The 72,089-nt window shown below is 43.5% G+C and overlaps 1 protein-coding gene across 1 annotated transcript; it reads right to left on the reverse strand.

Moving 5' to 3' along the window:
* Positions 1-28,786: 28,786 nt before the first annotated feature.
* LOC126474767 (histone acetyltransferase KAT6A-like) lies at positions 28,787-50,203 on the reverse strand. The gene is made up of 5 exons (XM_050102243.1): positions 50,200-50,203; positions 32,231-32,367; positions 31,778-32,170; positions 31,525-31,708; positions 28,787-28,992 (listed from the first exon to the last, which is right to left on the reverse strand). The coding sequence occupies exons 1-5, from the start codon at positions 50,201-50,203 to the stop codon at positions 28,787-28,789; spliced, it is 924 nt and encodes a 307-aa protein (XP_049958200.1).
* Positions 50,204-72,089: the final 21,886 nt, after the last annotated feature.

The following is a 72,089-nucleotide window of genomic DNA, read 5'->3' on the forward strand; positions in this document are numbered from 1 at the left end:
TTATTGTTACCATAATCTCCTTCCTCTTTTATTATTTGATAGAAGTGGAACACAAATCTTTAATCTTTCACAGCAAATGAAGCATTGCACTTTATTATTACATCACATCGCAAAAATATTTCCAGACTAGGGTTGGTGCAATTCTGCAATGCAACGGATGTCCGGCGTCGACAGCGAGAAACTGCCGTATAGACCAGGTGGGGGCAGGTCTTCCGGCCGGCCGGTGTGGCCGTGCGGTTAAAGGCGCTTTAGTCTGGAACCGCGTGACCGCTACGGTCGCAGGTTCGAATCCTGCCTCGGGCATGGATGTGTGTGATGTCCTTAGGTTAGTTAGGTTTAAGTAGTTCTAAGTTCTTGGCGACTGATGACCTCAGAAGTTAAGTCGCATAGTGCTCAGAGCCATTTGCAGATCTTGCACACTGCACGTACACACGTACCTTAAGCCACGTCACACGGCAACAGTGACATATTTTTTCAGCAGTGCCGTCCTGACTATCAAGCCATGTGTTTGTTGCACGTTTCTGTCGGCATTGTTACTAAAATAGCACTGATTGCTTTTCTCATTTTCTGTAATAACACAGTATTTCAAAATAACGTATATTTTACGTATAAAAATTACTTTTTTTAAGGTTTATTTAAAAACGAAAACTTTTAGCATTGTCGCTACGCCTAATGGATAAAAAAACACTTATTACAACTGAGACTAGACAAATACCGAAAAATATCCGTTATTCCGAACTAAAATATTAGGAACTAAAATAGCAGTTTTAACCAGTCGATTTTTTCCATTCCCGTTCTCTAAAGGTCTCTTGTGGTAATGCATTTTGTTTAGTCAAACGACTGTACAGAAAAAGAGATTCGAGAAACTGCAAGAAAGTTACATTATGTGGCTAAATTCAAGTCAGGCGGCAAATAATGCCAAACGGATAATTCGGATACTTTTGAGCATGACAGAACAATATTCACAAGGAGACAAGTTGTTCACCTAACAGTGAAACAACAACGGATAGTTAATTTATGTGACGATTGAATACCTCAGTTCACTTCAACGTATTAAAACTGCAGCTTTTCATCGCTCTACCGTATGTAAAGCAATGATGACCTAGTTTACTTAATTACTTTTAACTATTTGACAGATAGCAACACGTTGTAATCTCTTTTATGAATGCGCTTCATTCATTTTGCGTCTGTTTTAGTTAATCATTTGTTTTGTCTGTAATCCATAAGCGTGATGAATGGTCGCAAGATATGCAAAGAATAGCTACTTACGGAAGTGCGTTTGTGGAATGATAACTGAGATGCAGCAGGTCTTGAGTGTTTACGTTCCTCAACCTTTTCTACTCCTTTTCAGGAGAAGGAAATAATACAAGCAGTAAAATGTTGAACGTGCGTAGTAGTCGAGTTTTCATCCGATCTGAGCATAGGAAAAAAAAAAAAAAAAAAAAAAAAAAAAAAAAAAAAAAAAAGGTTCAAATTGCTCTGAGCACTATGGGACTTAACTTCTGAGGTCATCAGTCCCCTAGAACTTAGAACTACTTAAACCTAACTAACCTAAGGACATCACACACATCCGTGCCCGAGACAGGATTCGAACCTGCGACCGTAGCGGTCGCGCGGTTTAAGACTGTGGCGCCTAGAACCGCTCGGCCACCCCGAACATAGGAACAGTTAGCTGCCTTTTTCGCTATTGACTCTAGCACATGTGACATCGCCACATGATGCATCTACAGAAGTAGTCTGTAGAACTGTTTTCAGAGGTTTAGATTTCAAACAGCTTTTGAATGACATCTACCGCAGTTTTTAGCGACTCTTTAAGTTTACTGACACTTCTGCAGTTCAGTGTTACTCTTTTCTGCGACCACTGCTAGTTTCTACGGTAAAGATAACAATTTCATTAGGTTAATGTAGTACAGAGCGTCCACGAAGTCTCACCGCAACGGCAAGCTCCGTGTCCCTCGCCTTGCGTGGCGCGGAAGGTTGGCATCACATTCACGTCGCTGTACAAGCTAGGGCCCGGGATTTACTGCTAGTGGCTATAGGTGTGTTGGCAGATAGGGTTCAGAATTATTACCATTAAAACAATGAAACAATTAATTATATTGATTCAGTTAAATACACTGTATTCACCAGTATGACATTAAATGCTGGAAATGTCCTCGTTGTTGAAGGTTTAGCTTAACAGTTTTATATTTATTTGCGAACACCTTCACCAGTGTTTCACGTATAATCGAATGCAGATAATCAGTTATCGCTGTCATCAGTTCCTTTGTTGTCTTCGGATTGTTTTGATACACAAATGCTGTAGACTCACCGCAAAGGAAATACACTCCTGGAAATGGAAAAAAGAACACATTGACACCGGTGTGTCAGACCCACCATACTTGCTCCGGACACTGCGAGAGGGCTGTACAAGCAATGATCACACGCACGGCACAGCGGACACACCAGGAACCGCGGTGTTGGCCGTCGAATGGCGCTAGCTGTGCAGCATTTGTGCACCGCCGCCGTCAGTGTCAGCCAGTTTGCCGTGGCATACGGAGCTCCATCGCAGTCTTTAACACTGGTAGCATGCCGCGACAGCGTGGACGTGAACCGTATGTGCAGTTGACGGACTTTGAGCGAGGGCGTATAGTGGGCATGCGGGAGGCCGGGTGGACGTACCGCCGAATTGCTCAACACGTGGGGCGTGAGGTCTCCACAGTACTTCGATGTTGTCGCCAGTGGTCGGCGGAAGGTGCACGTGCCCGTCGACCTGGGACCGGACCGCAGCGACGCACGGATGCACGCCAAGACCGTAGGATCCTACGCAGTGCCGTAGGGGACCGCACCGCAACTTCCCAGTAAATTAGGGACACTGTTGCTCCTGCGGTATCGGCGAGGACCATTCGCAACCGTCTCCATGAAGCTGGGCTACGGTCCCGCACACCGTTAGGCCGTCTTCCGCTCACGCCCCAACATCGTGCAGCCCGCCTCCAGTGGTGTCGCGACAGGCGTGAATGGAGGGACGAATGGAGACGTGTCGTCTTCAGCGATGAGAGTCGCTTCTGCCTTGGTGCCAATGATGGTCTTATGCGTGTTTGGCGCCGTGCAGGTGAGCGCCACAATCAGGACTGCATACGACCGAGGCACACAGGGCCAACACCCGGCATCATGGTGTGGGGAGCGATCTCCTACACTGGCCGTACACCACTGGTGATCGTCGAGGGGACACTGAATAGTGCACGGTACATCCAAACCGTCATCGAACCCATCGTTCTACCATTCCTAGACCGGCAAGGGAAATTGCTGTTCCAACAGGACAATGCACGTCCGCATGTATCCCGTGCCACCCAACGTGCTCTAGAAGGTGTAAGTCAACTACCCTGGCCAGCAAGATCTCCGGATCTGTCCCCCATTGAGCATGTTTGGGACTGGATGAAGCGTCGACTCACGCGGTCTGCACGTCCAGCACGAACGCTGGTCCAACTGAGGCGCCAGGTGTAAATGGCATGGCAAGCCATTCCACAGGACTACATCCAGCATCTCTACGATCGTCTCCATGGGAGAATAGCAGCCTGCATTGCTGCGAAAGGTGGATATACACTGTACTAGTGCCGACATTGTGCATGCTCTGTTGCCTGTGTCTATGTGCCTGTGGTTCTGTCAGTGTGATCATGTGATGTATCTGACCCCAGGAATGTGTCAATAAAGTTTCCCCTTCCTGGGACAATGAATTCACGGTGTTCTTATTTCAATTTCCAGGAGTGTAGTAGGACAGAGACAGATTCGGTGAGCGCGGGGCCAGAGACCTACCGCACTTTCTCTGTCTCCAAATATTTCATCCAAAATAGGAGGAACTGGTGTGCCTTACAAGCAGCAGCGCTGTCTTGTTGGAAAAGTGGATGACTGATCGCATTTCCATTCAGCAGGGCAATAAATGGGTGAATTATCTGGGAGATATAGAAATCGGAAGTGACGGTAGTATCGAAAAAGATCGGCCCTATTATTCGCGTTCCCGTTATAGCAATCCACACCACGATTTTCTCTGCGTGCAGTGGCGTTTGTCTTAAGACATGTGGGTTTTCTGATGACCAAATTCGTGAATTTTTTGAATTAATAGGAATAGGTGAAACCAAGCCTCATTACCGAGTGAGGTGGCGCAGTGGTTAGCACACTGGACTCGCATTCGGGAGGACGACGGTTCAATCCCGCGTCCGGCCATCCTGATTTAGGTTTTCCGTGATTTCCCTAAATCGTTCCAGGCAAATGCCTGGATGGTTCCTTTGAAAGGGCACGGTCGACTTCCTTTCCCATCCTTCACTAATCCGATGTAACCGATGACCTCGCAGTTCGGTCTCTTCCTCCAAACAACCCAACCAACCAACCAACCAAGCCTCATCGGTGAAAAAGGATCGATCTAAAACACCAACATAACATCAGGTAAAAAATCGCTGAAACCATCCCCAGTTCTTTGGTTACGGCTTTATGTGTCGTACGGCAGACTTTAGCCTCTTGCGATAATCCCCTCACTGATTTTGTTGGACTCTGCAACATGATGTCCGAAATGTCGCCAAGCTTCCGTTCTGTTAAAATTGTTGGCTTACCATTACATCATGAACTGAACCTGTTGTCTGGAATTTGCGAATTAAATCACTTCCAGTATCACGATGTGGACAACTCGAAGCAGTAAAACGCAATCTAAATTGCCGCCTCGCATGTCCCGTAAAAGTTTCCTCCCGCACGGAAAACCTCTTCCACTACAAACGCTCTCTTTGCAGTAGTAAGTATTCTCATTACACTCGGCCTATGCGAGAACTACACACAGCGCTGATGCAACACCACTGCATTTCCACAGAACATGTGTAGGCGAGACTTTGAATGTGTTGCCAATCTTAGGCGCCCCGCAAGACGAGACACGCGAAGCCCGTCGCTGCGGAGAGACTTTGGGGACGAACGGTGCTTGCGTGCACGTTTCACTTTCTGTTATCTCACCCAGACATCGAGTGTCAATTACCTGTTTATTTGTGGACAAATTGGGTGCTAAGTGTAATATTTCACTGCTAATAGCGGCGGAACAGTAATTGCGAAAGCTGCCTTTAATGAAGTTTCTCATATTATTTGTTCATATTCAGTTCATGCGTAAATTGCTAATTACGATCTCGAAATAAATCATGCAATACGCATCCCTGTTAAGTCAGTAAGTCTTTTCATTCAATTACAAAGACATGCGCTGCATCCTTGAGACCACGTAATAGCTGCACAAGTTCGGTCACCTCACCTTCAGACAATTATACTTATTTCGCAGTTTTGATTATTTTTCTGTTGATTGAAGCAAGAAAGAAAAAGAAATTCATCGTATCGAGCGTGGGGCGGAATCTGAAAAATGGGCATACCAGGAGAATGTCAGCCGTACTACAATTTTTTGATGCCGCGAGGCTTAATTGTAGCCTGTAATAATGCGAGGTCCCGTGGCGGTAACGTGCAATAAAATGTTCTCGTGCTTGCACCTTCTTCTGGTGGTAATGAAGTCACAAGCTTTCGACGAAGTGTTTCTCGGTCATTGTCAAGTGAGAATGACAGCCATCTTGAATACCGCTCCCATCGAAGTCGGCAGCTTGAACACCTTATAATGTTGTGCCGTAGCTCAGCAGCCCTCCTGTGGATTGCGAACTTGCCGAAGACATCATTAGTGTCGGGCGGGAGCTTTCGAGGTGCCTAGAAGCAAATTCAGTGATCTCTACCTTACTAAATTTTAAAGTAGAAGTAAAAAACGGTATAGGCGCTCATAGAACGAAAATTCGACCACTTACTATGCGATTATGTGGACCGACATTAGGAAAACAGTTTTACGTAGTATTTTTATCTTGAAGTAGCTGTTGTAACAGATAATAATGCTTTTTACTTGAAGATTGCTGTTTTTCCTTTTATAGGTGTATTTTGATGATTTTGCACCTCAGCCAGCAGTTCTGAATGAATATTTGCTTTTGACCAACATTGTATCAATAAGTGTGTGCATTTGATGTCTTTGTTATTGTAATTATGAAAAAAAATTTTAAATCAATATTGGGCACTGCCCAAAACAATTTGTGAATTTTTTTGTGGGGAGCATGGGGGCTATGTAATTAGGCTGTTTAGGTTTTTATGATGGTAACGCCGCGTAGCGCACTGTATGAAAATCACTGATTGTGCTGTGTGCAGTCTGTGGCTGGGTGGCATTGTTGAATATTCGCTATTGTAGTGTTGTGCAGTTGGATGGGAACAGCGCGTAACGTTTTTCAGTTGGAGGTGAGCCGCCAGCAGTGGTGGATGTGGAGAGAGAGATGCCAGAGTTTTGAGAAGTCACTATAAGCGAACTATCTGGACGTGTGTCTGCCAGAAAAAGGAAATTTGTAAAGATGGTTGTCATGAATTGATAGATATATGTGTGATGATTTTTGAACACTATTAAGGTAAATATATTGTTTGTTCTGTATCAAAATCTTTCATTTGCTGAGTATGCCTGTCAGTAGTTAGTGCCTTCAGTAATTAGAATCTTTTATTTAGCTGGCAGTATTGGCGCTCGCTGTATTGCAATAGTTCGAGTAACTAAGATTTTTGTGAGGTAAGTGATACATGAAAGGTATAGAGTATTGTTAGTCAGGGCCATTCTTTTGTAGGCTAAAAATATTGTGTCAGTTTAGTGGTGATCAGAATAAGTAAAGAGAAAACTGTTTGAGTACGTTGAGTTTTGCTCACCTGTTTGAAAATCAAATAACATAGAGAAGTTTACCAGCACAGTCATTCATAATTTTTCAAACTGGACGTTTCAATGTTGTCAGTCAGAGGTTTATAAAAATCCGTTTTTTATATTATAACGCCATTCCTCACTAAGGTGAATTTCAAGCAAGGTTGTGAAGGTTTTATTGCAGCGGTTGAATGCGCTTTGGAAGCATATGAACAACATGGGTGTCTTTTTTGTTATGTATTTAAAGAAGCCTATATCAAGCGCGTAAAATGTCTCACCTCTTACAAGTATCTTGCGCATGTTGTTGGTAGATCTCTTGAGTACGTATCTCTTGCAGGCAGAAGATTAGAATTTCCAGGCATTCAGAGGCCTCTATTTTTTCTGCTCCAGATTTTTCTCAGTGCACTTCATTTTACAGCGTATCTTATAATCTAACAATGGCTACTACTGTAAATATCTCAACAGTAGCACCGTTAACACAATAGATTAAAGTGTAAGCTCTTGTTGTGGTTAAACAAATGAAAAGTGATGGCTGGCAATCTCATGGACAAAATGCTGCGCATGGCTGCAGTTGTGGAGATTGCACCCTTTGCTATTCAAACTGCAACAGATGATCAAGGAGATCGCAATCTTTGCTTCTAACCGTAGCTTTTAGTAGGGAAATAAATCCACTTACAGCTGCTTTTGCTTCTTTAAGCCACTGAATGCTGCTAGAAAACACCAAGGAGAATCCCTTATTGCCGTAAGGAGAATTCTGAAAAAAAAATTGGAGGTTGCTGATTTTGCTTCGAGCCTCATTTGTACGTTTCAAGGATGTTGAGTATTATGCCGGCAGTAGAACAGGTAGAAGTTCCATCCAAACGCACGGCAAAGCCAAGACAAAGGCGCAGATGACCCGACTTCCATAGATAGGGCTTTATACGGAACGTGACAACTTCGGGTACTCACCTAATCCTTCAAAAATTCTCAGACAGACTATGCAGACCATTTTCTTTTCCGACAGTTTACTCTCTCCACTGATCGTCTCACCGTTGCCAGCTAGTGTTTCACATGCGACAGTGAGTCGAATTAAGAAAGAGAAGTCCAGTTAAACTGATGAATATCAAACCAGGCACATGATCCGCCAAAAGGGCGTTTCTCATAGAGGTTACAATGTACTTCTTGGAGCTAAATGAGCGTTCATACTCAGCTGTTGATACAGTAATATTGTTTGGAACACAAAGCTATGGGAATAGATCACGAAGTTTCCTTCTAATGTTTCTGTATTCCTTAACTTCCTGGAATCACTTATAATTTTCCTGTTATCTGGGATTCTAAATGTTTGCAGAAATAAAATGTACTTTCTTCTCCATGCATACTGTCTAGTCTCTCGGGCCTTTCAGATAGACTGGACACTGTTGGATACCACAGAAGATCATTATATCTATTGCTGTTTTGCAAATCTTGATTCATTCCACTGTAAGAAAACTAAGTACTTAACAATCTTGATTCTAAATTGCCAGCAAAGCTCCTGTAAAACTGTTCTGCATGAACGATTTGTATTTTATTGGATACTGACAGAGGCACAGATTTGAATTTACTTAATTCAGTCATACTGTTAGCTGCTTTGGCATAATCGTCAGGATTTTGCTGCAACAACTTAAGTATGGTAACACTCCTATTTATCAGTTTAACTGCCGCTGGCAGTGTCCCTTTGGTTCTCAGGAGATCGATTGTTTGGACGTGAGTAAACAGTTTTTCCATAAACATCTGAAAGTAATTTATTCCATGGTCTTCCCAGATTATGATAGAGGAAAGCAAAATTTTTAAGTTGTGCTCCTACACAACTGTTTCTGCTTATCATTGTTGAGGCACCATCACATGAAAACATATAAAACATTCTTTTCGATATTCTTCACTCATTCCAAAGAACATGAGCTTTTTAAGAAGGGCAGTAGAAATACGAGAAGCTGTTCCGCTCTCTGGTTCAATCAAACCCAGCAACATAGTTTGACAACTGTTAGTGTCCGCTGTGGAGAGTTTTAAATACACAACTAGTGTCTGCGTTTTGCTTAGTGTGGTTAGATTAATCTATTAATATATTTGTTCTCCTTTTGTTTTCTACAATGTGTCACACGGTGCTTTCATGCATACTTTTAGCGATATGAGATGGGATATTAGTTCAAGAGAAATTTGTGTGTAGGATTCCTCCCATATTAAGCCCATTAAGAGTTGGAGATCTGTATCAACACGCATATACGGTCTCTGATATTTTGTAATTTTGTAAGCTATTCTAAAAGCATGAGAAATGATTTCAACTTCTTCTTGTTGCAGTCTTATAACTCCTTGTTCTGTGTATTGTTTTTTGCTTAATTCTACTATTTATGTTGCTGATATGTGTGATTTACTTAATTTTTGTTCACAAGTTTTTTCTTCAAATTCTGTTTTGTAGTTCTTTATCATTTCCACAGCAATTTATTTTTTCTTCACCCATTCCCTCGAAATTTGAAGTCCCTGAGGCTTGCGAGGAATGAAATTTGCTTCTGAACACATCTTACATCCTAAGACACCTTCATTAATAATTATCCATGGATTTACCGCACTAAAGTAATTCCAGTGATCTGAAGTTCATCAAGGAGGCAAAACAATGGTGTCGTTGAATGAACTCTTTACGCAATTTATTGGAAATCTTTCAGAGGTTTTGCACTTTCCTCTGCGGCATGGGTCTTTTTGCTGCATTTTCGGCACTAGTACTATTTTTAATCGAAAGTTTTGTAATATTAATTTCACCTTCACCGGTTTCAGATACTTCAGTAAACTCATTTTGCTTCTTATTTCGTGACCACGTACATAACATGTAATTCCTAACAAGCTACTGCAATCGAAATTCTGTTTCAGTTTTAACCTAATTCTACATACATCAAGTCTCTTTAACATAAAACATAAATGAAATCTTTGTTTCAGTGCTAAGTAGCGCTGAGTATTACCGCTAAACATTTCAGTTCATTTGATGCAAGCAGACGACAGTGGTTAACGCCAGACGAACTAACACATTATTGAAGCACATTTTTCTTTCTAGTCCTTTGTAACGTGCGACAAAACGAAGTATCTTTCTTCAATATAATCCATTATTTGGCGTATCGTATGAGATGATTTTCCATTACCTGACCAATTCAGTAAATTTATAGAATTTTTAAACAACTGTAGGATTAGTATTTAATAGCTGGTTCATACCGCTATAGGTTTTGGAACTTCCGGTACTCTATTCAGGCAGTTCTACAACTACAGATTCTGAGTGCCGGTGAGTACTGGTCCAACTAAAGCCCTGCTCTCAGGGGAGAAAACAACAGTTAACAAAATAAAAAAAAAATATTATCCAGGTGCCCCCGATTTCAACATGAGGCCCAAAACTCCACACTGTAAATAGGGCACATTGCGGGACCACAAAAAGAGGCTTAGATTAGGGGTAGGCCGCACGGAACACCAACTTGGCAAAGGAAATTTTCAGGAAACATTTAGCAACAGTAATTTGGAATATACGAATAACGCTGAAGTCCGAAAAGTGAGAGGAATACCTGGAGAGGTCATGAAGTTTAAGTACAGTTGGATGTGATTGTGGGTCTGCCTTGATTCAAAACACTTTTTGTTTATGTAATTCCCAAAACTAGTTTCGGTGAAATATCGCCATCTTCAGTGCGTTTCTTTATTTTTAAATACGAAAAATTAACATCGTCAGTTACATTGCGAAAAGAAGCATTATTATATGTGCACTGTTTGGTTTTACATGTACATATAAATAACTTTGTAGTACCTTTTTCTTTGATGTCATTGCATAATTTCTGTTTGTTGCCGTTTTCAGCACAAAGCGTGTTATCTGTTAAGTTCTGAGCGGCCATCATTTACAAATATGAAAATGTGAACTTAAAAAAATCTGTTACTACAAACGGAATTTGCGTCTGTATTGTGATACAATTCTTGTGGACAGTAGGTTGTGTGTTCTGCCGTATAGGCCTGCTCACGTAAATTGTGCGGCTTTAGTCACTCCGCGAAACACAGAAAAAGCACAACTCCTCACTTTGGCAGTACTTCAGATGTAACACCATCTTGCTGTTGACATGTGTCGCGAGATGTATCGCTTATTATCTGAAATTTTAAAAGCTGTAGCCGAAATTCTGACGACTTCTGATCCTTACAAATGTCGAAGTGTGGGAGTAGGCGCCTGGCGCAGTATGCATGTGTTTGTGTGAACGGGGGTGGGGGATGTTATTTCTGACCTGTATCTGTTCTCTTAAAGCAATAAAGAGTGTGTTGTTGCAGTGTGTTTCACTTTAATTTATAATGTTTTTTGTCTTCCACAAAAGTCTTTTGTGCGTAAATAGTGTTCTAACGGTAATTTGGGGTGTAAGCTGTTGCTGTGTTTCAGAATATGCAGGTCAGATTCAATATTTGCGATATGGTTGTTTCCATTTATTAAGTGTTCCGCGAAAGTGGAGTATGTGCTGTCATGTGTTCTGTGTACCTTGTTCCGAGGTTCATACATCTTCGTCCTATTTATTGGAACTGACAGAAGTTGCATTTGAGATGGTATTCTACCGCACTGCTGAATTTGTCTGGAGTACTGTTGCCTGATCTGAGTTTTTTTTGTGTCCCGTTGTTTGTCGTGAGTGCTATTTGACTACATTGTTTCTTCATTATGTTTACAATTCTATGTACTGTTTTATTATTGTATGTTAGCACCCACGATTTATTTCCTTTTGAGATGTGGCGTGGTCTGCTGTGTTATCTATGTGTTCTGCTTTCGTGTTTTCATACCCTTTAGCTGTGCACTTCCATTATCTTCCAGTTTTAAATTGTTGTTGATCTTTTTTATGGTTTCTGTTTTGTATTCATTTTCGACAGGAATTTCTTTTAGTTCCTGTGTGCGGCCTTGGGGTTTTATAAATATTTTATTTAATCTGTGGATCATATGTGTGAAAATGACATACTTATGTGTTCTTAGGTGACTGATTGCGTTATGGATAAAAGAGCTGGTGGATGTAGATTTTCTATAGATGTAAAATTCATGTTGGTTGTCTTTCCTTTTTTTTTTTTTTTTTTTTTTTGTAACCTCCAGGAAATTGTTTTCTTAAGCTTCTCTTGTGAATTGTATTTGTGGGTGTGATGTGTTGGTTTTATTGTATATCTCTTCTATCCTACTTCGAGTTTCACTTATGAGAGAAATTATATCCTCTGCATACCGGTACCAAAATATTATTTTGTACTCTTTTTATTTCGCAGTACTGTTGAACATTATATTTTCTATACATGTTGTGGTTATCCTGTGGAAGAAGAGAAAGCTTAGTAAGAGGCGATGTCACTTTGGAAGCTGGACTGATGTTTGCACGAAAATGTTTTGCAACAGTCACTCACTTTGTTCTTCTGGCGTGGCAGTCTCGTTGTGATAAGCTGAGCAACGGAAATGGAAACACCTCAGCTCATCACAGCGAGACTGCCACGTCGGAAGAACAAAGTGAGTGACTGTTAGAAAACATTTTCGTGCTAACATCAGTCCAGCTTCCAAAGTGACATCGCCTCTTACTAAGCTTTCTCTTCTTCCACAGGATAACCACAGCATTTATGAAAAGACTATATAACACCAGTATGACCTTATAGTGAAATTGTTTTTGTAATGCCAACTAGCCGGAAGGTGAGGTATTCCCTCGAAACATGTTGCAAAATAAACAAATAGTACAATAGTTAACAAAATTTGTGACTGGTAGCGGTAATTTAAAAAAACCTTTACATATTTCTTGAGACAGTCACGGTCGAAAAACAGTCAAAATGGCTTCAAATTTCTGTATGTTATTACCTTTTTAGCAATCAAAGGTTACTTTCGTATCGACTAATTTATAAATACCCTGTACATCTCAGTGTCACATGAGAGAGTTTAACATGCAGCCACAAACATCTTTCATCATTTTCCTGATAAAATAAATGTCTGATGGATAGTAAAGAATATTTTAAATATAATCTTAAATCATTTCCTGTGAACAAGTCCTTCCATTCTACAGATAAATATTTAATTAAACAGAAGTAGCAGATGTAGTGTAGTTGGTTATTAAATCTGTGTTTCATAAATTTAGGGCACTATGCTGATTAAGAATCTTTAAATCGAGTATGTGGCATTCATAAACAAGTCATATATACACTGCCTGCGAATTGACTGATATCAGATAATTTGGAACATGTAGTTAACTAGTGAACTGCTAATGAAACTATTCTTCAAAAGGGAAACGTTTTATTTCCTCTGTGTACCTCCAAAAAAGGTTAGTGCCATACATCGCTTCACTGGTGTCCATAAAATTCAGACAATTTATAAAAGTAACGAAACGGCTAAAAGTTGCAGTCGAATGTTATGAAACTTTGCTGATGTGTACAAAGCATGGTATGTGTGAATAAAGTATGAAAACACACTACCAGGTAAAGGATTTACATTCGGTCATTAGACGTGTTTTACTGTAGAAAATGGCTGCATCTGCTTGTTATAAATGTAACTTGCAAAGCCCGTCACAGCAAGGGTCTTGGGAGGAGGATTTCTAGTAGGAACGCGCTCCTAGAGAATATCAAAACTTGCAGCAGCAAAGCTGGCCTCTTCACACAGAGACTTGTTTGAGATATTATTCCATAGGAGGAGCCAAGTGTGGTCAATAATTGGCGCCTTGTAATAGTAACTCATGAGATATTGTCCGTTGCAAGGACGTAAATAAGCTTTTTTTATGCCACCGCTATGGACTACTTACAATTTAAAATGGAAAGACCTGTCTGCACTTTCACCTGAATACATATCACTGTCACATGTAGCGCCTGGTCCAAAGTCATCAATTTCAATGATTATTTGCCGTTCTGTAGTGGCTTCTCGCTCAATCGAAGCATATTCATTATCGTTTTTCATTGCATCCTACACTGGAACTCATCCGCACAGCTTTTCTGTTGCCTGCTGTACTTACTGGAATGCCCATTAAAAATGTTACGTGGCACATGTGTTTGTTGTCTGTAGACACACGATCGTCTTAAAATGCTCTTCACGCAGATCTCTGTGATCACATCTTTTCGACAGTTACACAATGGCCAACAATAGTTGTAATGGGGTTTTGGTCTTATACTTCTGAGGACATAACAAGTACAATGATAGCTCATTATCATCCTTGGTTAAGATCTGCGGTTGGCAATGCTGATTAGAAGTTGATACAGTCTGTGGACAATTGCGAGCGAAACATTTAAACACCTCGCCAGTGCTGTTTCACTTCCTCTTAGTTTGCCAATGGCCTTTCATCTTAATTCCTTAGGCCTTGATTCAATTCAGTAAAGTTAGATAACCTACCTCTTTATACAGTGCCAACTGGTATCTTATTTTCTGAAATGCAGTTGTTTGATATACAGAGTGTTCTGAAATTCCCATTACAAACTTCTAGCACTAGTAAAGGGTAGTGAGTACAGAATATTTCGAACAGGAATCCATGTCCGGAAACGCACCGTTTCCTTTCTGCAATTGTTTCAGTTCGAATGCATCCACGTCTGCTGAGGGAAAGAGAAAAACCTCGTAGTTGCTTGTCCTGGTATGCAATGTCCTGGTATGCAGCAGGGTAGACAGGATGACGTACGCTTCTTGTGCGGTAGTAGGCAAAGTTTAACTTACGAGACTCCTGTAGAGACAGAGGGAGATTTGCTGACATGAGTTCTGGCCGCTACGCTAGAAAAAAGTGTTAATACAAACAAATATGCGTAATCGATAAAAGGATGTTTCGTTACGTTTCCTTTCGAATTGTTTCCTAATAACTGTTCTACGTCACGCCTCATTCAGTTCCTGAAGCAGAAGCGGATAAGGTTAAACATCTGAACTGAAACAGCCGTAGAAATGGGTTCCTATTCAAGATGTTATGTACTCAATCTCCTGTACAAGTTCTAGAAGTTTGTAGCGGAAGCTTCCAAACACCCTGTATACAGATGACATTAACGAATATTCAGCGCCACTGGATTGCACGGCAAATTTTTATGCATCACTATTGTGGCAACTGTTTAAAGTAAACTGAAAATAAGTATTTTTCGTAGTTTTGCTTCAATTTTGGAAACAAATAAAGATAGAAAAACAGTGAGCATTCTGTCAGAAATGTTTCTAGAACTGGTATGTTGTCTGCAGCAGACTACAATTGAGCTTTTCAGAGTGGGAAAAGATCACAAAGCCCTAATTAATAACAGACGAACAGGTTTCCAGCGACTTCGAGTGGTTCGATCAAATATCCCATGGTCATTGTGAAATGTGAAAATCTTGCTTTGGGCTACTTCTTCATCTTCTTTGATACTACAGACCTTTATGGGCTTTGGACTATTCAATAATCTGCCTCCCCACAACTCTGTTTACTGGTTCGCTCCTCCATTCACGGGCTTCCATTTTTGCATGGTTATCCAACACGATGTCCATTTAGCTTCCTCTTGGTTGACCATTCCTTCTAATGGAATATAGTCTTCCTTTCATTATACTTTTATGCACCCTCTGATCTGCCATCCTCTCTACATGTCCTAATCAATGTGTTCTCTGAGATTTGATGAATTTAACTGTATACGTAGTTCATGATTACACCTTTCTCTCCAATTCTCTGAGAATCTCTCAAGCCCTTATATTTTTCGTTCATATGCTCATAGGTTCTTTATACCCCTTCGCGTCATTGTCCACACCTGAGCCCTAAATGTAACAACTGGTCGTTCAGGGAAAATGTGCTTTTAAGTTTCCTTTTCTTAAAATTGGAGAGTTTTAAGCATCGATAAATTTGCGAAATAGACTGTATTTGTTGCTTGTCTCCTTTCTCTAATACACTGCCTTATTTTATTATCGGTCACTAAAAGGACACCTAAATAACTGAAATGGCTGATACCTTTCAAACATTTATTGGAACTGGACATTATCATGTCGTATTTTCATTTGCAGTGAGTACAATGTTTTCCCCTTCTGATCCTACTACTGCACATAACTCATTGAGGGTGTCTATGTCTCTCGTCACAATTGCAATATCATCTGCATGTACACATATCCGACTGAATTTCAATTTTTTTATGAGAAAAGATCTCCAGCTATGAGACTGTGAGGTTGAAGCTGTTAGTCATTTTATTATCTATCTTTACTTTTGCCTTTGTTTCCTTAAGTGTTAACTAGTATTAATTTGTCTGAGATGCCTGGTATTTGTAGTGCTTTATATGTAGCTTTTCTGTTAACACTGCCAAAAGTTAGTTTAGAATCAACAAACGGGAAGTGGAGAGCTATGTCTTGTTCAGAAGATATTCCCATTATTTTCGTAGTGACAATCAATTGGACCAAAGTCGGAAAACGACATTGTTGTTCTACAAGTATATTTTCAGAGCACCTTTTATCCTTGCAAAAAAGCGCACCTATAAATACATACTCAATAGTGCTATCTGTGCCTCTATAGATTTCACATGACTGATCTCCTGAATGAGTTCTGACCCTACTTTGTCTTCACCAGGTGCACGATTATTTTTCAATGTGTGTATCATCGACTCCATCGTGTTTGGCTCTTTCCCTTTCCTCTTCTCTTGTCCTAATATTCTCTTGTTCCTGTGGAGTTCCTGGTGTCTGATCAGAGTTGATGTGTAGAATGTCTTCAAAATATATTACTCTTTTGTGAATGGTATTTGTGTTTTTCTTTAATTATCACAAAATCTCTGTTTTTAAATGAATTTAATGTTGGTTGAATTTTTTTCCTCATCTGTCCGACTTTTTTGGTTCGTTCACTGCCTTTAGTACTTCTGTCTCCAGAAATTGTCAGGCATTCTTTTTTATTTTTGGTACATAGTCTTCTGGTATTTGATCTTAATTATTTATACACTTCTACATTTCTTCTTGTCTTTTTTGCAGCCATTTTCAATGTAGCTGTATTTGTATACTCCGTTCTCAGTGTACTTTCGTCATCAAAGCAATCCTGGCATTCGTTTAATTTTATCCTAACTGTTTCTGCTGGTGCATTTTTCACCGTTTTCTGAATCCTCTTTCGCCTGCGATTCCGTACATCTATAACTGACGAGGCATGACGTGTTCTTACTGTAAAACACGGGTTAATTTGGTTTAACACTCTGTGATCATTCGATTTAAATGTTTCTTTTGTGCGGAAAACAGATACTACTAACGAGTAAATTATTTCTAGCGGCAGTCTGAAATAGCATTACTGTCTTCGAGTAATACGTATGTCACTGATACTCGTGTGCATCCATTTTGGCCAACCTAGCAACAGCTCTTATTTTTGTATTTTACTGCTCGTAGTGTAAAGGTCATTATAAAACTGTTTTTTTATTCCTTCTTATATTTCCCCTAAACGTGTTCACGCTGGTGTTATCCGTATATTCCTGAATTTCACTTTTTATTCTCAGTCTGTTGAGTCTTTCGTTTATACGTTCAAATCGCTATAGATTCCAAAGTGATATCGCTTCTTACTAAGCTTTCTCTTCTTCCACAGGTGAACCACAAAATTTATGAAAAGACTGTATAACATCAGTATGACCTTATCGTGAAACTGTTTTTGTAATGCCAATTAGCCGCAAGGTGAGGTATTCCCTCGAAACATGTCGCAAAATAAACAAATAGTACAATAGTTAACAAAAAAAAACCTTTACGTACAGAAATGTTTGATACAGCACTCCCGGCGGAGGTTCTAGTCCTCTCTCGGGCATGGGTGTGTGTGTTTGTCCTTAGGATAATTTAGGTTAAATATTGTGTAAGCTTGGGGACTGATGACCTTAGCAGTTAAGTCCCATAAGATTTTACACACATTTGAACATTTTTTTGATACAGCACTGAACGCAGTATATCTTCAAGTTTTATTTACAAATGTTCAATGTGGTTACCTTTTGTAACATGACAAATGGCCCATCTGTTATCAGTTTCCTGCCAATCCCATCTGTAATCAGTTTCCTGCCAAACCCTATGAAGCAAGCCTTGATGTATGGCGACAACCGCTTCTACTAGCTGTTGCCGCAGCTCTAAGCGGAGGAACTAACGCTCTGTCTTTAAATTAATCCAGCGCACTGAAGTCCGTTGGGGTTACATCAGGTGATCGTGGTGACCCAGGATATTATTCCACCACTTCCAATCCAAGTCAGCACATTGCTACGGAGATACGCAACAACTTAACGCGCCATCTCGCTGAAAAATAAATTTTGTGCCCTTATCCTGTTGTAATTGAGACATTAGATAATCTTCGAGAATGTCCAGGTACAATACGCTTCTTCCAGTTGACTCGGCATGAAAGAAAGGACCGTAAATATCGTTACAGCTTACAGCCCAAAGAACGTTTACTTTAGGCGAGTCCAGTAGACGTTCGATTACGTGGCGTAGTTTTTGCTCAGCCCACACTCGAACATTTTGCCGATTCACTTTACCTCAGGTACGAAAGGCGGCTTCGTCACTTAACACAGTTTTATTAAGAAAATCATCTTCAGCCTGCATTTTGTAAACAATTCTACGAAAAGCTCTGCTTATTTTTCTTTGTCACTTTCTCTTGAAGCTTGCAACAATTCCAATTTGGAGGATTTGAATGACAGGCGTTTCCGTTTTATCTTCCGCACTGCAACACTAGACATATTCAATTTTATACTGGCACGGCTCATTTACCCGGACTACGAACGTAAGACTGCCGAACATGTTCAATTATTGCATCAGAGACTGCTGACCGGCGTCCTATATGACACACAGCCAGTTTCAGTTGAACGATTGTACCAATTAATAAAAGTTTGTCTTCGAGGAGGTGGCTTACGGTGTTTAGGCCTGAATTGCCTCTGAACTCCAATAGTGGCTTTCGATTCATGAAACTATAAACTACACTGCCCACGCTCTGCACCATTATACGATTCCAAGATGACTACCGCCATAACTCATTCACGCACGCCACGTGGCGGGAAAATCGGGAACTAACAGTGTTACGCGGGAATAAAACCTGAAGATATACTAAACTCAGTGCTGTATCAAGCATTTCTGTAAGTTATTTACCCGTCTATCAATTAAAGGTTACTTTATAACTAATTTAGAAACACCCTGTATCTTAATGAGTAATGAAGATCCTGTTTGCCTCTAGTGTTGCAGTTGTCGACATCACTATTCTTGTAAAATTGTGATGGGTTATTTATCATGTCTTTCATTATCATGAAGATGCTGTCAGAACCTCCAAATTCTTGAAGAGGCGGCCTCGAGATAATTTTGGGTGAACACATTATTCTAACGAATCGCTTTTGAGTAATCAAACCTTCTTTTGTAACTGACGAGTTACCCTAGGAAATAGAGCCATAAGGCGTTATGAATGGAAATATCAAAATATCTTAAGATCTTGATTCGTTTCTAGCTAAAGCTGGCAGTTATACATAGAGCAGAAGGTGTTGAACTTAGTTATTTGAGATGTTCAATAACATGTTTCCACAAGCTCAAATTATTATCAATATGTACAGCCAAAATTTTGATGAATTTTTCGCTGTTCACGTCCTTCTACAAGTGGACTATATTAATTGTTAGTGTTATTCTGTTTGCTGTGTACGTATCACTAATGCTACGGCTTATTAAATTAGAACAAATCTTCACGATTCTGTTTGGAACACCCGTCAGTTCCATGAGAGTTGTATCACAGAACTTTTGTAGTTCTCTCAGTTTCATTGAAGGATGTTGGTGGTACTTACTGTTTGTAGCCAGACAGCAGAACACTGCGACTGCTTGTATATAAAGCTGAATTTGTGTAAATTTTGTTCGGTTATTTTTCTTCGTGTGCACGTGTTGCCTTGTCTTTCATCGCTTCTTGACTCTTTGTTTCTATTTACATTCCTCTCGAAGTACACCACTCTCCGCATAGGCTTCCAAGAGGGCTCAAGTGAATGTACCGTAGGTTTAATGTTGTCTTATATATGATGATAATTGCAGATTACGAATTTCGTTCAGCACTTTCAACTTGGTTGTAAGACATGTTTAACTTGAAATTACCTTCTGAAATACAGTTGCGTCAGTTATCAGCACCTGTGTGTACAGTGTGCATCTGCAGTGGCGTTCCAAATGGGAATTTCTTCTTGCTGTAACTTGCACTAGTAAAAGGCCGCCGGAAGTTACGGATAGGTAATCGTACTTCAGTGACTCTTCATACAGAGTACGGACACAGTTAGAATGGATCTGTATCTATTTTATTCTTCATTGTGAATACATTCCCAACAGAATGGGATGCATTCGAATATTCAAAATGAGCTGCCTTGAACGATAAGTGTGAGGAATAGACGTAGAACGTCGTTTAGTACTTTGTGTGTGTCAAATAGTGACAATATTGCGTTTTTATTCCAGAGTCTCAATGTCTTCTCGAATCACTCCTTCATATACCTGTGTAAATCTTTATATTAAGAATAACTCCAAGAACAAGAGAGAAATATAATTTTAATAACATACTCGTGTGTTTGGTAACCAGTATTTCCAGATCAAAACATGACGGCTGTAAATCGAGTAACAAGTGTTTTTTTGAAACCAAAAGAACAACCTTGTCCCGAAAATTAACCTGCTAGGAAACATGTGCTATCGTCAGACTGTTGACAGTTATTACAGTACTGATTGCGTGTGAACAGAAAGACCAACTCTCAGTAATGTGTCTGGTTTTATGTTGTTTCCAAAGATTGTATAACGTGTTGCATTCGGCGGGGAGAAACGTACGAATGAAGACAGTGCTTTAATTACTCCAAATTTGATTTCATTTAATTTTGCCCGCATTTTATGTGTGAAATCTTGCATTTAGTTCTCATGTATATTTCTGAAAATTGCAATACTAAGAGAAAATGATAATTTTAAACAAGGATAAGTTGTGGAACAGCATTAAGTGAATAGGATTGCAGAAGGACAGCGTGTGAGCTGATGTCCCACACTAGTACGTAGTCCGCCAAACTCATTTGGTGAAAATCAGCCGAAGGAAGTGGAAACGAAAGCAAATACCACTCATCAATGTCCTCAGGGTTGGCTCTAGGGTGGAGCGATGCAGGGATGTGCCGTCTTTTGTGTGGGCACCAATAACGGCTCAGAGTGTGCTTGTGAACGCCATCGTTGGTTGACAGATGCGTAGTGTTTTCGCCGAGGGCCATTTTAACATGTCATACAATTGGAGCTGCATATATATCACACGTTATCATAATGACTGCAAAGTGGCAATCTGCTTTTGCTCAATGGAATAGCAAACAAACCTGAAGTGTGAAGGCACGGGACGCGATTATAAAAGCGTTCTCGACTTCCTACTATTGAAGACAATCAGGACACAAAGTTACGTTAGTTTCGTTTTATAGTCAGAGATAATGAGTCTGTTTTAGGCAACTCCACACGCCACATTTTTGCTGCTCATTTTCCAATTACGAGAGGGAGAAACAGGAATGTTCAAGCATTCTTGGAAGAAAGACTAGTATCATTGCTACTCGCCTGCGCGTTCGCCTAAGTGCAGCCCATTGAATATGGACAGAAAGGAAGATTAACGTTCCATCTACGATGAGATATTTAATGGCGGAAAATGTTTGGAATGTTGTAGTTTGTCACGGTCTTCCAGTATACGAAGTCCATGAACGGATATTCTCAAGGAACAAATCAACGCCATCTTTCATTGTATGTTACGACACGCAGATGGTCCGACTGCAGCAAGTTGGGGCTTTGCGTCATACTACGACGGCTGTTCGGAAAATAAGGTCCGATCGGGCACGAAGTGGAATAGATCTGTTGGACAATGTTAATACACTGAAGCGCGAAAGAAACTGATATAGGCACGTGTATTCAAATACAGAGATACGGCTCTGCGGTCGGCAAAGGCCTATATAAGACAACTCTCTCGTACAGTTGTTAGATCGGTTACTGCTGCTACAGTGGCCGGTTATCAAGATTTAAGTGAGTTTGAACGTGGTGTTATAGTCGGCGCACGAGCGAGCGATGGGACACAGCATCTCCGAGATAGTGACCAAGAGGAGATTTTCCCGTATGACCATTTCACGAGTGTACGGTGAATATTAGGAATCCGGCAAAACATCAAATCTCCGACATCGCTGAGGCTGGAAAAGGATCCTGCAAGAACGGGACCAACGACGACTGAAGAGAATCTTTCAACGTGACGGAAGTGCAACCCTTCCGCAGCTGATGCAGATTTCAATGCTGGGCCATCAACAAGCGTCAGCGTGCGAACCGTTCAACGAAACTTCATCGATATGGGCTTTCCGAGCCTAAGTCGTACCCGTGTACCCTTGATGACTGCACGACACAAAGCTTTACGCTTCGCCTTGGCCCATTAACACCGACATTGGACTGTTGATGACTGGAAACATGTTGTCTGGTCGGACGAATCTCGTTTAAAATTGTATCGAGCGGATGGAACTGTACGGGTATGGAGACAAACTCATGGATCTATGGACCCTGCATGTCAGCAGGGGCCTGTTCAAGCTGGTAGAGGCTGTGTAATGGTGTGGGGCGTGTACAGGTGGAGTGATAGGGGACGTCTGATACTCCTAGATACGACTCTGACAACTGACACGTACATAAGCATCCTGTCTGATCACCTGCACCCATTAATGTCCATTGTACATTCCGACGGACTTGGTAAATTCCAGCAGGACAATGCGACACTCCATACGTCAAGAACTGCTACAGATTGGCTCCAGGCAATCTTTTCTGAGTTTAAACACTTCCACTGACCACCAAACTCCCCAGACAAGAACATTATAGAGCATATATTGGATACCTGGCAACGTACTGTTCAGAAGAGATCTCCGCCCCCTCGTAGTCCTACGGACTTATGGACAATCCTGCAGGATTTCTGGTGTCAGTTCCCTCCAGCACTGCCTCAGACATTTGTTGAGTCCGTGCTATGTCATGTTGCCGCACTTCTGCGTACTCGCGGGGGCCCCACACGGTTTTAGGTAGGTGTAGCAGTTTGGTTGGCTCTACTGTGCAGTATGGCCGTTCGTCGTGTCACGTCGCTCTATCCACTACTGAGCGTACAGTAAGCACGTAAGTTGTCTCGAAAATATCCCGGTAACTGAGTTTGCCTGCCGTAGGATTTCGTCAGATTTCATGCAGCCCACATAACGTAACTGACATGCATTTCCTTGTTCGTGACAATTCTCGGCCGCACAATGCAGGGTCAACGAGGACGGACACTCCTGCAGCGTTTTCGATGGGAAGTCTTTTATCACCCACCAAACAGCCCGGACGTGGTTCCCTCTGATTTTCATCTCTGCTCACATGAACCGCTGGATATCAAGACAACACTTTCGCACAGACAACGAGCTGCAGAGCAGCATAGAGAAATGGCGGAAAGCACAGGCGGCTCTCCTAAGAAGAGGATACTGAAGTTGGTGCAACACTGCGACAAATATCTAAGTCGGAGTGGCGACTATGTAGAGAAGTAGGTGGAGTGTGTAGGAAATAAAACGTTTTTGATTTTCATCGCGTTTTCCATTTCGCGACCGATCGGTCCTTACTTTCCGAACAACCCTCCTACATTCTCACAAAGTTCTGCAATCCTTTCCATTTGTGTATTGCCACGCACCTAAGATGTGGCACAGCTATCAATAGAGTTAATTGAATCCTTCTATCCTTCTTCATGTTTCAATATTCACACTGTATATAAGTGACTTTCTAAGTGTCTCGCTACAGAGCCTAATTTGTTATTGTTTTGACACCTCATATTTTAGTTTAATAGTACATGGCATATTTGAACCAAATTTCTTTAAGACATTTTTCAAACGTTTTGTAGCATTCTCCTTTATTTCATCTCATGTTTCGAGGAGATTAAATTTGCTCTGGGGTGAAGCAGTGCAAGGTCGTCCAAACTGACCTTTCCTGAAAGTTAATATACTTTTTAAGCACACAGTGGCGAGACAGACACTGATCATTGGAAGACACTTGTCTCTCCACTATGTCGGAGTGAACGATTTATTGTCTTTTTAATCAACAGCTTGCTATATACGCCGTTTTTAGTTTTTGACACAGGAAACCAAAACTACCATCGATCACTAGGCGCCAACTAGTGATGAAGTTCACGTTACAATTAACGCAAATCCATGAAAGATTGCCATTATAGTCTGTGTAGCTGTTACAATAATATCTGCTTGAAAATGGCACTAAAATGTGGATTCAGTAGTGACATGGAAAACTGTGACCACAAAAATACCAGTATACTCTGTAATCTGGTTTACCTGTGACCACTTCAAATATCAGATAGAAAGGAGAAAACTCTTAAATGAAACACACAAACAAATTATTATATTTTCTGATAAACTAGCAGTTTATTACCATTTACAATATTGAATCCAAACTGATACAATTTGGGTGTGTGAATAGTAATTTTTTTAATGTTTTTGTTTTATTCTGTGAGCCATTAAAAAAAACTTGGCATAATCTTGACCAGTGAGATACTTTTGTTTAAAAGATAATACGTACAGTCTCTTGCAAACATTATAGAGCAGCTTCATTACTTTCACACATGTTCATACTTTCGCATTCTCTCACATACACCCACGAACATTTGCATTTAAAAAAAGACATCTCCTCAATGTCATGGGCCTTTACACATTAATAATAATTAATAATATGTAATAATATATACATCACAAACATTGCCTTCGTGAGGGGGAGGGAGGAGATTGAGGAAAAATAAATTAGAATTAGTAATTTAATATATTTATATAAAACATTTCATTTTTCTGCCTGGCAAAACGAACAAAATTATACAGCAATAATATGTACTTCGAAGTAATATACAAATGAGACATACATAAGACATGCGTCATTAAGAAAAACTATACACTATTTACTAATAACAAACATACTAAATGACAGTTTGGATATTTCTGCTAAAGTCTCTCACAAATACTTTTACAATAAAAATCACAAATAATTCAACTCAACAGATATTTCGTCACGGCTTTTACGAAAATGTTGTACAAGCAGAAAAAGAAAACCTTCTGTCAGTGAGAACTGTGATATTTGTTTAAGTAAATAGATGCAAAGTATCTAAAATATGGTTTTTTTTGCGCTTCGCAAAACGTTTTTTTCATTTCAGCATAATGAGAATGAACGTGTCAATCACATATGTGGTCAGGGAAACTTAACAAACATGACATGAATTCGTTGAATTTACAAATTCACAATTCTAGACTAAGCATGTCAGAATGGCAAAAGCAAACATCGTTCAATGGGCTTTAAATAAATATTTGTCTATTAAATTCTAGAGAAATAAACGTTTGGCTGTAGAATTCATAATGTTCACAATTTTCTAAACAAAATTTTACTTATTCAAAAACCATAGCAAAAAATGTGTTTTTTCATTTCACCAGAGATTACTTCCATGAGAGAATCGAAATCTTCTGTCACACAAATAACTCAAGCTTTCAGATTCATACACTAACTCATACTAACTACATAGTTCTTCCTACTCCTCATCATTAATTCTGTCTACATTCGGATAACACGAAAATGAAAACAAATAACAAAATGAAAAAAAAAGAGAAACAAGTTGTAACAAAAGAAAAAAGACATGTTTTGGATTAGACCTGTCGCGCCCAACAAATTATTTTCAGCTATGAATATCAGAAAACTTGAATTTCATTTTCAAATTAAATGGGTGTGGTAAAAAGCGAAAATGTCAAATCAATATCCAGCACCCACATTTTACTCTATCACAATAGGGGAAATGAAAAACAATGAGGATGCCGAGCATTATGTAGAAAAAAATAAAGAAGTAAAAATAATTACACCTTCATTAACCCTCGAAAACAGAAATGCGCAAAAAGGATAGAATAAAGAACGTCAGAAAAGTTACTCATGCACATGCAGTTAGTATAGTTAATGCATAAAAAGAAAGGAGGAGTACAGCAGATATCAGTACAATACAGCATTTCAGTTTCACGACAAATTTGGCTGTCGACTGTAAAGTGCGAAAAATATGTGCACACGAATAAAGGTTGAAACAACACGAGTAAAGGTTGAAACAACCGACGGCTAGCATTCAGAAATCAGTAACATTAACAGACTGTATAAACCTGAGTTGGATAGTATTCTTCAAAGAATCTTTTGACATTGTACCCACTCAGAGAGTACTGAAAACTGATTTTGAAAACATGTAGCAGTACAGAAGTACAGAAATGCAGATTTCTACATGTAGAACCATATATCAAATTTCTAATTTCTGTGTCTAGTGATGGCACGCGCCTGAAGCTGCATCTAATGTGAGAGGTAGCTTGCTCACACTGGTTTACACACAATTCTAACATAGAAATCTAAATCTAATTCAAAACATTTATAGAATTTCTGCATTCTCGACTATCGAAATAGGTTTCTACACACTCTAGCCACAATTATAACAATAGAGCAGTGAGATCTCTACAGTAATATGACTATATCACTCTTTCATAGTCTATGTAATTCACACACATATAAAATGCTCGTTTTAGTTCACAGTGGTGTACATATTAAATATTTTTTTTACTTTAATGACAACATAGTTCTTTATTTGGACGACTTCAATAGGAACAAAGTTTCATTCTGTCTCGTGTATTTCTTCAAGTAAAATATACTGAGATATAAAATAATTATATATGCGAACACTCCGCAAAATTTTGTGAAAAACTAACGAAGTATTTAAGCAATGACGTGATGCTCGTAGGTACACGGCGAGCGACAGAAGCTGCTAACCGACCTGCTGTGCTGCTAATGCGACATGAATTTGTACTTTTTAACAAATCTGTTCTCTACCAGACTATTAAAACACATCGAAGGAAAGCCCAAAACCGCAAGGATAGTTTCAGTGTGATAGAACCGACCTGTTCTAAGCATCTAACACTCCATCTAGTGCAGACCGAAATCGAGGCGAGGCCTCAAATGGGTAGGGAATTTGATATATGGCAATACAACAAAATCAGTTTTCTTGTCATAATGAGCTTGCGGGACGAGTAGCAGAAAAATCCTCGAGTTAACAATAATGCTTACATCACACATAACAGCTCAAATAATTCTCGTAATAATTAACAAGTTTCAACTGGGTGGGGGGAGGGGGGGTTTGGAGGAGAGAACTTAGGATGGGGGCGGTTGCGTGTGCCCATGATATGGTAAGTTGTCAGTGCCTCGCTCTCTCGGCCGCGCAACGTATCGCCCACCCAGAGAAGCTACAGCATGCTCTGTACGTTTCCTGAATGAAATGGAGGCTCCATTCCCGGTCAGGATAAAACCACTGAACACTTTAGTGCTCTAGTACCGGTGGAATGTCGCAGTGTAGGTGGCAATCCTTTGCTGAAAGTAGCAATTGGTCTTTTCTCTTAGCAAAAAACACTTTGCTGTGCTAATGGAGCTAGCAGTTCTCGCTATGTTACAGGAGTGGCCGGTACAGACAGAAGATGATGGAACGAGGCCTTAGCAGTGGACAGTGTCCAAGAGCGAGAACGGTCCGCTACTTTGAGGAGGGCCCGGGAGACGGACTTTGTAGGGTGGGCGGCGCGCAGACACGGCCGGGAGTGTAGGCTTGCGGCTGGGCTGCATGAGAGACAGGCGGCGAGGAGGTAGAACAGTACATACAACTATAACTTCACTTATGGCAGTTTGCCCCCCTGCACAATAAGTTTAATTTATTTATCTTCAAAGATATGAAATCTACTAGGAACCATAATCAGTTGCATTTAACATGCATCTTCACCACACCATCTTCAATATCATGTACATTTACAAAAAATCTTGTGAACAAAGAAAAACAATTTTTTATAGTAATAATATCCACATACGTACACTTACTACAAATATTACTTAAACTGGGCGAGGTTTCGTATTTTGTACGTCATTATTATATTTATATAATAATAAGAAGCTTTGTAGTGCCACACAACATAGCAGTTTTTTTTTTTTTTTTACTTCATTTTGCATCTGCCGGGCGCGTTTCTTCGGCTTTTCTTTCTGCGTTTGGCCTGGAGGATTGTTCTACAGTTCGATTTTACGAACGGCGGCAAAAACGAAATTCTGAGCCTGGTGTGCGATTTTTTTTTAAAAAAAAAAAAGAGTCAGCTTCCCTGCTGCACACAATTTTCCGAGTTCCTTCTATTACTCAGTGGCCGCTCTCTGATTGTATCTCGATCGCGGTACCCCCCTTGCAGTTTTCACCCTGCTGTTAAAATTCGTTAAATCTCCTTCAATAAATTTATACAAATGGAACAGCTCATATACGAAAATATTAAAAATATATATCAGCTATTGGTTAATATATAATTGAAATATTTCAATTACGTATTATGATCTTCTTAAGGATACTTGTGTTCTTTCCCAGACCGTGGTCAAAAAATTTTTCTTTCTTTTCCTTTTTTTTTAGCAACTCCGCTCGTCGCTAGGCGACATCTGGCGCGCAGGGTGCGCGCTCTTGAGGAACTGCGGCGCAGAATTTTGTTTTCGCGATCAGAGAAATTCGTCGGGTGGCGAACCACTGCCTATCCTCAATTTGATGGGTTTCAAACGGGCCCAACTGCCTGGGTGCGTACTGGCGACCCTACAGTTAACGTTAGTTCCGATGTATCGACTGCCGCGCAAGCAGGAGGTTGATTTAGCAAATCGGTAAATAAAAAGGTCTCTCTCTCGTTTGAGTGAATTGCTTTCAGGATTTATTAATTTTGCTTCGAAGCTGGTAGCAGTTTAGGAGTCGAGGGTCCGAAACCAAAGAGTAGCAAAATAGATAACCGCGCGTTTCTGCAGTGCTGTGTACGTCCTTCTCCCGTACTCACATCGGAAAGGAACAGAGACGTTAAAATGTTTTGTTAGAGGAACTGAGAAGAGGAAAGGGCATAGCATTGAGGATGAGCACTAGTGTCAAGACGAGCGCGCCGGGGGTGGAGCCGCGCCTCCCGGACCCCGAGCGGCGGTAGCCCAGCCACCCACGCGTTCGCCCGCACACCTTAAAAATGGCGACTCCACGTCCTAGCACACACCGACCACGTCCCGGCACACAGATCTATTAATAGTTACAATTATTAATATCTTATCATTAGTAGTATTATTATTATTATAGAAAAAGCATTCATAAACAGGAACCTTAGTAATGTTAGCTAAAGATAGGAACCTTGGGTGCTGGGATGAGGCCCGCCGAGGATGCGGCCGGGCGACTGCGGGGGCGGTTCAGCCCCCGGCGGCCGCCACGCCCACCGCCCCGACGAGCCCTTTTTAAAATCTGCGGAGCCGTCCTCGTCCCGAGCTGCGAGGGCGGCCCGTTTCTTTAATTTCTCATCACTCTCTCTATCTCCCTCTTTCCTTCCTTAAAATTTAAACATCTGATTTTATCTTTTGGCGAGCGCTCCGAGCCTTCTTTTAAAACAATCACGCGTGACAAGCTAAAGAACACTTCGAGTGATAGTTCTCATAGTACTGGGAGGCCGGAAGTGAGCGCCGAATTTCTTACGCTCAGCTACGAGCCACTGACCGGGCAAAGTTGACATCACTGAGAAAGTACCCTGGCTCAGAAAGCTATCTCTGAAGTGGCTGTTCACCTCCCGAGAAATTAATATGGCCTCTGTGGCTACAACTCTCTTTTAAGTTTATAACACACAAAAGTTTTCATACATTGGACCCTATCTGCTGAGCTAAACAGAACCCAAATCTGACAGAACACAGTTTCTCTTTTTTCACATTAGTTTTTAAACTTTTCAAGTGTAATTTTTTGTGTAGACGTGTCTTGGTTACATTTTCGTGTGTGTTTGTATCTGTATGTGTCTGTGTTTGTGTATGTGTGTGTATACATTTGCGTGTGTTTAACGTGTAGAATAATAACATGATAATAGTACAACCAGAAACAAACTGACATATACACAAACAATAAGCTAGTCACTTGTTTTTAATATATGTTTTTTCTTTACTCATAATTATTTTCTTTTAAAAATTGTCATCTCAGTACTCCAAAGTCACAGAAAGCAGCGAGGTTTGGATTTCATTATCATTAAAATTTCATGACATTTATAAAGTTTCTCCCTCTACAATTTTATAGTAATTTGCAGTTAATAATCATTGCCTTAATATTTACACATGCACGATCAATATACTGTAGCCACAATGCTCAGATTTTGAATAGATTTGCGTAGCTACTGTGAAATACTCTGCCCAATTCATACTTCCTTTACGTTACTTTTCATTAAAAATGTTAAGTTGCCCACGAGGCGACAACAAAAGAAGACACATTCTAGTGAAACGTGCAACAGTCTTTCAAGCACAGTTCAGTACGGTTCAACATGTATACACTCAGTGAGAAGAATAAACTCTGTGCCAAACGCTTAGGAATATTTTCGTTAGTGGCGCTGGTCATGCAGCTTTACTTTAGGAACTCGGTACACTCCAGTGGCTGCTCTGTAGGTGCAGTCAACGCCTTAGTAGCTGTTTGCAAATAAGACTCTAGTAACAAATCAGTCAGTATAAATTTGACAATAAATCCAATGTTTACCATTCTAAAGAAAATAAATAAACAGTTGATAAACGTACTGATGTGGCTTGCAACAATAATTATTTTTTTCAGTAAGGAAATTATTTGCCAACAGTACACAAAGGTAGTTCTGAGGGATACAAAAGTAACAGTAAAATTAAGCTAGTACAGCTCCACGGTATTGACTATCACACATACACACCTAATCACAACACATGATTTGGTCTAGCCCAAAAATAATAAATCTCAAGTAAACAATTATCATCTCCATTAAGTTTATTCAGATGATAAAACTCATTCCAAAACTATCTTTGTTACATATCTGTAATAAATAGTAACTATGTATGTAGTATTCTTCCTAGGAGAAGTGTTAGGAATATCTCACGTGTGTACGGTTATTTTTTAAAAACCTGGCACGCTTGACGAAAAAGAATCACACAATCACAGTTTTTTAACTGCGACCGTTCCATCGCTTTAATTAATATTACACGACATAGAATCACAAACAGAACGTTTTAGAGTCTACCCTTGACCTACAAACGTCGGATACTAAACTTTCTTTTTTTTTCTCCAATGTCTACACCAAACAACATAGATTTCTTTTAAAAGCCCAAAATAATAAAAGACATGTCATTTGTCATTACAAGCTATTTATGGAACTGTAAAATACTTCTCCAGCATAGGATCTGCCTCTGTAGCGGCATTATTTGCGAGGAGAGTGAGTAAACTATTACCACGAGTTAACTACGTGTGTCGTTGTACGGTACAGGAGAACAGGTGTCCAGAGTTCGGGCAGTGTCACAGCCGAACGGAGGCCTGGTACATCGACGGCAGCAGCAGTTGCTTCGAGCCGCGGACTACTTGTCCATACGTTACAATAATTTGACAGGCCAGTGCCGGTATTACAATTTTTCAGACATTTCACGGTTAGTGATCCCATTCGGATCACGCACAGAAGTTACGGGCGAAATATTCTACAAACATACGTCAAAATGGTTCTCGGTAGTTTTAAATTTTTGAAAGGGGGGGGGGGGGGGGAAGGAAATATTGTGATTCTGCAGCAGCATCAAAGAGGATCGGGTCCCAACTTATGGCCATGAGGTTGGCTATTATGGATTTGCCAATAGTTTTTGCTCCAGGGGGCTAGAGAACTGAAAATATTTCCTGCAATTTAGTGGTCGGTCACGGAAATGTGCGGCGGAGAGACCATCTGGGAGTATGTTTGGTGGAATGTTCCGCCCCAGCATCTGTCAGTGTACAGTTGATTGGGCAGAGAGGTCGATCATCTGCAGAGTCACAGGTGGGTACTCCAGACTCCCACGCGGAGAGCCGAGGCGAGGGGGTTGTGGCCCCAGAGGGTCAGCTATTGGCCGGTGCTGGGTACGGCGGCAGCGAGCGGCTGCATCGCCGGCGAGAAGCGCTTCTGCTGCGCCGCCGCCATGCCCTTGGCGGCCGAGCCGTCGACGGAGCCCGCGCCGGTGGCGATGTTGGCGTTCGAGTCGGTGCTCTCGGCGGCGGCTCGGGCGGCCAGCAGCGTGATCTGGTTGACGACGTCCTCCATCTGGTGGGAGAGCGAGGGCGAGTCGCGCAGGCGTGCGCGGTGCGGCTCGGAGTCGGCGTGCGCGCGCGCCTCGGCGAGCGTGGCGCCCAGGTCGGCGGCCGGGCACAGCGTGCACTCGAAGCGCTGCGCGCGCACCAGGCGCACGGCCGCGCGCCGCTCGGCGGCCGCCTGCCCCGCGTAGCAGGCGACGCGCTGGTGCGCCAGCAGCGCCGCCTCCGCCGCGAACGCCAGCCGGCACTTGGCGCACACGAAGCCCGCCTCGGCGTCGACGGCGCGCACGTGCGGCGGCAGCAGCGCCTGGCCCTGCCCGTCGTCCAGCGGCGTCGACACGCGCACCGAGCGCACGCCGGGCTCCCCGGCGGCCGCGGCGGCGCTGACCGCCTGCAGCGCCGGCACCGACAGGCCCAGCGCGGCTAGCGGAGTGCCGCCGCCGCCGCCCACACCTCCCAGCTGTTGCTGCTGCTGTTGTTGTTGTGGCTGCTGCTGCTGCTGCTGTTGTTGCTGCTGCTGTTGTTGTTGCGCCTGCGGCGGGGCTGGGGGAGGGGGTGGTGGAGGAGCTGGCTGTTGTTGTTGTTGTTGCTGCTGCTGCTGCTGTTGCTGCTGTTGATGGTGTTGGTCGAAAATGATGCCCGGAGCAGCGCCGCCTCCGCCTCCTGCACCTGAAACACGTCACGACAAGACTTAGCGCCCATGCAACTTCACATCTACAAACATCCGAATAACACGCAATTCTTTTCCACGAGACACACAGACACAGATGTAATGGTGAGAGGTGGCATGAGCCCCCTCTTATATTTATATCTTACTCTGAGTAATTCGATTTGGGGAAGTATAGCCGAGTATGGTCATTACAAGGCTAGTATTGAGAACTCAGAAGATATGAACATTTTTCTCTCTAATTGCATGCGGTGAAAAGTTGCTATTCCTTCAAACGCGGAGTTCCCACACAGCGTCTCTCGTCACCTGGGTGGTCCGGAGACAGGCGGGTTCTGGTGATCTTTCCAAGCTTTCACAGCACACCATTTAGAAGATGGTTCAAATGGCTCTGAGCACTATGGGACTTAACATCTACGGTCATCAGTCCCCTAGAACTTAGAACTACTTAAACCTAACTAACCTAAGGACATCACACAACACCCAGCCATCACGAGGCAGAGAAAATCCCTGACCCCGCCGGGAATCGAACCCGGGAACCTAGGCGTGGGAAGCGAGAACGCTACCGCACGACCACGAGCTGCGGGCCCATTTAGAAGAGATCAATAAACTTTGCACCCTGGATTCTTTAAATAATCGAATTCTCATTACGTCACAATGATTTAATTTATCAGGTACATTCGGCAGTATATGTGCATAATGTCTTGTGGATACAGCTAGTGCTAAGGAAGGAACAAAGTGAAAAGTTATGGTTGATGCTGATGTTTCACTGAGTGAACATCAAACATGCAGTAAGCGATAAACATTTCCCCTTTAATTATGTTGTGGGAGAGTGAGTATATCACCAAAGGAAAGTATCGTAAACATTTGAAATTATGTCTGGAGTTTGTTGGCAGTCACTAAGTGCTCTAATTCACAAATACTGGATGAATATGGTCTGGGTAATATACACGCCGTGAGTTGCGCTGCCTCGCAGTTTCTAACTTGAATAGTTGTCTTTTGTCTTAAACCTTTAAAGTACGATTATATCTCAAAAAGAGTAATTACGAAAGTATTTTAAATTTATAAACTCTGTCAATAATTATATGAAATAATGAAAATCAAATTTTTGTGCACCTGGTTAAATATTTCGTAATTTACATCGTCCAGTCGCCGGCCACGGTGGCCGAGTGGTTGTAGGCGCTTCAGTGCGCGACTGCTACGGTCGTAGGTTCGAATCCTGCCTCGGGCATGGATATGTGTGATGTCCTTAGGTCAGTTAGGTTTAAGTAGTTCTAAGTTCAAGGCGGCTGATGACCTCAGATGTTAAGTCCCATAGTGCTCAGAGCCATTTGAACCATCGTCCAGTCAGGTTAATGTGAGCACCTTTTAAAAGCCTTTGCAGTGTGCTTTTGTGTGCAGGAAGAGGGTCAATGAGTTTCTGGAAGGTACGGACAGGGATATGGAGCCATACCAACTCCAGTACCGTGGCGAGCCGCATTAGGCTTCACGGTAGAGGCCCCGTGCTGCGGACAACACGATCAAGGTGGTTCCATATATTCTCGAATGGTTTTAAATCCAGGAAGTTTGGTTGCCATGGAAGTACGGTAAGCTTATCCTGGTGCACTCCCAACCATGCTACGTGACACGTTGCATCGTTCTGCTGGTAGATGCCATCGTGCTGAGGAAAAAACAAACTGCATGTTGGGAAACGTGTCCTTCATGGATAGATGAGCATAACGTTCCCTCCTTGTTTGGTTCCAGACGTTTCAATCCGTGCACGCTAGCGGCCATCTGTCTGATGGGTCGTAAAATGTGATTCATCTGAAAAGCCCACCTGTGGCTACTCAGTGACCGTCCGGTTGCAGTAGTATCGTGCAAATTACTGCCTTCGACGCCGATGAACAGAAGTCAGCATGGGTGCTTGAACCAGGCGCCTGCCCTAGGAGGACTCTACGAAGCAACGGTCGTTGAGGAGACACTGTTGGTAGCCCCTTGGTTCATTCGGGCCGTCACTTCCTCAACAGCTGCACGTCTGTTCACCTCCGCAGCCGTCATTCACTCCTGTCATCCATGGCCCGAGCACCACAGTAACTCGGCGCCGGGCTTGGATAGCGCCATTTTCCCAAGTACTGTGTACTTTAACCATTGTGGTGTGCGATCAGTTCACAAGCTTAGTCGTTTCGGAAATTCTTCTAAAATTGGCCCGAAAACCAATGACCATGCGTTTCGTCCACTATCTATCACCTGATGGACCGTGTTAATGCGTAATCTTACCCAGACGCACGGATAACATCACAGCCCAGACCCAGCATCCTGTGATCCACCTATTAGACAACTAACATGTTGACGGAGGTGACAGTAGAACTTTTGGTCTGATCAACGCGTTGGTGCGGGCGTGGAGGGCACCGTTTTCGCCCCCCCCCCCCCTCCCCCTCCCCCCGACACTCTTTATGTACCCTCCACTGCTAGTGCTGCCACCTGATATCTATGAATGGTTATTGCACGTTGAGTTCGAACATTGGCGCTGGTCACATTAGTGTCAGTGGACCGTCTAGATATACTGCTCTAACCAGCCGCTGTGGCCGAGCGGTTCTAGGCGCTTCAGTCCGGAACAACGCCGCTGGTACGGTCGCAGGTACGAATCCTGCTGTAATGTCTCTTGCAGCGGTCTCTCAGCGATATTTTCAGAAATTTTTATAGCCCGCAGCTCGTGGTCGTGCGGTAGCGTTCTCACTGCCCACGCCCGGGTTCCCGGGTTCGATTCCCGGTAGTGTCAGGGATTTTCTCTGCCTCGTGATGGCCGGGTGTTGTGTGCTGTCCTTAGGTTAGTTAGGTTTAAGTAGTTCTAAGTTCTAGGGGACTGATGACCATAGATGTTAAGTCCCATAGTGCTCAGAGCCATTTGAACCAGAAATTTTTATAAATTATATAACTCAGTACATATCTCGAAATATCTCTTCTTATCTTACCGATTCCTAAACTTTAATATACGATGATTATCAATGCAAAGTAGTTTCAAGCCCTATCATTCCTTGGAGCGTCCATTTACTCCATGGAAGAGCTTCTCTGCTATCTATGTTTTCTCTTATGAAAAGAATGATGGAGATCTTGCGGATTAGCGGGGAAAGAACGAAGATGTATATGTATGTATTTTGAGGTAGTCGCCATCTTGATGAGATTCTGTATGAGAAGGAATTTAATACATGAACTAAACTAAAGTAAGTGTGTTCGCGTATTATTTAACTGATTATTATTGACAGTGTCTGCTTACTACGCTGTGTTGCACGGGATCAGTGGGGAATGTCTGATTTATACTGGACGAACCTGCCGTTTTGTATGCTCAAGATATCCAGCTTATTACTTTCAATAAATAGGCTAACACGGTCATACCAGCAGATCTCCGGTCTTCCCCATGTGATCACCGAAAGTTAATAATTATTACAAATGTTTTCAGGAGATCGACTGACAATTTTCGTCGCACCGAGACTTCGAAATTGCTTCACTGCCTTATGGAATTTAGGTTAAGCTCAATTTAATCAGGATAGAACAGTGTTGTACTGTGTGAATGTGATAAGCCTGCTTTGTGAATGAAAATTCCCTTAATATACGCATGTTTTTTACCATCCTGATCAGTGAAGCTAAATCAGGCCGGTGTGAGAGAGGTTTTTAAATTTTAGGTTAGTTAGGTTTAAGTAGTTCTAAGTCTAGGGGACTGATGACTTCAGATGTAAAGTCCCATAGTGCTTAGAGCCATTTGAATCATATACTGCTCTAATGGTGAGCAACAAGTTTGTCTGGTTCTCATTGCAGCCAACACACTGTCCGAGGGCAGTATTTTCATTACTACAGCGATCAAATAGCAGCGAAGTCACAGCGCTGGTCATTGCGTACACGACATTCTACCACTGCCGCTTCCTGTACGAGACGAAATCACGGCCAACACTCCACGAGAGCGGCTGCCGGCGTTGCGCGCGATAGCGGCCGCGCGGCCAGATTTCCAAACTGAATCTCCTGTCGATTCGCGCAACGATACGTCGACAGTGGCAACGCCCACCGGCTGTGCTTTATTATACGGCGAACGCATTAAGAACTCTCCCCTGCAGACAAGGCAGCGCTCAAATCGTGACGGCGATATTTAGATGCCAATCGTGTTCTCCGGGAATAGATTTTGAGACACGATTACAATGGGTACCTTCCGTGAGGGCTGTTTCGGTTACTCGTTCTCTTTTTTGCGCCACACACCTCCGGAGAGCGAGGCGCGGAGCGGGCGCCGGCTGGGTGCCGGTGACGCACGGCCGCGGATCTCATTAGGAGCCGCTATTTACATAAAGGAGGGCGGGTGCTGGCGACATTGTGTTTACACGCCGGTATGCAAATGTAATGTGATAACGAGGATGAGACACGCTCCCCCGCCGCTGCGTTTGCCGACGCAGGCGCCGAATACGGCGGCCAATTAGGCAAACCCAAAACCCACGCGGTCCGCTTGCCGTCGTCTCAGTTCGCGGTACCGGGGGGAGGGGGGCAGTGTCCGCCGCTCGGGTAGCTCACGGGTACAAATTACTGTGCGCGCACCCTCTAGTACTACAAGACGGCGAGTTTACCTGAGGCAGCTGCAGCGCGGCACAACAGACCAACCAGGCAGCATTACTCGTAAATGCAAATTATTCCGCTCCTCGCAACAGTACTGGAAAACCACAAGTAAACCGTGGTGATCGAGTAGGAACTGGAGCAAATGTCTAGCAGAAAACGGACGAAATCTCCGAAGAAATTAAGTAAATATTTATTTCTCTACACTGCCACAACAAAAGTTAGTAGACCCTTTAAGAGGTTTCCAATTCACTCAAGATTTACTGTTACAGGATGCACATGGAGAACATGAAATCATTAAATTTACAGAGCAATAGCACAAGCGGTTCTTAGGTATCGACCCATCCTGAAACACCCATATTAGTACGTCGTGTAGCCTCCACAGACAGCAATGCAGGCGCTGACTCTGGCGTCCAGTCGATTGTAAATATGGCGAATACTGTTCTGGGATACATTATACGTGTGTAAGGGAGCATTAACATGTTGGAACAACACATCACTTCCATCTTGCGAAAAAATCGGACTAAAGTGCAAGTGACATTAATCTATGAAAAGAGATATCACTTGTGGGAGACTTTAACGCTCGAAAAGGAAAGACCGGAAACATAGAGGTTGTAGGAAGATACAGGAAGTAAACAAATAACGACAGTAGGAAAAGACTGGTTAATTTTTGTGGAGCTCGCTCATTAAGAATACAGAACGGCTGCTTTCCTCTCAAAAAAATGGTTCAAATGGCTATGAGCGCTATGGTACTTAACATCTGAGGTCCTCAGTCCCCTAGAACTTGAACTACTTAAACCTAACTAACCTAAGGACATCACACACATCCATGCCCGAGGCAGGATTCGAACCTGCGACCGTAGCGGTCGCGCGGTTCCAGACTGAAGCGCCTAGAACCGCCCGGCCACAACGGCCAGCTTTCCTCTCAGAGAAATACATAAATACACCTGGATGCAACCTGCAAGCAATTTAAGATAATAGGTTATACGATGCTAAACTAAAATACTCCTCCCTAACAAGCCATGAAGGTCCATCAGTACTGACCGGCCGCCGTGTCATCCTCAGCCCATAGGGGTCACTGGATGCGGATACGGAGGGGCATGTGGTCAGCACACCGCTCTCCCGGCCGTATGTCAGTTTCCGAGACCGGAGCCGCTACTTCTCAATCAAGTAGCTCCTCAGTTTCCCTCACAAGGGCTGAGTGCACCCCGCTTACCAACAGCGCCCGACAGACCGGATGGTCACCCATCCAATGCCAGCCCAGCTCGACTGCGCTTAACTTCGGTGATCTGACGGCAAGGCCGTTAGCAGGTTGTACGATACAGCCGCAAAATTAAGAATTAAAAACGCAAGAGACTAGAGACTTCAGAAGTGCAGAATATGAATTAGACCATTTTATAACTCAAAGCAAAAGCAAAAGTTGTAGTAAAATCAACATCCACGGCAAGAATAGTGGTTCAAATGGCTCTGAGCACTATGCGACTTAACTTCTGAGGTCATCAGTCGCCTAGAACTTAGAACTAATGAAACCTAACTAACCTAAGGACATCACACACATCCATGCCCGAGGCAGGATTCGAACCTGCGACCGTAGCGGTCACGCGTTCCAGACTGAAGCGCCTTTAACCGCACGGCCACACCGGCCGGCCAAGAATAGTGAAAACAGTAAAATAGCTGAAGCATCCAGATATAATTTGGAAAATTGACAACAAGATCCTGTGAAGTTCCTACAGAATACGACATTGACTTGCAAATTAAATAATGGTAGGGACATCAGTGATCCACGCAACAATAATGTACAATGAAATGAAAGAGTGCATTCATAGTGCAGTACGATAAGACTTAGGAATAAAAGAGAGTTCTAAGAATATGAATCGGGGTTGGTGTACAAAAGGTATTGAGGAAATGGTGAAAAAGAAAAAACAATTGTACCACAAGTGGCTAACTCGCAGGACATCGAGAATAGAAAGTACTATACTAGACGGAACAGAGAGACTAAAAAATAAATTTCAAGAGCAAAAGCAAGTGATAGGCAAAATGTGTGAGGAGATAAACAAGTATATGGGAGGCTCCAAAGTAAAATATGCCTGGAAAACAATAAAACAGCTGAGAGCTGATACAGTAGAAAAAATAAATATGCCAATATGGGTGTTCAGAAGAGGGACATCACAAAAAGCTTTTGAGCGAGAAGAGGAATGAGTACATACAGGCTGAAAGATGCACATAACATATCATTATTGAGTCAGCTACCATCTATGGTTTGAAGTGCTGGACTATTATGGAGAAGAACTAAAAGAAGATTCAAGTTGTAGAAACGGACTTCCTACGGAAAATAACAAAAAAATGGTACCTAACGGATGAAATATTATGACGCAGAAAAATTTTATGATTTAGGCACTTAATGAGAATGGGGCAAGCAAGAATACTCAAAATATATTTGAACATAGAGCGATAAACATAAGGAGCAGAGGAAAACCGCAGCTTAAATTCATTCAAGAGGTAGAAACACAGAAAGGACAGAAACTTGACCGCTGAAGACACAAAACACGTTATTATAGAGGCTCAGATGCGCGTTGCATAAGGAGCCAGGGGTCACTGGACTTCATTTACACGAAATATACATATGTTCGTTTTCATGTTGTGTAGATCCACTTGCACCTCGTGTAACAAAGCAAAACAGAGTACGAAAAGTGTAAGTGGATCTGCACAAAATTAAAACGACAATATATTTAGTGTCGATGAAGTGCAGTGTAATAAAATCGAACACCTAAGTGTAGAAGGACATTTGGAATGAAGTAGGAAACAAAAAATCTAACCACTGAAGGTCCTTTGCAATAAAAACTCTTATGATCTTAATAAGACTTCTATTACAGTAGCAACTTGTGTAACTGCGAACTCGGAAACGAGTGCAAAATAAAGACAATACGTATTACGAACGACGCTAACTACAGATCATGCATCTAAACGTGATCACGTGTGTCTACGTCGACGTTATGCAGCGAAGTTACAAAACGCACGAAAGAAACTGATTTGTGCACGAGGCAAAACTGCCTCACCTAGGCATAAAAGAGTATCTTTCAACGCATGACCTCCATTTAAAGTCGCTGTTAATACCTGAGGATCTTCTGTTGTTTGATAGAACCTGACGGTTTTAATCAAAATTGACATACAGCTACTAAGTCAAATTATGGCATTTAAAAGCTGTTTAAAAGCATGCACATATCAGTACATCAAAACAATATTATTCACTTCAGTATGATTTGACACAGCACATAGAGGCTATAGTGGGTCACATACGCCACTCTTAAATGTAAAGCAAACGCTTACGTAAAAGATATACCAGTGCTGACGAATAAGAAAAGACAACTACACGCTAGATACTACCATAATGAATCCCATCACAAATTTAACCTGTCCTAAAATCAAGAATGCGTCAGTCTGCTGTCACTGGTAACAACAGACGGCTCCAGGTAACCATCTGAAAGACGGTCTGTATGTCGCAGGCTCCTTTGACACATCGCGCACCCGCGTGCTATGCATAAGTAACCTGTCGTCTCCCAGACGATCAGTCGCTAACCGTCCTTGCCCGCGGAAACAGCACATCCCTGCCAAACAAGAGAGCAGGCATGTCCTGTAGCAACGCTAGAGCTCTGACTGGTGCCAGCCAATCAGAGTGCTGGACGCGCATATTTCGGTTGGTCGTCTAATGACGTTCGGTGGGTATGTTATACACTATGTGATAATAAGTATCCGGACACCCCCAAAGACATACGTTTTTCATGTTAGGTGCATTGTGCTGCCACCTACTGCCAGGTACTCCATATCAGCGACCTTAGTAGTCACTAGACATCGTGAGAGAGCAGAATGGGGCGCTCCGCGGAACTTAATGACTTCGAACGTGGTCAGGTGATTGGGTGTCACTTGTGTTATACTTCTGTATGCGAGATTTTCACACTCCTAATCCCCTAAGTCCACTGTTTCCCATGGGATGGAGCAGTGGAGGGACACGTACAGCACAAAAGCGTATAGGCCTACCTCGTCTGTTGACTGACAGAGATCGCCGACAGTTGAAGAGGGTCGTAATGTGTAATAGGCAGACATTTATTCAGACCATCACACAGGAATTCCAAACTGCAACAGGATCTACTGCAAGTATTATGACAGTTAGGCGGGAGGGGAGAAAACTTGGATTTCATGGTCGAGCGGCTGCTCATAAGCCACACATCACGGCGGTAAATGCCAAACGACGCATCGCTTGGCGTAAGGAACGTAAACATTGGACGATTGAACAGTAGAAAAACGTTGTGTGGAGTGACGAATCACGGTACACAATGTGGCGATCCGATGGCAGGGTGAATGCCCAGTGAACTTCATCTGCCAGCGTGTGTAGTGCCAACAGTAAAATTCGGGGGTGATGGTGTTCTGGTGCAGTCGTGTTTTTCAAAAAAAAAGTTCAAATGCGTGTGAATTCTTAAGGGACCAAACTGCTGAGGTCATCGGTCCCGACATTTACACACTACTTAAACTAACTTAGGCTAAGAACAACACACACACCCATGCCCGAGCGAGGACTCGAACCTCCTGCGGGAGGGGCCGCGCAGCCCGTGACATGACGCCTCAAACCGCGCGGCCACTCCGTGCGGCTCGTGTTTTTCATGATGGGGGCTTGCAGCCCTTGTTGTTTTGCGTGGCATTATCACAGCATAGGCCTACATTGATGTTTTAAGCATCTTCTTGCTTCGCACTGTTGAAGAGCAAATCGGGGATGACGATTGCATCTTTCAAAACGATCGAGCACCTTTTCATAATGCAAGGCCTGTGTCGGAGTGGTTACACGACAATAACATCCCTGCAATAGACTGTCCTGCACAGAGTCCTAACCTGAATCCTACATAAGACCTTTGGGATGTTTTGGAACGCCGACTTCGTGCCAGGACTTACCGACCGACATCGATACCTCTCCTCAGCGCAGCACTCCGTGGAGAATGGGCTGCCATTCCCTAATAAACCTTTCAGTGCCTGACTGAACGTATGCCTGCGAGAGTGGAAGCTTTCATCAACGCTAAGGGTGGGCCAACGTCGTATTTAATTCCAGCATTACCGATGGAGGGCGCCACGAACTTGTGAGTCATTTTCACCCAGGTGCCCGGATATTTTGATCACATAGTGTACGTTCTAATCTGATGTTTATCCTTAATTACAAAGGTCGACTTTGTATATCAGATTTGTTTACGCATTATACTGAATTCCTCATACATTTGCGTTGGCAAATTCATTAGCTTACACCTTTTCTTTGTCCGTAAATGTTACCATGTGTACCTCCATCCAAAACTGAATACTTAAAATTTGTTTCATACAAAACGTGTGCCATTCACTAATATCGTAGATTGTTCGAGGAATACGCTTCATAGACTTGTCGCACTTGTATTTACAAGGGACAGTCAAATAAAAACGAAACAAACATGGGAAAAACGAAACAAACATGAGAAGAAGTAAAGTATATTCTTTTTTTTAAAAAGTAATCGCCATAATTGTTAATTTACTTATCCCACTGTGGGACAAGACGGTCAGTGCCTTCATGGAAAAATGTTTGCGGTTGCCTACGGAACCATGATTGTATCCAGGCGTGCAACTCTTCGTTCGAAGCAGGTAGACGGACACAACGTCTTTCTTCAGAGCTCCAAAAATATGGAAATCGCATGGAGGATGTGCAAGAGCTTACGAGCGAAATTTCTGCAGCGTAGTCGAAACAAGAGGCACGCCAGCTCTGAGAGAGTTACGATGATCTTTTTCTTTGACTTCAAGGGTCCGCTGCTCATTGCTTTTCTGGAACACGGCGTAACTCACAGAGGTACGCGGACACTTCGAAAAAACAGAAGAGCGCCGTCAAATCCAATCGCCCAGGAATGTTGACGGAACGCATCATTCTGTTGCAGGATAATGGCCGCCCATATGTTGCCAACATTGCTTCGACTACGCTGTAGAAGATTTGGCGGGAAGCCCTTACACATCCTCCACACAGTCCCAACGTCTCCTCATGCGATTTCCAAATTTTCGTACCAAGAGATGAACGCCTGGGTGCAACTATGGTTCCGAAACTTTTGAAATAATAAACAGTTTACATACTTTTACCATATGTATCGTTTTCGTTTGACGGCCCCTTATATCTCCCGCAACAACTTTTCAGCAGCACAGTTACGGCTATGCTAATGCGGTTCTTTGAGTAATGTCACAGCGGAGATGGTGTCATCGTAAATTAATAACTTCACCAAAAGAGCTCTCTAATTTCAAGTTACTAATCTGTGTAGGCAACAGATGATAAACACGCTTTCCTAACCAAACTGAACCTATAAGGCTCGATTATACTGCACTTTGAGGAATTATCGTATGAGGTTTGCAGACCAAGATCAAAACTCAGTTTCGTTAGTTCCGAGTATAACCCCTTCCCCCCTTCCCGATCGCTTTATGCGTGATGTTCGCCACGTCCGAAACATTAATTTTTAACTCAAGTCTCGTTATTAATTGGACACATTTAGTTTCTAGGGTGTATTTCAGGGCAAAACCGAGTTCATAATTTTGTATGAATACTCAGATATAGTTACTAAAGGAGTATTAGGACGCAAATCAGGTTTGCTTTAAATGCACGCTGTAATGGTCGAGAGAGTTAGTTGCTTTTGAGATTGGGTGAGGTGAGTTGATGTTAGTTAAGCGCCATTGTCAACTCTCACTGAGTTTGAACGAGGTCATGTAATAGGGGTACGAGAAACTGGATATTCCTTCTGCGATGTTACATAAACATTTGGCAGGAATGTAGCCACTGTTCATGATTGCTGGCACCGGTGGTCACGATAATGTAAGGTCGCAAGAATACCGGGCTCCGGACGGCCACTTGCCACTATCTACATAGATAGACCATCGTGCTTGGCGTTCGAGTTTTGGCGCATCGTACTGCATCTGCAGTAGCAAAATTGCAACGAACTGTTACAAATTGGTGACTTCAAGAACAGCCCCAAGCCATTCCACCGGCCCCAAACCACCACCATTTGTGCCTTCTGTGCTATCAAGCGCGAGTTCATTAGAGAGCGGTTGGAAGTCTGTTGTGTTTTCTGATGAAAGGGGGTTCTGGCTCAGTTCCAGTGATGGACTGCAACCAATCTGTCTTCTTGCTAGACATAATGGACCTACTCCTGGAGTTATCCACTGGGGTACGATTTCGTATGACAGCATGAGCCCTCTCGTGGTTATTCCACGCACTCTGACTGCAGATTTGTACGTCAGTCTGGTGATTCAACCTGTCGTGCTGTCATTCATGAACAGCATTTTAGGGGGTGTTTTCCAACAGGATAACGCTTGCCCAAATACCGCTGTTGCAACCCAACATGCTCTGTAGAGTGTCGATACGTTGCATTGGTCCGCTCGAGCACACATGGGAGATCATAGGACGACAGTTTCGGCGTTAACCGTCCCTGTATTGACCGACCAAGTGCAGTCATGGTACCCCATCCCCCAAACTGACATACGGCACCCGTACAACACAATACATGTACGCTTGCATCCTTGCACTCAACATTCTGGCAGCTACACCGGTTATTCATGTACCAGCATTTCAAATATTGAATGGCTTATCTGGCGCTTATATTAACCTGTGATCTTGCAATGTTAATCACTTACAATTGTTACCTAAACAAATGTATTCCCGAAATTTCATTACTCTACATTATTTTTTGCATTACGATTTTTTTCGTTGATGTATAATTTAGGTTACCTATCTTAAGGTACATGAAATATTTTTTCGGCCTTTTTTTCCAAACTATATGAGTAGTTTGCAGTACTGACACTGGTGTAGGCGTCCGCAAGGGGTTAGGGCAAGAACTTGCCGCTCCCCTCTGCCCTAGAGTTTGAAATACAGAGTTTTTTTTTCATTACACAGTTCTTATACATCATGGAAAATCATCAGTTCTCTGGATATAATAAGTTGTATTGCGTAACTTGCTGCCGAAACAGACCAACTTATTCACATCAAAAAGTAATTTTCGAGTCTTGCCTTTGCTGGATATGTTTCTTCGGTCTATCACTGACACTAACCATACAATGCTTTTCAAAAACTAAAATTTAAAAAAAACCTTTAAAACCCTTGTGTGGACGACGATTTTCTTGATTGCGAGACAAATAGCATTGCTAAAAACCGACCTGTTCTCAGATGTGTCTGTATCGCTCCTGTTTCATATTACTGAGCTCTTAATATAAATGACATCGACAAAGAATAAATAAATAATAGTAACACTGCAATTCGCTGGCATTGCCTACGACCAATCAATCGTTTTGTTCTCACTGGATTACTTGCATGCGCTCTGTGTATGGCCAATGAGGCCGGACATCTTACGGACAGTTTCAAGTGTCATCAGCTCTCGATCTGACTCTGTGACTTAAATGTCAAAGATAGGTAGTGTTCCGGTACGGCAATGTCGTTACGTTTTCAGAAACGTACAGCGCAACATGACTTTCAAGAGGCAAATGTCACTGACCCAGTAGCTACAGCTGTACTCTGCCTTCCCATAAATACGCTTAATTACGAGTAACATTCATGAGTCTCTACATAGGTTTGGTAGGAGTAACACATTAGATGCTTGCTTCCGAGATAACTGGCCCAACGTAGCTGTCAATGTGCGTCTGATTTCGAGTGACTTTACTGCATTCAGGCAAATGTTTGGCTAGTCCCTCATTTCACACACGTTATATGAGAACAGCTTAGTAAGGAACTAACACACAATATGCCTTAAGCAGACTACTCGCACAAGGTTGAGACTTGTCCTCTTCGTTAGCACTAGCTACAGTGGAATGCTTCGGCAGCCGTTTTAGGTGGTTCAAATGGTTCAAATGGCTCTGAGCACTATGGGACTTAACATCTATGGTCATCAGTCCCCTAGAACTTAGAACTACTTAAACCTAACTAACCTAAGGACAGCACACAACACGCAGTCATCACGTTAGGTGGTCTGTGAAGACTATATAGGAGGGGAACGAATTTTCATTATCTAACACAACTTCCGTGACGTGAAGTTGTGTTGTGGTATAACTGACAACGCATAATAAAAAAAAAAGTTTAGAAACCTCTAACGAGCTCTGTGTTAAAACAAGTCATGTTTCCGGTTGTGTATTTATTATTCTTCAATGTTGATCTGTAACAAACTAAAACGATCGTTAGGTTGAGATTTGCCGATGGCGTTACAAACACCTTTTTTTTCAAATTGTAAATAGCATCTGCACAATCGTGACTTCTTTTAACCTACGTCTGATGGCTGTGAACGCAAACAAAGGGAAAACCACTGAACTGAATACTGACGAAATATTACTCAACAATAAATTGTCAATGTCGTCTACTCGAAGATGGTCGCATTTTCCATCGCCCATTTTCAAAAAAATGGTTCAAATGGCTCTGAGCACTATGGGACTCAACTGCTGTGGTCATAAGTCCCCTAGAACTTAGAATTACTTAAACCTAACTAACCTAAGGACAGCACACAACACCCAGCCATCACGAGGCAGAGAAAATCCCTGACCCCGCCGGGAATCGAACCCGGGAACCCGGGCGTGGGAAGCGAGAACGTTGCCCATTTTCAGTTTGCAGTTATATACAATGCATCTCAAAGCTTAAAGCTGTTAATGCGGATTACGTCTGCCTGTCTCTCCGAACTGTAGGTATAAACAATAAGACAACCATGAGCTCATTAGACACAGACTCTTCATGTGTTTAGATAAGGCTCCGCCAAAGACTTCGGTGAGGAATTCTGGGAGGAACTATCTTGATATCTGACTGAAATAGTTTAATAAAACACTGATTAGCGAAGGTTGTACTAGATCTCAGTATTTTATTACTGCATTGTATCTCTCTCACTCTCTTCCACTTCGTGAAGTTGGCGTGATATACTCATAACACGAATGCGTACAGAAAGCACACATGAATGACGGAATTACGACTCATATCTGGCTCATTCCCCCAAAACTGTGAGCCAAGTGCGACGAACTGGCTGTCGCATTCCTTGGTTACTTTTTCCGTGTCTTTACCGTTCCGCTTTTGCTTTTCCACTCATCACGTTCAACGGTAACGCTTCAGTGACAATAGAGTAACATCTGCAGAGAAGCAGTCAGCGATGCAGATCCCGAAACTCTTAAAGCCTCCAATGACACATTTGCAGGTAGGCATTGGTTCAGGAAACGGGAAAATGAACCAAACGCTAGAACGGAAATGAGGTAGAAAGTCGAGGTGTCCGATACTGATGTTCCCTCGAGGTAATGAGCGGGCTGATGATGGGCGGACCCGACTCCTGGCTTAACAGCAATTAACACTGACGTCACTTCCGGTGCTCCGGGCTGCGCGTCAGGGGCAGGGTTGTTTTTTGCGTGGCTCGCGGCTGAGGCTAATGATCAGGAAGTTGCGCCAGTCACCTGGCCCTGGGGCTGCTCGAGCAAGATGCTGCACTCATCACAGTAGTTACTGAAAGTATTATCAGTAAAGCAACTTTACAGCAGTAGTACAAAAAACTTCAGCGAGTTATATAGGTAGACGTAGAGATCTCCTTACACTATCTGATCAAAAGTATCCGGACACGCCTAAGTAATGCGGAACTGAACACTAGGTGTCATTACACCTAGTTGACAAAGTTTCGTTTGTGAGACGTGTTTAAAGAAACGTTTTTGCTTCTATTATTATATACATTCACCTCTGTCAGATTTTGGTACAAACTATGATGCCCTATGTAAAATCAAACGCTTTTGTAACAGAACTATGCAGCTTACGTAAGACATTTCAGGAGTCTGTAATACCTCACACCTTCTTTTATGCAAAGTACCACATACCGTGTAGTTTCGTGGTTTTTGCAGCGTTTGGTTTATCATTTTTTCGTTCATCTTTCTTTTGATATCGACTAGTCGCTCACTTGATCAAATATATCTCTGCTGCAGGCTCATCTTCAGGTGTCATAAACGGCGTGAGGAAAACAAAAAATGATATCCGCCCTTTATTGTTCTGCTGGTGGTCGTAGCGAGTGGACGCAGGTCCGAACTAAGCTCATATTTTGTATAAGATTTAGCTCAACACAGTGGTGAGTTGATAAAAACGCTTAGTGTTGCTTACATTATTTCAATTAGGAACTGAAACTTCGTGTCACTATATGTTAAAAAGATTAAACAGTAACCAGAAAGAAGACATGAAGTGTGTAGAGCAGACTCCCAATCTGGAAAGATAGGAGAGTTCATCAGGTTCTAGAGAGCGAGGGAATTATACACTGTAAGGCAGAAAAAGAAGCAACGCACCACGAAGGAATTGTCGGAAATCGGTAAATGTTATGTGATGTACATGAAGAGATAAGGTTTGAAGCATTACGGGCAAGGCCTTCCAACGACTTCGGGATTCTGGCGATCTGACGCGCCAACTGGACAAAAACTGGCACCATATCGGTCAGGAGGGCATCGAAAAACCCTGTCAATCGATGACAAACCGAATAACTCTTCGCCTAAGGGCCAGAGGTGGACGAACGCGTTATTGTCTTGCTTCTCTTCAAAAAAAAATCTTCAAATTATTCTAAAAACCGTGCGGGATAACGGCGTGGTCTAGGGTGCCTTGTCACGGTTCGCGCGGCTCCCCCAGTCGGAGGTTCGATTCCTCCCTTGGGCATGTGTGAGTGTGTGTTGTCCATAGCGTAAGTTAGTTTAAGGTAGATTAAGTAGTCTGTCAGCCTGTAAGTAGGCTGTTTAGGTTTTTATGTTGGTAAAGTCACGTAGAGCTCTGTATGAAAATCACTGGCTGTGCTGTGTGCAGTCTGTGGCTGGTTTGCATTGTTGAAATATTCGCTATTGTAGTGTTGGGCAGTTGGATGTGAACAGCGCTTAGCGTTGCACAGGTGGAGATGAGCCGCCAGCAGTGGTGGATGTGGGGAGAGAGATGGCAGAATTTTGAGAACGGACTATCTGGACGAGTGTCCATCAGAAAGAGTAAATTTGTAATACTGGATATCATGAACTGATATATATATATATTGAACATTATTAAGGTAAATGCATTGTTAGTTCTCTATAAAAATCTGTCATTTGCTAACTATGCCTATCAGTAGCTAGTGCCTTCAGTAGTTAGAATCTTTTATTTAGCTGGCAGTATTGGCGCTCGCTGTATTGCAGTAGATCGAGTAACGAAGATTTTTGTGAGGTAAGTGATTCATGTAAGGCATAGGTTATTGTTAGTCAGGGCCATTCTTTTGTAGGGATTATTGAAAGTCAGATTGCGCTGCGCTAAACATATTGTGTGTCAGTTTAGTGTTGATCAGAATAAGTAAAGAGAGAAATGTCTGATTGGATTGGATTGTTTGAGGAAGGAGACCAAACAGCGAGGTCATCGGTCTCATCGGATTAGGGAAGGAGGGGGAAGGAAGTCGGGCGTGCCCTTTCAAAGGAACCATCCCGGCATTTGCCTGGAATGATTTAGGGAAATCACGGAAAACCTAAATCAGGATGGCCGGACGCAGGATTGAACCGTCGTCCTCCCGAATGCGAGTCCAGTGTGCTAACCACTGCGCCACCTCGCTCGGTGAAATGTCTGAGTACGTACAGTTCTGCTCAGGTGTTTGAAAATCAAATAACGTAAGAGATTTATGAGCACATTAATTTTTCTAAGGGGACGTTTCAAGCAGTTTGGTCCCACAGGAACTTACCACAAATTACAGAAATTTTTTAATTCTAAAATTGTAGTCATTTGTTTGTCTGTACGTATGCACGACATATACCGGTTACCATTGCACTCTGATAATTTCTTCGTGATGCGTCTCTCTCTTTTTTTCGTACAGTGTATTATAACTTGTGAATTATGAAAAAATGGAGCACTACGTTTTAACAGTAGACAATATACACCGTACAATGTTTCAATAAACGGTAGAAGTGATGACTGTGAAGGAAGGAAGTAGAAAATAGTTGGTATAGCACGTACTGCGGTGCGGGAGGAGAACGGCACTTTGCGTGGTAGTCTACAGTGTAGCAGCGGAGTGGTGCGTACCAGCGGTGGGTGCCGTGTTGTGCCGCGCTGCGCGGGGCTCATCTGTCAACGGGCGGCTGCCGGCCGGCTCCCCCTCAGTCACCGCATCTCGTCTCTATGACAACATCCTCTGTTTCACTCGCTTTCGTAAAGAGCTTTAATTAATTAGGATTTCCCACCCCACTGGTTTTATTTAAACCACTCACTAACTCGGACTTCCAAGGGAAGTGTCATTTCAGGCGCTCACCCATCGCACACACGCTTCCACACACACACACACACACACACACACACACACACACACACACACAGCCAGCAGTGACGCACACGCACCGACCACGCACTCGCGGCTGTGGCTGGCGGCTCGCCCGCCGCTGCTTGTCTGTGAGCGCGTACGAGGGGCAAATTACAAGTAATTATCTCCAAGTTCAAATTAATTAAGTATTCTAAACGAGCGTGGCGGTGGCAGTAATGACGGTCTTCCTGTGTGAGCGGGCGGCGCCGGGCGGAGGCGGGATGGCGTCCGTGAGAACGGCCCGAGCCGAGCCGCGGAGCAATGCGTTGCAGCCAGCGATCGCCCACCAAACTGACCCAACTCGGAATGCTCAACGGCTCGATGAAATGCCGCTCTGGTTTTTACGCTGGGTACTGAAGGGAAACCTGGGGTTTAATGACCCGTCGACGCCACGGTCTTTGGAGACGGATCACAAGCTCGGATAGGAGAAGGTCCGAGACGGAAATCGGCCTTGTTCTTGCCGTAAGGCGATTTTTAAACGGGACAGAAAACATAAATCTTATTTGCCATTCTTCAAAATGGTTCAAATGGCTCTAAGCACTATGGGACTTAACATCTGACGTCGTCAGTCCCGTAGACTTAGAACTACTTAAACCTAACTAACCTGAGGACATCACACACATCCGTGCCCGTGGCGGGATTCGAACCTGCGACCGTAGCAGTCGCGCAGTTCCGGAATTTTTCTTTTATTATCGAAGGAGCGTGGGGAGGGCAGAGTGATCAGGGGTCCTCACCCGAGGCCTGGCCACTGTGTCCCCCTCGCCCCTCAAGGAATCAGGGATGGTAAGGGGAAATCTTTCGTGGGAATTTTTATTTATTTATATTTATTTACTGTTTTTGATATATTTTAATTTGGTTTTACTTTATACCACAACAAAAATAAATTTACCTAGCACCTCATCGTGCTCTGAGTAAACAAAACAATGTCTTGGCATGTTCCTACACCGAGGTAATGTATATGGGGAAAACGAAAAAAAAGCGCCGCGTACATGATGCAGAAGGGTGTGTCGCTACTCTCCTTACGCTTCATCATCCAGGTACGTCTTCACGTATGTCGTATGTTATTTCACCGAGAATCGAACTTAATCTTGTCAGCTCACTCAGTGCGTGTCTTCTCCTACCTGTTGATCCGGCTGCGTAGAGGCTCGCGTGGGGCACTCCCTAAGTAATTAGAAAAATACTGTCCGTATTTTGGGTTCCGTACGATCTTGCAATGACGTTCTTGTAGGTAGTTCCAAAAGTCGAATACATCTTTAGGTCCATCGTGAAATAAGTAGTGTACCGCATGCGCACGGATCCACGTGACTGCGTTGGTCTTGGTGCGCAGGAAATACTGTTGATCCGGAAATAGTAGAAACCGCGGTGTAATGTGTTCCGGAGTCACTCGTAGAAAATACGACGAGATTTGTCGCACCAAGCGCCATACGTCTTCTGCCGCTCCTCATGTGAGACGGTGTTCGTCCGTGTCTGGCATCCCGCAATCTAGGACTGAAGCGCCTAGAACCGCTCGGCCACCGCGGCCGGTGGACAAATTAAACTGGCTGGAGCATTATCGCACGATTCAGTAACAATCATTAGTCCACGAATGCCTACACGTCAATAACGATGGTGATCACAGCTGATGGCTATGCACAGTCTGCAGCTATACGAGGGTTTGCCCAGTGACACCCTAAGTCGGATTGTAAAATTTCGACATAATGAATTGTTACAAAAAGCACGAGAATCCGTTTTCGGAACGTTGAATATTACGTGGATGCTTCAACAGTGGTGACAGATCATATATGAGAACGTAAAACTATGTCAAGGGAAGGAACTTGAATCCGGATCTTTGCCTTTCACTGGCAGTGCGCAACCACTTAAGCAATCCAAGTACGCCCCACGGGCAGGGGCTTTCCTTCCACACAGTGGAGGCTCTCGTATGGTGGTGTGAGACCAACACCTTCCAAGAAACGATGAAGCAGAGAGACTGACTTTTACACTGCCGTAAGGTTGGTGCTGAGAATGAATTCTCTTACTCTGATCAGACTAAAATCTGAACTTCTTGTATGTTACAAGCCCGCATGCAGGACTGGGATTTGAGCCAGGATCCGTACCTTCGTAATCTGTGCTCTGCAATGGAGAGAAGAGCTACGAGCAGAACTGAATCCGTTAGGGTGGTCTTGACTCGTGCTTGGATAGCTCATTACATAAGAGCACTGTCTAGCAAAGGGAAGGTTCCGGGTTAAAATTCCTACTCGGCACACAATTTCGACCTGTCACAAACTTCCACAATGTTTCCAATTTACGTAGCAAGTACTGTTAATAGATATTGGGAATTCATTGTGAAGAGAGGTAGGTAACAATATCGATTTGACGGCGTCTGAGTAGTGAACTTCTCGGCGCCTCTAATCGACTGAGAGTATCCACGCATTCTCAATGCAGCCTATGTGTGGCGCACATGCAGGACATATCAAAGTTGGCGGTTATACAAGAGACGGTGTTGCCATCGATTGAAATAAGGGAAGAAACTTCTCCATGATGTTGATATTAGAGATACGACATAAACTCAATTGAAAAACTGTGGAGAAAACTAGAAGACGTGACCTTTTTCAAGTCACCAGTTGAAGAACTTATGCGAAACTATGGAAAAACTATATCGCAGTACTCATAACGAGATTTATATTCCATTGTAAACGATTCTTACATACAACGCCACCTTGCTATGCGTGAAAATGAACTTAGGATAAGCTGTTGTGGTGTCCTTTAGCCTCAAGACTGATCTGATGCAATTCTCAACACTATCTTGTGTAAGCCTCTCCACATCTGTGTAACTATTGCAACACGCATCCATTTGAATTTGCTTACTACAGCCAAACTGTGGTCTCTCTCAACATTTTTTATCCCCAATATGTCCCTATATTACCAAATTTAAAATATGTTGATGCCTCAGAACGTGTCCTGTCAAATGATCCCTGCTGTTCAATTCTGTAGATATACAAGCTGTCCCAGAAGTATTGCAACAAACTTTGAGGAGTCGTAGAGGGTGTCTTGAGGAAAAAGTCGAGGATAGGAATGTCAAGGATAGGAATCCATGTCCGGAAACGTCGTCCAACGACGCTACAGAGCGTCGAAGTCACAGGCACCAGCTCCTGCTACTATGCAACCCCTTCGGCAGTAAACGTGACTTTGTATACTGACGGACTGCAGGCGGACGTATTACAACGTAATTGTTATTCAGTGACCGCGACTGATTGCCACGATCGACAGTGAAGAAGATGGAGGTAGCTGTTAAGTAGAACGGCTTTGTCTCCTTTGAATGCGATGCTCTGTTGCCTTAGTGGATGACGGTTTTAGACACGGATTTCCATCTGCAGTTTATTTTTCCCTTGCATACCGAAAAGAACTGGAGATTTTAGAGGGTTCCAGTAGAGAAATGAAATGCAGATGGAGCCTACATTCAGAAACATCATGCACCAATGCAACAGAACATCACAATGGTATGAGGCAAGGCCATTCTACACTGCAGCGAGCTCCATCTTCTCCAATGGCGATGGTGGCTATCAATCATGATCACTACATAACAAACAATATTGCGAGTCGTTCCGCCTACGGTCCATCAGTGTACAAAGTCACATTTGGTGTCGAAGGGGTGGCCTAGCTGCAGGCGCTGGTGCTTATAACTTCGACATTCTGTAACGTCGTTGGATGACGTTTCCGAGCATGGGTTCCTGTTCTCGATTTGTTCCTCAAGACACCCTCTACAAATCTTTGACGTTTGTTGCAACATTTCTGGGACACACTGTAGATTATTCGTCTGTTTATACAGGATGTTACAAAAAGGTATGGCCAACCTTTCAGGAAACATTCCTCACACACAAAGAAAGAAAATATGTTATGTGGACATGTGTCCAGAAACGCTTACTTTCCATGTTAGAGCTCATTTTATTACCTCTCTTCAAATCACATTAATCATGGAATGGAAACACACAGCAAAGAAAGTACCAGCGTGACTTCAAACACTTTGTTACAGGAAATGTTCATAATGTCCTCCGTTAGCGAGGATACATGCATCCACCCTCCGTCGCATGGGATCCCTGATGCGCTGATGAGACCTGGAGAATGGCGTATTGTATCACAGCCGTCCACAATACGAACACGAAGAGTCTCTACATTTGGTACCGGGGTTGCGTAGACAAGAGCTTTCAAATGCCCCCATAAATGAAAGTCAAGAGGGTTGAGGTCAGGAGAGCGTGGAGGCCATGGAATTGGTCCGCCTCTACCAATCCATTGGTCACCGAATCTGTTGTTGAGAAGCGTACGAACACTTCGACTGAAATGTGCAGGAGCTCCATCGTGCATGAACCACATGTTGTGTCGTACTTGTAAAGCCCCATGTTCTAGCAGCACAGGTAGAATATCCCGTATGAAATCATGATAACGTGCTCCATTGAGCGTAGGTGGAAGAACTAAAATGAGCTCTAACATGGAAATTAAGCGTTTCCGGACACATGTCCACATAACACCTTTTCTTTATTTGTGTGTGAGGAATGTTTCCTGAAAGTTTGGCCGTACCTTTTTGTAACACCCTTTATAGGGTTATTCATTAGCACATCCTATGTTTCAGAAGACAACTGAGGGAAAACTGCAAGACATACAGAAAACACACATGTATTAGTCGACAGAGCATGTCTCCAAGTTTTTAACTAACTTTACAGGTGCTCAATGTGAGCACCATTAGTCACGCCGCGGCAAATTTCAGTACGAGCGTGCAATTTATCCAATTCACTGCAACGAATTTTGAAGGAAGCTGACGCAAACTACTTCGATCTGACATTACGGAGTGAATGATTTGTCTACACGTTCTGACACGTCTGAGCCCTCGTGCAGCTACACCACTGCAGTTCTTACGAATTGAAACTTCGAGAGATATTCCGTTTGCTAACATGTGTCATTCTTTTGTATATCTTGTACATTTGGCGCAGTCGCCTCCTGACATCCTGACAGTACTTACTAATTACTATGTACAGTTTAGCCCAGTTTTTTGAACATCTTATACCACCCTACATTGTGTAAGTGTTTCTCCACGTACGCATATGCTCGAGCTTATCCTGAGTTTTCTCTAATAAGCTCGTCACCGAAGGGACATTAAACTCTAGCTTACCTTTCTTTTATGTTTGCGTTACGTCGGGAGAGTTTTGTGATCAGCACATACTTGCAGCAGAGTCAAAAGCGAGCTTCTACAAATCTATACGTCGGCTTGCCCCGGAAGTAATGGACAGGCGATCGCCACCGATTGCTCGGCGGCCGATCAACAGCGAACCTCATGCCGCACCGACAATGCGTGTAGACGGACAGAGATTCGGGCCAATTATAAGATCGCCGGCGGCGCCCGCTCAGAGCCGGGCGGTCTAACGTTAACAGCGGCAGATGCGCTCATCGCCCAGCGAGCAACACGCACCGCTGAGTGGCCCAGTATCTGATGCCTGCAGCAGTCGGGACAGAGCCCTGCTGTAATTAGCGGTGCGGCCCCGTTTCGGCACGCTCCGCCTTCACGGGGCTACCGGAGACACTGCCGTGCCGGGATGGCCGTTACACCAGCCGATAAGGAGCGGGCTGCGTCGCCCACGCCTCGCCACACCTACACTCGCGTGCCGTCGGGGAGAGCGTAATTTTGTAACGCGGCCACGCCGCAGAATGTCATGCAGGCAAATCCGTTTAACAGGGTGGCAGCCTTGACATTTCATATGACAGTAAATCACTTTAACGAACTTCTTGCTGCGGAACATTGTACTTATTCCCAAGGATGCAGGCGCAATAACACCGAAAAGGGGAGCACCGCCGTCCGCTATCCGTCGCTAGCGGAACAAAAACGTGAGTTCGCGGCCTTTTTTTATTTTGTGAAATATCCGGCCAGATATGTGATTTCGTTGTGAGCAGAAAGCCTTGTCCTGGAACTGAGGAACAAATGTGTCCCAGCAAAACTAGTGCACGATTCCGTTAAGATATTCCAAGGAAGCAAAATTTCCTTCATCAGGACATGCCCAACTCTCTAAGTGATGTAATAACTGCAACAGCAGTGTTTCTGCCTCCGCGGCTTTTGTTGTTGATAATTCTTCCGGGTTATATGGCCGTGGTCCATGGAATTCTTCTACTCTTAACGTTTCGTCCAATACTACGTCCTGCAGGACCAGCCATACCTCTGAAGATGTCCAAAGTAGTATTGGACGAAACGTTAAGAGTAGAAGAATTCCATGGACCACGGCCATATAATCCGGAAGAATTATCAACAACAGTGCCATCCGGTCGTGAAAGCCTTCATTGTATGATCCGTGGCTTTTGTTACAAAATTTTTGTGCTGAAACAATACTGCTAGTTAGAATTCAACTGCCAACGTGAGATGATGTACTGTACTGCGTGATTCAAAACAGTCCTCACATAATGAAGGAGTTGGTAAGGGACTCGATATGAAACAACTTTGAAACAACAACTTACGGTCTTGAAAGTGACGCTGTGTCCGTGAAACGTTCGGAATAGGTACAATCAATGTACACGCACCTCAAGTTCGGCGAAGATAATACACTTTTATATGAATGAGTGGTGCCTGGCCGAAGGGACAGACACCACGCTGAATCCGCAGCTATGATACATATTATGTAAATTGGTAGTAGAGAGTGTTTATCCAATAACGTTGTACATTACAGATGGTGTTAAAAATGGCGAACACCACAGACGTAACATCTTAGTACAAAATTCTAACGTACAAAATGGCTCAAATGGCACTGAGCACTATGCGACTTGACTTCTAAGGTCATCAGTCGCCTAGAACTTAGAACTAATTAAACCTAACTAACCTAAGGACATCACACACATCCATGCCCGAAGTAGGATTCGAACCTGCGACCGTAGCAGTCACGCGGTTACAGACTGAAGCGCCTAGAACCGCACGGCCACACCGCCGGCTCTAACGTATAACAGGCATCGCCTGTTCTCTATTAGACGCTGCAAGAGACCTAACCAGAATTGTTTCGTCCTCGGAAACTGGTGTCTCATAAGCCACATAAAAAAATTCAAGAGGCGTCAAATCAGGGGAGCGAGGTGGCCATGCAACTGGACCCACCTTTCCATTCCAGCGTCTGGGATATGTGGCACTGAGTACGGCGCGTATTGCGCAGAAAAGTATGCAAGTTCCCTGTGTAACTGCGGACCACAGTATATACACTGAAAAAGTACATCATCTTCGCTCATGTCACTGATTGTCTTTGTTGTTCCTGACATTCCAAAGCCTTCACTGGCTCAAGATTACTGCCAAGCGCGTAAGTTCCTGTACCAAAGATGCTGTATTTCGAGTCCTTTTTCACCTTCTTCAATTTGTCCGCAACCTACTGAATTAACCTGCATAGCATCTCCTCACTAAATCGCCAAAAAAAACTGACCACCAAAGATCCTTTAAGTAAAGTGAAATAACGCCTCTGGTCCGGCTGGCCGGAGTGGCCGAGCGGTTCTAGGCTCTTCAGTCTGGAACCGTGCGACAGCTACGGTCGCAGGTTCGAATCCTGCCTCGGGCATGGATGTGTGTGATGTACATAGGTTAGTTAGGTTTAAGTAGTTCTAAGTTCTAGAGGACTGATGACCTCAGATGTTAAGTCCCATAGTGCTCAGAGCCATTTGAACCATTTTCTCTGGTCGAAATAAGACCTTATGCAGTCGCAAAAGAAGGAGAAATTCCCACATTACGTATAAAACTCAGTCTGTGGAAAAGAGGCCCCAAAACAAAAAGACCTCATATGTGAGTGACTGCTTTGGTTTCTTTACTTGGTATAGTAGAAACATGTGTCAGTATTCACAGGATGGCCATGTCATGATGTTACGTGACTCGTGTTAGGAATGTAATATTCGTGTGAATAAATGAATGTTTCGGTTCACTGGCTCGATTTCATGTTGTCTAGGAGATTATACGGTATTTGGTATTTTGCCACTCAGTAATGCCAGTTATCGCTTTGTGCATGATTTTTCTAAATGTGTGTAACTAGTTGGTCAAAGCTAAAATCACAATTAGAACAAATATTTCCCTTTATTAACATTATCACTGCACGCTAGGCTGCCCCCGACGAAAAGACCACTAACAGCATAAAATTTCCGTGCATACTGGCATTTTAACATATTCTTACAATCTGAATTTACTTCGTCTTCATGAAACACAATTTTCTACTCTGCTTAGAGCCGAAAATTCTCCTCAATGTGTGGCGCATGCATACAATCACCCTCGCGATGTCTAAGAGCTCGGAAATTCCCGCGTAAATAACTGATACGCACAAGTAATATCTTGGAGATAGCTTTAAAGGGCGTAGTGGTGCCGTCTGCTGGAAGATGATGCATTATAATGTTTTAATGTTAAGCTTGTACGTCATGGTAATGTATTTTGAGAATACTGTATTAGGGACAGACGTCGCATTTAACGATTTTCCTTGTTTTATACCGAGTTAAGAGTGTACTTGCAGGAGGTACGCTCTGGGCCTACGTACTTCGTCCTTAATGTTTCATTTCTCCAGGAGGAACAATAATACCGACAGAAACGTTTTATATTTAGCAAGGTACTATTCATTTTGCCTGACTACCTTTACCTCGCACTAATGAGTTCATTATTGGCGCTTGTCATCATCTGTATGTCATTAATAGTGACATTAATTGTCAAATCCTTTCCCATGTACAGTTTATTTCAAGTGGTAATGTGTGTGATTCCGACAATAGCGAAACTAAATTAACACTAGAAATTAAACTTCTGATTATTTTCAGCGTGGCAATGAAGCGTTCCCGATGTATGCACACTACGTATATAATCTTCGTCGCACATTGCAAATGGATTCCCCTATCACCAGGTCCGCACCTTGCCTCATACAGTAGCAGTGCAGACGACATTACGTTGGCAAATATAGGTTTTAGGCCACAATGGACTACATAATAAATTCAGCTGAATGAAATTTTCTTGTGGATACCAGTAATCATAATAGTCGTTTCAGCGGACTTCCTTTAAACTGACATCATCGGAAGATCTTCCTTTACTCCCGGCAAGGGACATAAAATGCAGTTAAATAATTTTCATTCTTTGTCTTGAACGTTGTAGGAGAAATGGACAGAAGATGACTTAAATGTTTTGGTAATAATCGAATAGTGCTTACGTCAGAAGAGATTAAAGCGGAGAACACATTTTGAAAGGGGGTATATAACTGAGTACCTGGCTTTGCCTGGGTATGTATTTATTCCCATCCTCCTTCCTCCTCTGTCCATGTCTCCCCCCCCCCTCTGCGTCTATCTGTCCATCTCCTTCTCCCCCTCTCTCTGTCCACTCCCACCACTGCTCACTCTCTGTACATCTCTTCCTGCACCATCTCTCTGTCTATCTCCTTCTCCTCTCGATCTCTGTTCACCTTCTTCTCTCCCATCTATCTGTCCATCACCCATACCTCTCTCTCCACCTCCTCCACATCTCTCTCTGTCCATCTCGTCCCCTTTCTCTGTCAATCTCCTCCCTTCCCCCCCCCCCCCTCTCTCTCTCTCTCTCTCTCTCTGTCCATCTACTTGTCTTTCCTTTCTCTGATGATTTCCCCCTAACACTTCGTCAATCTCATCCTTCCCCTGATTGTGTCCATCTCCTCCATCCTCCTCTCTGTCTGCCCATCTCTTATTCCCCCCTTTATCTCTCCAAATTATCACCGCCAGGTAAATAGTCTGCTCGCTCTTACCCCTTAGAAGTTCTTTCGAGATGGTAAGTAATATATGCATCAAATCTGGTCGAAATTGATACAGGGACTAGAAGGAGCTTTCAACCCTTCAGCTTCGTTTTCACGCATCTCAATGTTTGTTACGTCACAGCTCCTGAGCTATGCGTCGCACAATGCTATAATTTTGCAGCTACATCCAGTGGTTTATGTGGACACTTCTACGAAATGTGTTGGGGATAGAGCCAGAAAAAAAAATTAATAAATTAAAACATCATGCATTAGGCAGTTTCTCACGCATCTCAGTGTTTATAGAGTCATATCTCCTGAAATACACTATAGTAAGATCTTGCAGGTACAGTCAGAGGTGTATGTCTATACTGCCTGCGAAATGTGTTGCGCATAGAGTTAGTAGTAAAGAAGTAATAAACTGAACAGTCATGTCTGATGCGGCAATTTTACTGCATGAACATCGAAAATGAAGCGATAAACTTTTCCCCGTTCATCATTTTGTGGGGGATGTAAGCGAGAAAAAGTCTCGTAAAGGTTGGAAGTTACATGTAAAGTTGGTTGCAAGCCACTAAATGCTCTCAGTCTGAGCAGAAGCTCATTCTGGGAAGGTTGGGGAGGAAAACTGGCCGTGTCCTTTCGAATGAACCATCCTGGTATTCGCTTTAAACGATTGAGAAAGATCACAGAAAGCCTAAATATATATGGTCGGATGGGGATTTGAACTGCCGTCCTCCCAAGTACGAGTCCAGAGTCTGACCACTGCAACACCTCGCTCTGTAATAAGCAAAGGGGACGTTGTGAATTAACCTAGACAATTATACAAATTTTGACAGCGAGGAAACTCAAAATATTAGATTAACTCATCAGCGGATCAGAAGAGCTAGTTTATTGTACGGAAAAGAAAACGCCGTAGTAATGATATTCTATGTTCATCGTGATGTTTTAACACTCGTAGTTTTGTCCTTCAACACAAACGATGTAAAACTCTGAAAGCGTCGGAGGAAGGAGGGCTCGTGCGTCGGCAGAAGCAACACGTGCGGAGTGAGGAAGGTGGAATGCGGTGCACTAGTAGCTGCTCGCAGTGCAGCGTGTCATCGCGAACAATGGCAACGGGTCCACACGAGGCCGTGGCGCGCCGGCTCGCCTCTCGCCTTGAATGGCAGCGTCAGCATCAGCGGCAAATGCAATTAGCACCGCTTCCGCGCAGAAACAAGGCCGCTCCTATGGCTTTGCCATAAATCCTTTTAATTGACACGCTGCCACCTCGCGTGGCGGGGGTTGCCACCGAGCAGGGATGCCAACTGCGCGGACGGCCGGCTGGCCGGTCGGCCGGCCTGCCGCGTAGGTGGCTGCAATGAAATGGAAATTAAAGCAGTGACGTAAGCGCGGCTTACGGCGCAAAAGTGGATGAGGTCGGGGATTATGAAGCCGCACAAGCTACCAATTAACAGGTTCTAACGCGCACTCGGACGTCAATACCGCCGCGGGCTTACACGAGCTTCGTGCCGGTGAAATATGGAACACGCGAGAACGGCGTTTCTGCGCCGGGCTTCGCTTCCCGCCCAAGCTCGGGAAACACTCTCAGCGAGTCTCTGATTAGTGCTTCGGCAAGGGGTGCGCTGTCTTATGCGTCCAGATTGTTTCCTTTGCAGTCTACTACTATCAGATAACGAGTTCGGCTGTTGCCTATCACAGCTTAATAAGCAAACTCAGCAGCTGAGATCGCTAACGAAGGAGAAAGTAGACAGCTCTCGACACGGAGGTAGACGGTTCGAATCTCTGAGGGCAAATAAATTTTCATCGCAAGTATCAAGCCAGAAAGAGGGTTGTGCGACAAACTTTCCGCAGTGTTTCATGTAAACTTTTGATGGCGATCCGTCTGCCGGACGGCATATTAAGCTTATGGATTCCTTTATTAAGATTCGAGAGGAGTACATACCAACCAGGCCCGCTTATTCGCTCCCCTCCCCCCAATTTCTCTCTCTCTCTCTCTCTCTCTCTCTCTCTCTCTCATCATCATTAACAACAACAACAACAACAACACTAACACGACTGTACACGCTCACATTATATTTAAAACACAACAAAAAAATGGTTCAAATGGCTCTGAGCACTATGGGACATAACTTCCGAGGTCATCAGTCCCCTAGAACTTAGAACTACTTAAACCTAACTAACCTAAGGACATCACACACATCTATGCCCGAGGCACGATTCGAACGTGCGACCGTAGCGGACGCGGGGCTCCAGACTGTAGCGCCTAGAACCGCACGGCCACTCCGGCCGGCACAGTCCAACCGATATGGCCACGAGCCCAGGAGAGGCGCTGCAGTAGATTTTGCGCTTTCAGCAAAGGCGCTCGCGTCGAAAGTCCGTGCCGTAGCCCATTAACGCCAAATTTCGCCGCACTGTTCCAACGAATACGTTTGTCGTACGTCCTACATTGAGTTATGCGATTATTTCACGCAGTATTGCTTGGCTGTTAACAGTGACAACTCTACACAAACGCTGCATCTCTAGGCGTTAAGTGAAGACCGTCGGCCACTGCGTTTTCCGTGATAATGCCTGAAATTTGGTATGCTCGGCACGTTCTTGACACTGTGGATCTCAGAAGATTGAATTCCCTAACGATTTCTGACATGGAATGTCCCATGCGTCTAGCCCCAACAACCGTCCCTCGTTCAAAGTCTGTTAATTGCCGTCGTGCGGCCATAATAACATCGGAAACCTTTTCACATGAATCACCTGAGTACAAGTGACAGCTTCGGTAATGCACTGCCTTTTATACCTTGTGTGTGCGACACTACCGCCATCTGTATGTGTGCATATTGGTGGCCTATGACTTTTGTCACCTCAGTGTAAGGTTCAACCTGTAATACCTCTTTATATTCTACTAATTATCCCTGCACAATTCTATGGGTGAATTACGTTTCCTACCTGGCCGTCTATATACTCGCAGAATCGATGCGTAAAGTAGTACAGTACTATTACTATACCATGAACGCATAATTACTCTTTGTAATATTCTCTCTGGTGTGTTGAGGGGACTTCTAGGATCTTCTCCGTGCCGAATAGCCGCACTGAATAATTGTAATTTTTCTATCGAGATTACTGGAAGAAAGAGATTGAAAATATGTTGTATGCTACTCAAGAAAATATATACTGAGCATTTACATCAAAGGTGTGTAAGGAATTTCATTATGTATATGTTGTTGTTGTGCTCTTCAGTCCTGAGACTGGTTTGATGCAGCTCTCCATGCTACTCTATCCTGTGCAAGCTTCTTCATCTCCCAGTACCTACTGCAACCTACATCCTTCTGAATCTGCTTGGTGTATTCATCTCTTGGTCTCCCTCTCCGATTTTTACCCTCCACGCTGCCCTCCAATACTAAATTGGTGATCCCTTGATGCCTCAGAACATGTCCTAGCAACCGATCCCTTCTTCTAGTCAAGTTGTGCCACAAACTTCTCTTCTCCCCAATCCTATTCAATACCTCCTCATTAGTTACGTGATCTACCCATCTAATCTTCAGTATTCTTCTGTGATTATGTATATGTATTCTCTAATTGAAAATTTGCAAGGAGGTGTCGTTTCGTTGTTAATCAGAAGGATACTTCCGAAGAATTGGAAACGAACCTGCAATTATTAGATCCAAGAGCTCCATTACTTCATCGGATAATTAAACTCTATCAAAGCAAACGTTCCGCTTGATCTGAGGTTTCCCGACTGACTTCGCAACGCAAGAAAACCAAGACATTTTATTTACACAGGATTGCAGATCGCTTGGAATCATCGAGACTGCGGACAAGGAGAGTCATCGTCCGATTCTGATTAAAGAAGTAAAGCTTAATTATAACTTTCTTGAGCGACTGTGATATGGCTGCTTATGAATGAGATCACTAATAAAATACTAATAACTAACTTTCCTCCTCACCATCAACCAGTATAAACACAATATTAATTAAAATTATAAACCCTTGGGGAAGGACCGGCCGCGGTGGCCGTGCAGTTCTAGGCACTGCAGTTCGGAACCGCGGGACTGCTACGGTCACAGGTTCGAATCCTGCCTCGGGCGTGGATGCGTGTGATGTCCTTAGGTTTACGTAGTTCTAAGTTCTAGGGGACTGATGACCTAATATGTTAAGTCCCATAGCGCTCAGAGCCATTTTGAACCTTGGGGAAGGGAATGCAGAAGAAAAGTTTAACATAGCTTGTAGCAGATACAGGGCGATGTAAAAATGAATAAGCACGATTTCATTACTGACTCATCAGAGTGTGTAAAGACAAATGATGAAGACGAGAACTCGACGCCCACAGTGCATATACGTATTATCCACCCGCCCTACAGACACATATTGGTCACGAGGAGACAGCAAGCGACATTCACGGCACTGCGGCGACACGGCGAGAGAAACAAAAAAGAATCTCGACACTGGTCCCGACAGAGAAAATTTCACGTAGATTAGATTTGACACGTAATTAAATCAAAGGTCATTAGGTTGGCAAACTGTGGGCAGAGTCTGTTGGTAAGAAATTTGTAAGTTAAATTTGAGAAGGCGACATCAGCCTGCTGCGTTCATTAATGACGCCATTAAGTTACAGGTGCAGCACGCCCTACTAATTCTTTACTTTAATTAAAAACCTGGCGCCCGCAGGTGGCCGAAATGCGCGCCTCGAGTCACCCCGCCCCGGGGTCGGGCCGGCCGGATTTACCATTCCTCCAGCCGAGAGGGCAGAGAGACACGACGCCCGGCGAGGGTCACGCAGAAAGAGGGTCGGCCGCATGCACCGTCGGAGAAACGCGCAGAAAGAGGAATTAACAGAGCCAATTTAATTTCTCGTGGGGGGGGGGGGGGGGGGGGGCTCCACCGACGTCTCCGAGACGGCGAGCAGAAGGAAGACGGGAGTAGAAGAAGCGGGAGAAGAAGACGGCGTAGGCTGTAGCCGGGGTGAGGGCACGCTGGAGAGCCAGTGGGGTAGTCCGACAAGAATTTCAAAGTATTTTTTAATTAGGAGCTTTGCCGAGCATTATGATTTAAAGAGGTTGTCGGAGCGTATGCCGCGGGGGCGGTAGGCCAATTACTGGCCTCTCGACTGCTCTGCGGCCGGGCCGGGCCGGGAAGAGCCGGCGTCCACGTACGGAGGAGCGAGGGGCGAGCACTCTCGACGCACAGCACGGTCTCGCGGGGCAGGTGGACCGTTACTTTCCGCCATACACCCGGACCATTCGGCTCGAGCGTTCCATAACAAACCGAGGCTTTTCCTCCGTGATTTACAAAGCGAGTCGGGGGGGAAATTCCTATAATGGCTAGTAGTGAGCCGCCAGTTATCTCAAGAAATGACGGCTTGCGCTGAGCGTATTGGTCTTGCGCAGCAAATCCGCTGACGAACGTCGCTTTTCTTTCTAGTCGTAAACCTACTGGAGAGTGTGGCATTATCTTCTTTTCCTAGAGCACACTGAGCTCTACAGCTGATTTATTCTAATATTAACGACACAACCACCACATTTATTCTTCGTTAGTCGAGTTGTCGAGTTGTGCCAATATCATGACGTAAAAGTTCTACAGCAGGGCCGGCCGGTGTGGCCGAGCGGTTCTAGGCGCGTCAGTCTGGAACCGCGGGACCGCTACGGTCGCAGTCGCTTCAGTCCGGAACCGAGCAGCTGCTACGGTTGCAGGTTCGAATCCTGCCTCGGGCATGGATGTGTGTGATGTCCTTAGGTTAGTTAGGTTTAAGTAGTTCTAAGTTCTAGGGGACTGATGACCTCAGATGTTAAGTCCCATAATGCTCAGAACCATTTGAACTTTTTGGACAGACGAGGCATATCTCGCTAAAATAAAATGATACTAACATTAGAGAGACTCGAGTTTACTCGGACGCTTATAAACAATCGTTATTCACGCGTACAGTTCATGACTGGAACAGCAAAAAGGCAAGTGACAGTTGTACCTCAGTACTCCCCCACCACACCCCATAAGGTCGCTTGCGCAATACAGATGTAGATCCAGATGAAGATGTAGGCACCCTTTTGTCAGAAAATATAAGAGAGAAAAATCGTCTCCGTCAACTTTCTATGAATGTCCGTCATTTATTCTATGTTTATTCATACTTGAGTGTGCGTAACAAAATGGTTCAAATGGCTCTAAGTACTATGGGACAGAACATCTGAGGTCATCGGTCCCCTAGACTTAGAAGTACTTAAACCTAACTGACCTAAGGACATCACACACATCCATGCCCGAGGCACGATTCGAACCTGCAACCGTAGCAGCAGCTCGGTTCCGGACTGAAGCACCTAGAACCGCTCGGCCACAGCGGCCGGCGGTTGCGTTTATGAAGCAGAGATGGAACTGGGAACTAACGAAATATTCACTGTGTATGCAAAACAGCCTAGAAACGGCAGTAGGGCTATGATTTCTCGGAGCTTTTATCCGGGCGTTCAGCTAAGTTGACCGTCACAATATGATGACGAATAGCCTAGTTGCGTTCATTAGCTGTTGCGAGATATATATATCGGTAGCAATGTGTATTCCATTAGCCATTTCAGCACAACAGTTGCACATGACTGAACAGCTACTTCTATACAGTCTCCAAACCTTTAGAAGCAGAAAAGATAGGTTTATTTAATCTTCACATGTGACGCGCTTCACCTGTTCTTCGTATCATCAGACAATCGATGAAACTCTTGCTAATAGTGACCGAAGCGTCGAACGTAATTAAAAGTCCCATAGAACCTGGAGGTAACAGCCATACAGCCACGGTCAATGCTTCAGTACATCACCGATAAAATTCTTCCTACTCGTAAACGAAGCTTTAAACCTGATTAAGAGTCCCAAAGAACTGGAAGGAAACAGCCAGACAGCCACTTTCAGTGCTTCATTACATCACCCATGAATAAAACGCCCCATATTTGTGTTCATCTGTATGTTACTTCCAGATTTTATGGGACTTCTAATTACGTTCGACGCCTCGGTCACGATCAGCAAGAGTTTTTATCGATTGTCTGATGAAGCCTAACCAGGCCTCACATGTCAAGATTAAACAAAAAAATGGCTCTAAGCACTATGGGACTTAACATCTGAGGTCATCAGTCAGCTAGACTTAGAACTACTTGAACCTAACTAACCTAAGGACATCACACACATTCATGCCGAGGCAGGATTCGAACCTGCGACCGTAGCAGCAGCGCGGTTCCGGACTGAAGCGCCTAGAACGGCTCAGCAACAGCGGCCGGCGACGGTTAAACACCTATCTTGTGCAACCACGACTGTTTTTCCTACATATAAGGATCTATCACGGTTACTGTACCAGTACCACGGCGGCAGTTACGGAGTGGAGTGATTTTCATCTCTGAGCCTGGTGTGAGACTCGATTCGCCCGTCATGTTAACAGTTTTGAGGGATTTTGTCTTTCGCGAACTCGCAGCTAAATACCCCATGGAAGGATATGAACAGACGCTTCGAAGAACTAGGTTATAACACGATGCGATTTTTCTGGATTCTCATGCGCAAGTAGAATATAAGCACAATCTGGAGAAGGAAATCATTATAATGGGGGTTGAAATCACTCGATTTTGAGAGCCCTTAAGTACTATCGTACAGTGTGAGAGTTAAACAGCACCGACTTGTTGAAGTAAAAATTGGCCTTCACTCATGTTAAATATTTTTATAGAGGCGTAAAAACTACCTGACAGTGCACAAGATAATAACATACACAAACCAACTGGAAAGGAAGAACTGCACTATACCTTTGTACTAGATTAAATCCCACAACAGCACACGGGTAAATAGGACTTCTTACTCTCTAACTAAGGAAGAAGTTATCTGAGGTACATATAAACATGTTGCAACGGATTATCTTTTAATGGAATAAATAAAGAAGATCTGTAATAAAGAAGAAGACGTTATTAAACAACCGACAAGGAAAAGAAAATAGCTGAATCAAATTTAGTAAATTACTCACATGCAGAAAGAGAAGTCGAGTTTGGTTACGCTACTGGAAAGGAGCTCGTGAGCAATGAGAACGAGTTAAGTGAAGTAAATGTCACGAAATGGGGGAGACGGAATAAATGGTGGGTACCTCCCACAGCAAGCATTCGTCTGAAGAATGGGCGGTGTTGAGTTCTTTAATTCAGAATAATGCATTTTTCTTCAACTTACTTACAGAAAATTCATGACACTGCAGTAACTATCCTTGCAGGAAGCCCTGACAGAGAGACTGAAGCAGAGCTAAAATTGAGGAAATTAAGGAAATTTGATCAGACTCGAATCCAGAACGTAGTCTGTCATCGCCAGGTCCGACTACACTACTATCGCAGGTCTTTCTCTACAGCGTATGGGATAAGTCACAGGTAATGCTGAACAGGTGTTACGTTCTACATACACGGAAGCAAACAGAGTTTTCAGATTTTCAGGTGAGCTGTGTGCAATTCCAGAGAGAAAGTGGAGCAGTGTGGTAGCATTTTATTACTGTTCTTTTTTTTCCTTTGGACATCGTACATTCAGCGAGTTCGACATGTGGAGTATAAACTCATTTCGACCGAGCGAGGTGGCGCAGTGGTTAGACACTGGACTCGCATTCGGGAGGACGACGGTTCAATCCCGCGTCCGGCCATCCTGATTTAGGTTTTCCGTGATTTCCCTAAATCGCTCCAGGCAAATGCCGGGATGGTTCCTTTCAAAGGGCACGGCCGACTTCCTTCCGTAATCCGATGAGACCGATGACCTCGCTGTCTGGTCTCCTTCCCCAACCAACCCAACCCAAACTCATTTCGATTTTACTTAAAGGAAGTTTTCATTGGTATGCACACAGAGTACGTTTGCATTTGCATCTCTGTTCATCTGTGTACCACACATATGTTACAGAGACGGACAGATGGAAGACTGGAACATAAAGTTTTTCGCGAAGTCACGCATATAGACATAAATTTAAATTAGAACTCTAACCATCATCCACAACAAATTAGGGATATCGTTAGAAGTATTGTCGACAAAGCCAAAGGAATTTGTGCACTGGAGCATCTACACGCCGAATTAGAACTTTTTGAAGCAGGCTTTTCAGAAAAATGGTTATTGAGGAAAAGAACTTATGCAACCAAACAACCCTAGGACGAAAGACAAGAATGAAAAACGACGATGGAAGAAAACAGTTTCTGGCCCTTTTATTGAAGCAGTAACAGTTGGAATGGATAAAATTTTAAAGAAACATAACATCAGACATTTCTTAAGACCAAAAAAGAAAATACATCAAGCCCCCAGGTCTGTAAAGGGTAAACACTCTCCTCTGTTGGTAGACAGGGTACATAAAATTCTAGATACATGTAGTAAGGTCTATACTGGAGCTACAAATAGAAGCGTGAATACTCGTCTGAAAGAACACAAAAGTCCTTGGCGACTAGGGAAGCGCAAGAAACGATGAACTGAAGTTTTCCGAAACCAGAATTTTATCTAGAATGAAGAACTATTATCCACGACTATGTAAAGAAGATACCGAAATAGATAAATATGGGGACAATTTTAAAAGGAAAGAAGAAGCCATGAAACTTAGTGGTACATGGATAGTAGCTTTACAGATTTGATACATAAGTTTTATCTCTGACAGAAGATCATTCGATAGTTGAGTTTCTCAAGGATCATCTTTATAGGTCACGTGTAAACTTCTACCACGCCTCCTTTTCAAGGTATTTATGTCGCTCTGCGATATCCGATCTGCCAGCCGGTACGACTCAGCGTAACCAGGAGCACGTCCGACGGATGTCCAACACTGTTCTGGACGAAACTTCAGAAAAGAAAATGTTACATGGGCTAGAACCAGACAACGCGGAAGGTTCACCAGGAAATAAGACTAACGGTTGTGAAAGCCTTTGTGTGAACACCGAACATCCTTCATACATGTCGGAGGCAGAATTCGAATCATGATTTCCACTTCACGAGACAGTGAGGCTTCCCAAATCCCATGGCGATATTTCTGCAGAAATTTTATCTTTCTTCAGTGTAGACAGTGATCAACAGTCGCTAAGGTGAAAAAAAAACTCTGCACGCGTTACAAAGGCGTAATAGTTAGTCCTCTGTTGGAAAATAAGAATCTTACGAATCCGGGACGTTTTTACTGACCACTAATTCAGTTCTGCGACGCCAGTATTTTAATTGCAGCCGTAATTACAGAGGTAGCGTATTTACGAAACAGAACTGGTACAAGCCAGGAAGTGTGTGCCGCTAACTGGTGTCAGAAGCCTTTAATTAGCGGTACATAAATCAAACAAATCCGCGAAAAAGAGTTGTTTAAATGCTTCTGCGGCACTATAATACTGTCGGTGTCGTAATTTATCAGCGGCGGCGTGATCGCAAATTAAATGGAATTAACTGCAGAGAGAAGTCAGATTATCTGCGCAGTCTGCGAAACTGCTATTAAAATGGAGGGAAATCCAAAGGAAACAAAAAAAGTGGGATTATCGGAGCTAAATGAGGAAGCGGGGCAAGAGCCAGACGGTAGAGGAGTGGAAATAAGGGGGCTGGCGTCGCACTCTTAGATCAGCTGCAGTGTCTGAGAATGCAAATGCCCGGCTTAAGCGCTAAAAGGCACCCGAGGTTCACAGGTCGGCCCAATTGGCAATTCAGAGCGACTGCCGCCGCGATTTCTCAGAGAGCGAGAGCTTCTCGCCGTAGGAATTCATTAAGGCAATTCATTTAGCGCGCCGTTAAGACAAACGAAGTGTTGTAGCGAGGGATTAGTGTAATTTTGAGAGGAAGGAGAGGGAAAGGGGAAAGGGTCGAGCGAGGACTTTATAAAGCATTAGCGACGAGGCCGAGGAAATTACTGCGGGCGACGGAAGGAAGCGCCGGAGGGAGTGTTTTCATTAGGGCGCCGGCCTCGCGCGCCTGCAAAATCGCAATTAAAAGGCTTAAAACGCAAAGTCTGCCGCCCCCACTACCCCTCGGCCGCCCCCGTGCCCCTACTTCCGGCCGGCGGCGCGCCGCACGCCCCCGCCGCCGTTTGCGGAATAATTAAGTAATTAACATTCACGCTGTGTAAAGCCGGCAAGTGTCTAATTTAACCCCTTGGCTCCGGCGGCACGCCGCCATTGATCTCGGCGCAACAGCCTGTTGCTTCTGGACCGCAGCTTCCGCTCACAGTAGACACCGTGCCTGGAAGCTCGCCCGAGGGGACTGGGGCAAACTCTCGCACTCAGAGAACGCTTTACCGGTCGAGATACGACTTAACGCGTTTGCTACCGCAAACTAATGGCGTCTACAAACATGGTACACACGTCAACACCTCTAACAATACGACTAACTCCGCTATTTTATTTTGGCAAAAATTGAAGTTTTGATACACGATTGGTTACAAAACACACGTGTAAATAAATATCTTTATTAGCAGTGGGCGGGTGATGTTTTCATCTTTGCAAGAATTAACTTTGTTACTTACACCTCCATACTTTTATGATCTACTTTCCCAATGGTATGACGGGTAGTCATAAGGTTTTAATAATTGCATTTAAAAAATGAACTTGCCTAATTAATTTTTTCCTACGTATATATCTGCAGTCCTAGTACAGATTGAAATCCCCACGTCACAGTACCGTAGCATGTCACAAGAGGATCCAGCACCAAATGGTGTGCTCATCAATAAACGCCGGCCGGTGTGGCCGTGCGGTTTTAGGCGCGTCAGTCTGGAACCGCGAGACCGCTACGGTCGCAGGTTCGAATCCTGCCTCGGGTATGGATGTGTGTGATGTCCTTAGGTTAGTTAGATTTAAGTAGTTCTAAGTTCTAGGCGACTGATGACCTCAGAAGTTAAGTCGCGTAGTGCTCAGAGCCATTTGAACCATTCATTAATAAAGTGGAGTATTGTGCGGTAATTCATTTTCAGCACTGAAAGGGGGGGGGGGGGGGGCAACGCTGCAGCAAACAATGCTTATTTGATATAGGTGTACGACAACAATGCACCATCATATAACCACTAATGAACAACTGCACTATTGATGGGAATCTGCTGTAAAGCCGCGGGGGAATAGCCGAGCGATCTAAGGCGCTGCAGCCATGGACTGTGCGGCTGGTCCCGGCGGAGGTTCGAGCCCTCCCTCGGGCATGGGTGTGTGTGTGTTTGTCCTTAGGATAATTTAGGTTAAGTAG

This window comes from Schistocerca serialis, chromosome 4, assembly GCF_023864345.2.
Source record: "Schistocerca serialis cubense isolate TAMUIC-IGC-003099 chromosome 4, iqSchSeri2.2, whole genome shotgun sequence".
In the NCBI taxonomy this organism is placed as follows: Eukaryota; Metazoa; Arthropoda; class Insecta; order Orthoptera; family Acrididae; genus Schistocerca; species Schistocerca serialis.

Bases quoted from the DNA above. Each gene is read 5' to 3' on its own strand.
- LOC126474767 (XM_050102243.1), bottom strand. The intron at 31,709-31,777 runs GCGCGCGCGCAC...CTCTCCCACCAG, and splicing joins TGGGCGCCACGCTCGCCGAG to ATGGAGGACGTCGTCAACCA. The intron at 28,993-31,524 runs GCACCGGCCAAT...TTAAATTTTAAG, and splicing joins GCTCGCTGCCGCCGTACCCA to GAAGGAAAGAGGGAGATAGA.